Raw genomic sequence first — 72,089 nt, forward strand, 5'->3', positions numbered from 1 at the left:
AATGGCAGTGTGTAGGAACAGGAGTCTGGAACTGAAGAAAACAAAAATCAGAAATCCATACTAAAAAAAAAAAAAAGAAAAGAAAAAGAAAATCACATAAAGGAGAACTGCGGCTGAACGAAGAGAAAGTAAGTAACAAGAAATAAAACCCAAGAAAATAAAATATTCATATGTGAATAAATCTAAGAATAAAACACAGAAGATCGAACATGTCGTGACGTTGGAGAAAATCACTGCAATGTCATCAGGAACATTTACAGGATGTTAATTGAGACATGAGTGAATACGGGCATAACCAGATGGTGGATCTGTTGGAAGAGCGTGTCATTACAGTTGTGAAGTAACAAATGTCGACATAAATGTCAAGCAATAAACCAAGTCATAGAGAACTCAGGAAGACGACCAGGTAAAAATCTGACCATTTTATTCAGAAATAGAAAGATGTCGATTACAAATAGATCATTGATGTCACTGTTGAGATAAAACCTGGATTTTCATCCAGGCTTTTTTCTGAGCAGCATAATGTAAACATATGAGATGATCCAAGTAGTAACAGAACACAGTGTGGGATCTAAACTGCTGCTGGAAGGAGGCAGAGACCAGTATGTCTGACATACATGACATCTGCCAAAATGAAGATAAGTTTGGCAAGAATGATAAAGAAATAAAAATTAGAAAACGTGACGAAGGGAAGTATGGATCTGTACTAGTGAACACAACGACATATATGATATTCTTATGAAATAAGTGTGGATGGATACTCTTTTCTCTAGACTTTTACATGGCATTTGACGAAATAAGTTACAGAATTTCTCGGAAAGGATAAGACAAAGTATTAGATATAAACTAGGAATCTAGATCATGAAATCTGCCACATTTGTATGAGAATGATATTCTTATAAAATAAATGTGGATGGATACTCTTTCTCTAGACTTTTTACGTGGCATCCACTACCCGGGTGATGGTCACAATGGAACAAGGTCTATTGAGGGAGAAGTGAACCATGTGTATGACAAGGAGGAGCCCCAGGCCTGATGATCATCATAACACAGACAAAAAAGTAGAAAGTAGAGTAGATCAGATGCTTTGCAGACGACGTCCAAGTTATCATGTGCAAAGAACGCGGTCACAATGTGTGTTTTGAAAATGGAATATTATTATCTGGTCATATATATAATGTATATAGAGTGGAAAATTATTCAGTGGATCAGATAAGATGCAGAAAGTTTTAGATGTGATGTATGAATAGGAAGACAATAGAATGACGGAATTCAACCATAAGCAAAAACAAAAAAAAAAAGTCAAAATTCAACATTTTGATAAAGTTTTGCGAAATTTTTACAAAGCAAAACTATCTGAGAGCCCGTCATGCTACATCATGAGACTACCTTTTTCATTAGATCTGGAGTACACAAGGAGTGAGGTTTGATACCCTCGCAGTACACAAGGAGTGAGGTTTGATACCCTCACAGGAAGACAAGAGAAAACAGCTTAGAGTAGTATCAGATGGACACGCGAGAGACAATGATGTAATGTGTGTAAGGCATCAGAAAGTAACAGTATTTGTAAACATGGAGGCTATACTATGAATAGTACACTAGCTCTACCTCAGGCAAAATTTCTCTCTCTCTCTCTCTCTCTCTCTCTCTCTCTCTCTCTCTCTCTCTCTCTCTCTCTCTCTCTCTCTCTCTCTCTCTCTCTCTCATCCTAAACTACCTCTCAGACAGATCTCACCTCTTCGATTAGCGTGGAGAGCTGGTCAAGAGGCTGTGGCGAGATGTCACCAAAGATGACGTGTTCACGGACGTTGCTGGTGTCTTCTTCCCGTATCAGAGGTACATCGCTGGCCTTAAGGAAGTAGACGGCCTTGGTTCGTAGCCCAGAAGGGACGTCTGACGTCGCCACCAGCTGGTTGGATAGGTTCAGACTCACCACAACCTAAAGGAACCCCATTGGCTAGAATCCTCCCGAGAGAACGACTGACGACTTTAACAGTCAGTCTCCACATTGGCTTAACACTCACAGACAGAGAAATAAATTTGTTGGTCTGAAGTCATGCCAGAATTTATAAATCGCTTGATTGTGGAAAGCCTTTCGTTGTAAGCTAAACTTGTACTATTTATATACAAAAATTCCACGTCGTTATGAACCTTTGATAGATGAAACTCAAACATTTATTTGCACCAAAGAATTATTCACAGTAGGAACTGTTTCAACTAACTGAATGGCTATCACAAACATAAATACAGCCATACGGAAGACCCATGAAATGTTATCTCTATAAAGATATTGATCTATTACAGTTTTCAGATATCATCATTATTTTCAGAGTTTGCAGATACTATCATTATGTCATCAGGGAATAAACAAAAGTCAACATAAAACAGTTTCCATATAAAAGAAAATCTGTGTAACGGTATCTGTGATCATGTCACAATGGAGAGAGTTTGTCATACTTACCTGTTTCAAAATATTGTGATAAACTGTATTGCTTTCAAGTTTTCGTTGTATCATCTACTTTAACATATAGGTAGCGCTAGGGGCAGTTCTTTCCCTTCAGTCAATTATGAAGGAACTGCTCTAAAAGCCAGTCATGCTGCAGGTTCACTTAACTTGGCCCAGACATCTCCGAGATATCAATAAAAGATTTCTGAACAGGCAATTATTGTACATGACCATCAGCGCGTGAATCCAACAAGACGCCATTGGTAACGTTTGTTTACCAGTGGCGTCTTGGCTACGTGTCTTTCTTGTACATCAACTGACTGTTCTACGTCTTCTTTCTCATTCTTGTATCTCACCTGACGATGTGATCATTACTCGAAAGTGCACTTGGGAACTTATCGTGTTTCATTTTCCTTGTGGTTATCACCATACACAAAATGTAGGACTTATCGAAACACAAACCAAACTTTCCAACAAGACCCATAGTGAGTTCAGTGGGCTCCATCATATATAGAGTATCAGAATGGTTAATTCTTTATTAAGCCCACTAGTGGATAAGATATTACATTCTAATATCATGAACAATGTAGATCTAGTCGAAAAGTTTAATTACATTCATGTTGATTTTAATTTAGAATTGGTAAGTTTAGATGTGTCATCCTTGTTCACAAGAGTTCAATTGATATCTTAGAATATGTGGTTGATGTTTTGGATAATATTGATTTATCTGTATCAAATTCGTTTTTATTGAACTGATAAAACTGTGTATAAAAAAAAAAACTCAGTTTAATGGAGAATATCATACTCCAAAATTTGGTATGGCAATAGGTAACCGTATTTCACCTGTATCAAGTAATCTTTACATGGAATGCTTTGAAACAAAATTATTAAGGGATATCTTACCCTCTCATGCAATTTGCTTTAGGTATGTAGATGATGTTCTTTGTGTTTGGCCAAACAAACGAAAATTTACAAACACTTCTCCCTTTTCTTAACATTTCAATACCTTCCATCAACTTTACTGTGGAAGTGGAAATTAATTTTATGATACCATTTTTAGATTCCATGATCCTTAGGGATAAAAACATGTTTAAGTTTAGCATATACAGAAAACCTAGCAATGTTTGTTCATATGTTTATTATTACTCAGCTCAGTATGACAGAGTTAAATCATTATCATTCTAGTCAATGTTTTTTAGAGCATCCTTATTAGCAGTCTAGAATTTATTGTTGAGTTTGAGAAGATATATTCTACTGGATCCTAGTTAAAGTATCCTAGATCTTTCATTGATAAATCCCTTAAGTTAGCAAAAAAATAGTTTCATAGAGTTAAACCCAAATCTCCCCTAGATATCAACCAACTTCTAGATCTACTTTTCATTGATAATTTGACATTACTTCCCACGTTGCTTAAATCCTTTATTGTCAATGTAGCCTTCAGCAACAGAAATACTATAAAGAATATCTTAATGAAAAAACTAATCAGAAAATTCTGAGATATGTTTGCTCAAAACCTTGTAATAACTGTAACATGTTTTATGTTGGGCAGACTAGTAAGGATCTTTATTTTAGACTTAAGCAACATAGATATAGTATAAATACAGGACAAATGTTCCCATTTGTTCTCTTGTCTTACGCACTTTATTTACCTCATTCCAAAACATCTGTTGATTCTCCCTAAAATCTGTTTATATTCTCTCACCCCAGCCCTCATTTACCCTCTTTATACCTCTTGCACCTTTTTCTTGACCTCCTACCGCTTTCTTTTATACATCTCCCAGTCATTTGCACTATTTCCCTGCAAATATCGTCCAAACACCTCTTTCTTCTCTTTCACTAACAATCTTACTTCATCCCATCACTCACTACCCTTTCTAATGTGCTCAACTCCCACCTTTCTCATATCACAAGAATCTTTTGCGCAAGCAATCATTGCTTCTCTAAATACATCCCTATAGATCATGTAATCTGAAAATGGTAACATACTATTATATATATTTTCTACGGTAAATTTTATGGAAGCTACTAAATTGTTAAGTAAAGGGAGAAATGTTTGCAAATTTTCCTTTGTTGGCCAAACGCAAAGAACATCTACATACCTAGACCATACTGCATTAGAAGGTAAGATATCCCTTAGCAAATTTGTTTCAAAGAATTCCATAAAAAAGATTACTTAATACAAGTGAAAGAGGGTTACCCATTGCCATGCCAAATTTTTTGAGCATAATATTCTCCCTTGAATTGAAAGACAGTCTCTTATACACAATTCTATCAATTCAATAAAAACAGACTTTGAAGCAGGTAAATGAACATCATCAAAACATCAAATAAGTATTCTAAGTGGTCATCAACTGGAACTTTTGTGAACAGAGATGAAATACCAAAGCTAACTAGTTTGAAATCAAAGTTAACACTTATATCATTAAGATGGTTAACTAAATCAACATTGTTCATGATATTAGAATTTGATATTTTACCCACTAAAGGGCTTAATAATGAAACTAAGCACTTTGACATTTCATATGTGATGGTGCCTACTGAACTCACAATAGATCTTTGCTGGAAAATTTAGCTTATGTGTTGAGAAAAGTCCATGCCTATATGGCAATGCATAAGACCACGAGGAAAATGAACGCGATAAGTTCCCAAAAGCACTTTCGTGTAATGACCAAATCGTCAGGGGAGACACATGAATGAGATAGAAGACGTAGAAGAGTCAGTTGATATGCGAGGAAGAGACGTGGCTAAGACGCCACAGTTAAACAAGCGTTACCGAATGGTGTTGTTCGGCTTGGTGGTGTACGAGTCATATATAACTATCATGCGGACAAGAAAGGGAACTGTTTAAAAGGTTTTCTTCCAACAAAGCTATCCAATTTGTATAGACCTTCACTAACATTAATGTTACAATTCTTTGTGTATTCAGCTATAGAAGATTCAGTTATATCTTTCGTGGTAAAAGAGTTACAGTTAATAAGTGAATTAGCGTTATTTCAGTCAATACTATGGTCATAATCTTTAACATGATAAAAAAAAAAATATTTGATTCTTGTTCTGTTCTTATACTCCATTCATATTGCTTAAGTCTAACATGAAGATCGTTAACAGTCTGCCCAAAATAAAGCATTTTAGTTTTTACAAGGTATTCTGTAAACAAAGCCTGCAGAATTTTCTGGTGAGTAAAAATTTTTCATAAGATATTCTTTATAGTATTATCACTGATGAAGGTTACATTTACATTGAAGGGTTTAAGCAACATGGGAAGTAAAATTATCACTATCTCTTTCTTGTATCTCCTCTGACGATTCGATCATTACACAGAAGTGCACTTGGGAACTTATCGTGTTTCACTTTACCAGTGGACTATTAAGAATATATGTATATCATACAAGCCTCCAACAGCCAGGATCGAACCCGGGACCCCTGTGCCACAGGCGGGAATACCACCGCTAGGTTATGGGCCTGGCTAATAGGAAATAACTATTCGAATACTATGTACTCGAATACCCTTCGTCTCACGTTGGTGAGCAACGGGGTCTACACCGGTTATTTTCCCAACAGGCGCACAATAGCCAGCAGATAGCATTTTACCGACCCTAACTGTTCAACGCGGAGGTATATGAATACGAATAAAGTGCATATGAACGCGCACCTTCATAGAACATACAAATAACCGGTGTAGACCCCACTGCTCACCAACGTGAGACGAAGGGTATCAAGTACATAGTATTCGAATAGTTATTTCGAATTAGCCAGGCCCATAGCCTAGCGGTAGCATTCCCGCCTGTGGCACAGGGATCCTGGGTTTGATCCTGGCTGTTGGAGGTTTGTATGTTCTACGAAGGTGCATGTTCATTTTGCACTTTATATATATATGTGTGTGTGTGTGCAATATTTCGTAAATTATTAGATAAATGGAGATTATGATGTAGAATCGTGTCTTCATAACCTAAGCTGCGCAAGAATGTTTATACATGACTTTTCTACACTAGAAGCCGTTGTATAATTTTTTTCATATTCAAAACCTTTCTGCAAATGTCTCTGAAAAATATGTACTGTAAATCATATCGCTATAGTTATTCATTTATTGTACATTGATACGGTGGTGATTGCATTAGCATGTGTATCCATCATAGCTTAAAAACTGCCAATATATGTGTGAAGACCTGTGAGAGATGAGGTAAAGCACCTGACCACGGGACAAAATGGTTTTTTGATAGTTTTTTTGTGAAAATTCCCCGGTATTACTTCATTCAAGCAGCTAAATAACAAATTAGATAATCCCGTGAGTCATAAAACATTGATCTATCAAAAGCAAACTATGTTATTTGCTACAAGATCTACCTACGTGCAGGAATGTCCTTTAGCTACAAGATCTACGTACGTCCAGGAATATCCTTTTCTTCCTGTCATCAATAACATACCATCTCGGCTTCTGAATCGAGGAAGTCCAATACTGTCGAGCGAGTGTCCTCGTTCTGCATGGCCTTGGTCCAGCGGTCAGCTTTGAGCCGAAGGGTCTTGTTGGTATACTCTCCCAGGACGTCCCAGTTCTCCCTCTCACTCTCCACTCCTGCCATCTTCCTGGTTGATCAACTATACAACCCGTCAGTCTCAAATATGGATACGACAACTGGGGCGAGTGATGCTACCCTTCCCCTTGGAAATGAAAAAAAGGAAAAAATATATATGCTGTAACACAACACTAGTTGAATTCACGCTACGCGTCATATCTCAGGTGACAGACGTATCTGGGCCATCTCCGGTGACACAGGTATTTGATGAGAGACGCAGAGGAGCCACAGCAATGCTGTAGAGAACCCGGGAAGGACACAGAAGCGCCGCAGTGGTCGGTTAAGTCGGTTAGCCTGGCTCGTTGTTGGCGTCCCGTTGCTATGGTAACCATAATGATTCCTGGGAGTCCAGCACACCCGCTACTGTAATTCATTATCTAATTCTTGTATAAGTTCAGCAGAACCAACTTTGAATCCTAAAGCTGATCATTGGTTCTATGAGGCAATCTTGTAAATAAATGAAGATATGTAGCATGTAATTCGTCGACCAATTAATCTGAATTTGATCTGTAATGGAGGAGCAATATAGAGATTTATACTTTTAAGTTAATTCATTACAATGAAGAGTTCTACCCGTTCTGTCTTGTTTATGTATATTCAAGTCTTTGGACGTGTAGTCATGCTTAGTGACGACCTTTTCGTCTCGCAGTTTTCATGTCTTTTTCATATTCGTAGACTTATGAATTCCTTTATGGTGATTTCTCTATAATTTCTGCAGTGAGAAACAAACTAGATTATGCTTAAGTAAGCGATGTTCGTGATCTCGTCTCTCCTTCCCATGGAATCTCATTTCGTTTCATCTTCCCGATTCCACATTTTGGCTTATATTCTAGTTACCTGCATGTGCACCATGAAGTATAAGTGATGATCTATGGTTTGTTACCACTATGACACACTGAGACCAGGAAAAATGTAACAGACAGCTTGGGCTACTTTTTTACATATTCTTTGAGAAGTTTGTTGATTAATTTTATGCTATGTCCTCCTCTTGATCTGTTTACATCTCTCGAAGATGTGTTCACTATCTGCCTATCGGCCTGTTTTAAAAACTTAAAGGTTGTGATCTGATCACCACTCACTCTTCTCTCTTCCAATGTGAGCAAATTTAGAGCCTCTAACCTTTCCAAGGAACTAAACTCTTTTGATTCTAGTACAATAATTGTAACCCTCCTCTTCACCTTCTCTACTTAATAAACAATGTGCCTCTTTAAGTGCGATGTCCAAACCTTGAGAAGCGTATTCAAGTTTTGGCCGTATGTAGGATTTTTTTTTTTTTTTTTTAGCCTGCTACATGTTTTCTCATCCATATACTTGAAAACTATCTCAAAATTTGCCAGCGGACAGTTTGTCTGCTTAGCTGTTCTGGCTAACAGGCTAGGGACGACGTCGACTCTCAAGTCCTACTCACACAGAATCCTGAAGCTTATCTCTGCTAGACAGTAACAACAGTGAGGTTGTCTTTCACTTTTTCCCTTCCTGAATATCTTCCATCGGCTCAGGTTGAATCTTGTATCAGGCCAACTTTGGAATCTGTTTTGGGCCTACTTGTAGCATAGGACGTAATGTGATGCAATTCCCTTCACTTTTCTCCTTCCTCATAACCCAATCATCATTTGCAAAGATGTTCAGGTAAGAGTCCATAACTTTAGAAAGAATACAAGGAAGAGGGTTTCTAGCCCCCCCCCCCCCCAACGCTCCTGTCCCCTTTAGTGACGTTCTACGACACTTGAGGAATGCGTAAGGAAGCATTCTTTCTGCCCTATCCCCACGCAAGAAACCGCAGAAGCTGGTGACTGAGTTTGGTAAAGTGTGTGAAAGAAGAAAGTTGAGAGGAAATGTGAATAAGAGCAAGGATACTACGTTCAGTAGGGTTGAGGGACAAGTCAAGTGGGAGGTAAGTCTGAATGGAGAAAAACTGGAGGAAGTGAAACGTTTTAGATATCTGGGAGTGGATTTGGCAGCGGATAGAACTATGGAAGCAGAAGTGAGTCACTGGGTGGGGGAGCGGGCGAAAGTTCTGGGAGCGTCCAAAAATGTGTGGAAGGCGAGAACATTATCTCAGAAAGCAAAAATGGGTATGTTTGAAGGAATAGTATTATATCGCTGCGAGGCGTGGGCTATATATAGAGTGGTGCGGAGGGTGGATTTATTGGAAATGAAATGTTTGAGGACAATATGTGGTATGAGGTGGTTTGATCGAGTAAGTAATGAGAGGGTTAGAGAGATGTGTGGAAATAAAAAGAGTGTGGTTGAGAGAGCAGAAGAGGGTATTTTGAAATGGATTGGTCACATGGAGAGAATGAGTGAGGAAAGATTGACAAAGAGGATATATGTATCAGAGGTGGAGGGAACGAGAAGTGGGATACCAAATTGGAGGTGGAAAGATGGAGTGAAAAAGATTTTGGGCGACCGGGCCCTGAGCATGCAGGAGGGTGAAAGGCGTGCAAGGAATAGAGTGAATTGGAATAATGTGGTATACCGAGGTCGACATGCTGTCAATGAACCAGGGCATGTGAAGCGTCTAGGGTAAACCATGGAAAGTTTTGTGGGGCCTGGATATGGAAAGGAAGCTGTGGTTTCGGTGTATTATATATGACAGGTAGACACTGAGTGTGAACGAATGTGGACTTTGTTATCTTTTCCTGTCGCTACCTTGCATGCATGCGTGGGGAGGGGGTAGTTATTTTATGTGCGGCGGGGTGGCGATGGGAATGAGTGAAGGCAGCAAGTATGAATTATGTACATATGTATGTATGTATATATATGTGTGTATCTATAAATATGTATACGTTGACATGCATACGTATGCAAATGTGCACGTGTGGACGTGTATGTTTATACATGTGTATATGGGTGGGTTAGGCCATATATATCTTGGTTACATCCACACACATTTAGACACCTCAAACTGAGCCTTCGAGGAGGATGAGCACTCTCCGCGTGACTCCTTCTTCTGTTTCCCCTTTCAGAGAGTTAAAATACAAGGAGGGGAGGGTTTCTAGCCCCCCGCTCCCGTCCCCTTTAGTCGCCTTCTACGACACGTGAGGAATGCGTGGGAAGTATTCTTTCTCCCCTATCCCCAGGGATAAAGATGAGAAAAAAGGAGAGATAGGTAGTATGTTTCAGGAAAGGAACCTGGATGTTTTGGCTCTGAGTGAAACGAAGCTCAAGGGTAAAGGGGAAGAGTAGTTTGGGAATGTCTTGGGAGTGAAGTCAGGGGTTAGTTAGGGGACAAGAGCAAGGGAAGGAGTAGCACTGCTCCTGAAACAGGAGTGGTGGGAGTATGTGATACAGTGTAAGAAAGTAAACTCTAGATTGATATGGGTAAAACTGAAAGTTGATGAAGAGAGATGGGTGATTATTGGTGCATAGGCACCTGGGTATGAGAAGAAAGATCATGAGAAGCAAGTGTTTTGGGAGCAGCTGAATGAGTGTGTTAGTGGTTTTGATGCACGAGACCGGGTCATAGTGATGGGTGATTTGAATGCAAAGGTGAGTAACGTGGCAGTTGAGGGAATAATTGGTATACATGGGGTGTTCAGTGTTCTAAATGGAAATGGTAAAGAGCTTGTAGATTTATGTGCTGAAAAAGGACTAGTGATTGGGAATACCTGGTTTAAAAAGAGAGATATACCTAAGTATACGTATGTAAGTAGGAGAGATGGCCAGAGAATATTATTGGATTACGTGTTAATTGACAGGCATGCAAAATAGAGACTTTTGGATGTTAATGTGCTGAGAGGTGCAACTGGAGGGATGTCTGATCATTATCTTGTGTAGGCGAAGGTAAAGATTTGTAGAGGTTTTCAGATAAGAAGAGAGAATGTTGGGGTGAAGAGAGTGGTGAGAGTAAGTGAGCTTGGGAAGTAGACTTGTGTGAGGAAGTACCAGGAGAGACTGAGTACAGAATGCAAAAGGGTGAGAACAAAGAAGGTAAGGGGAATAGGGGAGGAATGGGATGTATTTAGGGAAGCAGTGATGGCTTGCCCAAAAGATTCTTGTGGCATGAGAAGTGTGGGAGGTGGGCAGATTAGAAAGGGTAGTGAGTGGTGGGATGAAGAAGTAAGATTATTAGTGAAAGAGAAGAGAGAGGCATTTGCACGATTTTTGCAAGGAAATAATGCAAATGAGTGGGAGATGTATAAAAGAAAGAGGCAGGAGGTTAAGAGAAAGGTACAAGAGGTGAAAAAGAGGGCAAATGAGAGTTGGGGTGAGAGAGTGTCATTAAATTTTAGGGAGAATAAAAAAATGTTTTGGAAGGAGGTAAATAAAGTGTGTAAGACAAGGGAACAAATGGGAACTTTTAACTTTAAACAAAGGAGATTTGGTAAACAGAGAAGAGGTCATAAAAGCTTTGCGGAAGATGAAAGCCGGCAAGGCAGTAGGTTTGGATGGTATTGTAGTGGAACTTAGTATGACAGGGGTGACTGTATTGTTGACTGGTTGGTAAGGTTATTTAATGTATGTATGACTCATGGTGGGGTGCCTGAGGATTGGTGGAATGCTTGCATAGTGCCATTGTACAATGGCAAAGGGGATAAAAGTGAGTGCTCAAATTACAGAGGTATAAGTTTGTTGAGTATTCCTGGGAAATTATATGGGAGGGTATTGATTGAGAGAGTGAAGGCATATGCAGAGCATCAGATTGGGGAAGAGCAGTGTGGTTTCAGAAGTGGCAGAGGATGTGTGGATCAGGTGTTTGCTTTGAAGAATGTATCTGAGAAATACTTAGAATAGCAAATGGATTTGTATGTAGCATTTATGGATCTGGAGAAGGCATATGATAGAGTTGATAGAGATGCTCTGTGGAAGGTATTAAGAATATATGGTGTGGGAGGCAAGTTGTTAGAAGTAGTGAAAAGTTTTTATCGAGGATGTAAGGCATGTGTACATGTAGGAAGGGAGGAAAGTGATTGGTTCTCAGTGAATGTAGGTTTGCGGCAGGGGTGTGTGATGTTTTCATGGTTGTTTAATTTGTTTATAGATGGGGTTGTTAGGGAGGTGAATGCAAGAGTTTTGGAAAGAGGGGTAAGTATGCAGCCTGTTGTGGATGAGAGAGCTTGGAAAGTGTGTCAGTTGTTGTTCGCTGATGATACAGCGTTGGTGGCTGATTCGTGTGAGAAACTGCAGAAGCTGGTGACTGAGTTTGGTAAAGTGTGTGAAAGAAGAAAGCTGAGAGTAGCAGGCAGCATTTACATCAAAGGATTTAAGCAACATGGGAAGTAAAGTAAAATTATTATTAAAAGGGGGAAGTGCTGTACGTGGGGTGAACCAAGGCATGTGATGCAGTCAGGAGAAGCCATAGAAGGTTTGTGGGCCTTGGGTATGGTTACAGAGCTCCAGTTTTGGTGCATTGTACGTGATAGCTAGATAGTATTAGAGAGGAAGGGAGGCCATATCCGCATTTGTATTTGGTAATATATTGCTACACTGGAAACTGTGAATAAGTGCAGAAAAGAATTCATATTGAGTTTAACTTGAAAGATGCTTGACAAAATAATAATAAAAGAAAAAATCATAAGAGGAACAATTGTCTGACACAGGCTACCAATGTACAGACGACATGAAATAAGAAAAATAAGACTTCTGCATGTCACACCTATTTGATTTTTGTGACCAAGTAAACATTGTCATAGAAAAGTGGAATAAGAGAGTGGATAATACATTCTTGCCAAAGGTCTTTAATACTATCCCTCAGAGATTGCTGAAACTATAGATTCAAAATGAAATCTGAGAAGAGTTCCTTGAATGATGTGACAACTACTTAACTGGGAGGGGAGAGAGAGCAGAGATCAACAAAGCCTTCTGAAGCTAGACAAGGATTTACAATATGATCCCTTAGGATTCAGTCGTGGGACCATTGCTATTCCTGATTTATGTACATAATTTGCCAAATGATGAAGATGCTTTGCCAAATGAGAAGATGCTTATCTGTTTCCTAATACTAAAATCATGGGGAAGTGTAAAGAGACAGGAATTGTGAAATAATCAAGAGACCTAAGAAAGATGCACCAGTGGTCACACAAATAGCTAATGAAAGTTAACTGTGAAAAATGTAAACCATGAATATGGAAATGGAAAAGGGTTACAGACCAGGCTATGAGCACAATATCAGAGGACATGAAATGCAAGAGTTGTGTTGTAATAAAGATCTTGGAGTTAATATCACAACAAACTTATAACTAAAACAGCATATAAGAAGGATTATGATGAAAGCTAACTATATTTTGGTCACTATCACACACTTGCTGCAAGCTGGATATGCCACAACAGTCTAGCCCTATTCCTTGAAGATCCAAATAAAATTGCTGGAAAGAGTCCATTGGAATGCAAAAGAAATGGTACCAGAATTACAAAAGAATCCAAAGGAATTCAAACAACAAACAGACCATTAGGTTCCTTCAAGACTGTTTGTGATAGTGAAAGATATCAAATACTCACAAAATGATGTGGTAACAGCTGGAAGCATCCAGATTCTTCACAGAAAAACCAGCAAACTTTTAGTGAGACTAAGGGGGTACAAATAATGTGAGTTGTGGACATGAAGTGAAATATTTATCAATTCTATTCTTACACATACTTTCAATCACTCTTACTGGTAAATATTTCCATATGGTAACAGTCCTAATGAAAAAGTACTTCGCTTTATTCAAGCTAAAACAATTGCCTGAGTTTGTATCCATTACTACAAGTGAAATCAAAAGAAACCAAGTCTTAATTACCTTGTTAGATCAAGATTATTAAAGCCTTTGATAATTTTGCAGGCTTGTATTAGATTATCTTAACCCTCTCTTTCTTCGCTAATTAGATTCACCATTTAGTCAGCTCTTATGGGATTTGTTTCCCAGTCCACGAAGCATTTTGGTAGCTTTATGCTGTATGCTTTCAATTCTGATCTTGCCTTTTTTCAAATGAGATGAAAAAATTAAACACAGAATTCAAGATGGGGATGCTCTGATAAATTGTAATGAGTAAGGATGGTTTCCCTATTCTTAAATTCAAAAGCTCAATCTATGAATCCAAGAATCATGTTCACTCTTTTTACTGCTTCTATGCACTATATATTTTGTTTTAGGTCACCATAGATTATAACCTATTGCAGTTCAACAGAATTCATAGTGTAGCTTTGCTGTATATTTTCATCACTGATTTGTAAAATTTTGCACTTATCGACATTTACATCACTTTGATACTTATATGCCCAGTCCATAAGTTTGAACCAGTAGACATTCAGTTTCAGTTGTAGATTTATTTCCCAGCTTAGTATCATCTTTGCATTTTGACATTTTTCAATGTAGCCCATTATCAACATCAATTTGTTACATCTGACCGTTCTGAGGCTCGAACATTAATAACGACTATTTAAAGCCAGTCATCCAATTTCCTATCTACCAAAGTACATCCCCCATCCACACCATGCAACTCAATATTTGCTAGTAACCTTTAAAAAGCAACGTTATCAAATGTTTCTTAAAAATCTAGACATATGACATCAACTGCTTTACTTTCATCATACAGATTCATTACATCATAAATTAAATCAAGAAGATTTGTAAGGCATGAGCTATTTTGCCATGCAGAAAATTATTCATTAAGTGGTGGCCTGATTCATAGTTTACAATTCTGTCTCAAGTGATGGTTTCCATAATTTTTTCCAACTACATTCAAGCTAACTGGATGGTAAATTCCAGGCAGTGACTTGTTACCGTATTTGAAAAATGGTGTTAATTTGGCAAACTTCCATTTATCAGTAACTTCTGTAGCAAGTAACACAATGAAAAGAGCAGTCAGGGGATTATGATTTTTTGTCTCATTGACTGTCCTCAGTTAAAACTTATCAGGGCCTACCATTTCATCTAATAACATTCCACTTATTGCTAAAAATGTCTTCAACTTTTGTCAATTTGTTGTAACACATTGTCTCCTCTCATCAAAGAAACTGGATTTGGGACATGAGTTGTGTCTTTGATCATACACGCAGATGCAAAAAAGTCATTTAAGATTTTTGCCACTGTATTGAGCAAAGTAACCAATTACCATAAATAATGTACTAACTGAATGAGTAATGACTCTCTTGCTTCCAACACAACTGTAAAATTCCCAGCAGATGCAAAAGAATTCTAGACAGATGCAAAAATGTCATTTAAGATTTTTGCCATTGTATTGAACCAAGTAACCAGTTACCATAAATAATGTACTAACTGAAAAAGTAATGACTCTTACTTCTAACACAACTATAAAATTCCCTTGGATTTATTTTGCTATCTCCAGCAATATATGAACCATACTAACACTTACTTTGTCGTAAAAGTCTTATAAATTCTCTATACAGATTGACTTAACTTACCCTATCATGTTGGCTTGGAGTCTTTTGAGTTTCTTATGAGGTATTATCTCAAACAACAGGCACTTTTTCATTTCACCATTCCACTGCCTTGGCTTTGTTTTAAAAACAGATCATATCCAACACAACAGTACATATGTTCATTCTACTGCTTTGAAAATTTTCTGAAGATTTTCCAGTTTACATGAATGTAAATTTCACTGACTATATAATCCCAGATTTGCTTTTCAAGAGCAATATGAAGATCATTAAAAATCTGGGTATTTTTTTGTAACTGTCATACTGACAGACATTATGTTCTGAGTTGAAAGTGACCTCCAAAAGTAATTCATTAGTGATTACCTGTACCATAGTTTTCTCTAACTTCATTATTATCAAGATCCTCATCTGTAGTCAGAATCAAATCTAGTATATTCTTGTTGCAAGCATGGCACCATCAATTAAATTTAGGTAGAGTCTGCACCCAGAGTTAAGAGAAGGGATTCCCCTAATCAGAATCTAAATAAAGTGTTAAACTCTCCCACTATGACAGAATCTCGTTCATTACCAATTTCTGCTCACTGCAGTGAGGCTGTAGAGTGTGGCCTGGTACAAGAGGAGCAAGACCTGATACGGTAGGATGATGCTTGTTATAGCTGAGAGATGTCACCTAAGCTGTTAAATGTGTTTATGGATGGGGTGGTGAGAGAGGTAAATGGAAGAGTTTTGGAGAGAAGGACAAGTAGATAGTCTGTAGGGGAGAGTATAAAGTCTGTAGGGGATGAAAAGGTCTGAAAAGTGAGTCATTTGTTTGCTGATGACACAACAAGGTGTGCCGGGCCTATAAACTAGTCATACTGTTTCCTTATGAAACTTATCTGTAATTTCTACAAAAATCAAGCTCACATTCTAAACATCATCATCATTTTTCATAAGATTAAAATCAGCTTTAGCAAAGAGCAAGATGCCACAGCCTATTCTTTTCCCCTTTCTCTACTAAACAGTGTATCCTGGAATTGCATATTCAGTGAGGAAATCTCCAGTGTTGATATTTAACCAAGATTCAGAAGTAGCAGTCTCATCATAATTCCCTTCTAATGCTGCTGTCTAATTATGAATGGAATGAGATATGAAGAAAGGAGAGAAACCCCAAATCTGCTGACACCAATATAAAGATAAAAACAGGGAGGATGATTATAACATAAATTTCTATAATGCGAGGATAACAAACAATAGAAAATAGTAAGCGAAATTTCATTCGGAATGAAGAACAAGAGGTGCAAAACTATAAGTTAGCCAAAGGCATATCTCTAGTAATAATTGAATGGTGGGCTCATGGGAAAAAGCTGTCAGGAAGTATATGCGACTACCATGGGAAAATTTTACAGACTACATATGAAACCAAGGTTACAAGGTGTAAAGCTCCCTCATTGTAAGCACATATGTAGTATAACAAAAAGGTTTGTGCTTGCTTTAATAACAACCAACCTGATGCTTGCAGTGGATGTTTTTCCTAGGATGGTGGCATCCCTGGTAATGGGCAACATCATTCCTTGCTGCTATTCACACCTTACTCTTCAGTGTAACCAGTCTCTCATTGTACTAAGGCAATTCTCCTGACTAAGTTTAAGGTGGCAGAGACATAGGACTGAGCTCAAGTCTCTTACAATGAATTGCAGCAGTGATGACACTAAGCCCACCATAACCAAATCCAAGCCTGGGCAATCCAAATCCAAGTTTGGTTCATTAAACTTGAATCTAAAGCTCAGTCCATACACCCTAAGTCCAATATCTTGTCATAGCACTATTAAACAAATAAAGACTTTAAAAGCATCAAAAGTGATCATTGTTCAATTGTGTAACATGTCACCAGATCATTCTATGCACTAAATACCTATAGCAGCTTAACTATTGAAATAGTCCTTAGTGCAACAGTGAAACTCAAATAATCACTTTAAAATAATACCATTGTCATGTCTCATTCTATCCTTTGAAAAAGTCTGTAAGTACAAGTAAGGGAAATGAGGCTATAAGAAGTGATTCAACCTACAGTAGCTGCATACAGATTTATTTTTATTTCAAATCAATGGCTGCTGCATAAGATATTCACCATTTATTTGCACATAGAAAGATCACATAAGAACTAATAATACTTTAAACTGTACATATGGCATTAATGTACTGAAAAGCATTTGGGGGATTATGTACAGAACTTGTAATACTTTATATATATAAAGTATTACAAGTTCTTATGATACAATGAATATCTTTTCAGAATGTTATCTTGAAAATCAAACTCTAGCTTCAACTCTGAGTGAATATCTTTGTAAAATGTAATCTTGAAAACCCAACTCCAACTCTGAGTAACACAAATCCAGTTCCAAGTCAGATAATTTGGCCATAAGTACACCCTCATGTTCAAGTCTCGACTCAAGTACCATAAAACTAGTGCTTCACACAAACCATTTACTGATATAAAACCTTAAATGGAACTCATCAAATTTATAAATCTGTGAATAATACATACATACATGTAATAATGATTCTTTATTATTTACAATCAAAACAATATTCAGTCAACTGAATTATGTCTTCTTATTCCTTAAAAATAATACATAAGCCTTTGAAAATCTGTACACACCTATAACATCAAGGCTTTTCATAATTCACGCGAATCCCATAATTCACTCTTCTTCCTCAGGTGGATCAACGTTATATACATTAACAAATATGATTCAGTTCCATGAAACAATGTCCTGAAATCATATATTACACAAGTTAAATCATACAGATAACTGTTACAGATTTCAAGCTATTTCTCATATATTTTAATTGTTACTACTACGACCAGTATACATGGTATACACATGTAACTTAAAATAATTGGAGGTAAGTTAAAGACTATCAGTAAAAGACAGTCAGGTTGCATCAGGTGATGTGGTTGTAATACGAAGTCCATGCATGTCCTTAATTTCAGCTTTCAAGGTCTGTAGAACACAAAAGACATTTGCAAATTAGTCATTCCTGATCAATAAGCATAAAAACTTTCAATCAAACAATTTAAAATCTTAACTACTATTCTAAATAAGTAATGGCAGGTAACAAGGACTAAAACTGGCTGATTTCTTCTCTGCCTGCATTGCTGTACAAATGCTGTTATATCGGTCCACTTAACTTTTGAAAGCAAGATAATACTGATACTGATAGGGGTTAGATAATTGTTAAAAGGGTAAACAAGTATTTTTAAATGTATTGCAAAACAAATCAAAATAAAAAATCCAAACTCACAAGATCGGGCAAATGTTGACAGATGAAGCATGATAAAACATTAACCTTTTCAGTTCTCTTAACAGTCATTGGTGGTAGGCCTACCATCATGTATGTGTGTGTGTGTGTGTGTGAGTGTGTGTGTGTCTAATAATAATAATAGCAATAATAATTTTTTTTTTTTTTTTTTTTTTATACTTTGTCGCTGTCTCCCGCGTTTGCGAGGTAGCGCAAGGAAACAGACGAAAGAAATGGCCCAACCCCCCCCATACACATGTACATACACACGTCCACACACGCAAATATACATACCTACACAGCTTTCCATGGTTTACCCCAGACGCTTCACATGCCTTGATTCACTCCACTGACAGCACGTCAACCCCTGTATACCACATCGCTCCAATTCACTCTATTCCTTGCCCTCCTTTCACCCTCCTGCATGTTCAGGCCCCGATCACACAAAATCTTTTTCACTCCATCTTTCCACCTCCAATTTGGTCTCCCTCTTCTCCTCGTTCCCTCCACCTCCGACACATATATCCTCTTGGTCAATCTTTCCTCACTCATTCTCTCCATGTGCCCAAACCATTTCAAAACACCCTCTTCTGCTCTCTCAACCACGCTCTTTTTATTTCCACACATCTCTCTTACCCTTACGTTACTTACTCGATCAAACCACCTCACACCACACATTGTCCTCAAACATCTCATTTCCAGCACATCCATCCTCCTGCGCACAACTCTATCCATAGCCCACGCCTCGCAACCATACAACATTGTTGGAACCACTATTCCTTCAAACATACCCATTTTTGCTTTCCGAGATAATGTTCTCGACTTCCACACATTTTTCAAGGCTCCCAAAATTTTCGCCCCCCTCCCCCACCCTATGATCCACTTCCGCTTCCATGGTTCCATCCGCTGACAGATCCACTCCCAGATATCTAAAACACTTTACTTCCTCCAGTTTTTCTCCATTCAAACTCACCTCCCAATTGACTTGACCCTCAACCCTACTGTACCTAATAACCTTGCTCTTATTCACATTTACTCTTAACTTTCTTCTTCCACACACTTTACCAAACTCAGTCACTAGCTTCTGCAGTTTCTCACATGAATCAGCCACCAGCGCTGTATCATCAGCGAACAACAACTGACTCACTTCCCAAGCTCTCTCATCCCCAACAGACTTCATACTTGCCCCTCTTTCCAGGACTCTTGCATTTACCTCCCTAACAACCCCATCCATAAACAAATTAAACAACCATGGAGACATCACACACCCCTGCCGCAAACCTACATTCACTGAGAACCAATCACTTTCCTCTCTTCCTACACGTACACATGCCTTACATCCTCGATAAAAACTTTTCACTGCTTCTAACAACTTGCCTCCCACACCATATATTCTTAATACCTTCCACAGAGCATCTCTATCAACTCTATCATATGCCTTCTCCAGATCCATAAATGCTACATACAAATCCATTTGCTTTTCTAAGTATTTCTCACATACATTCTTCAAAGCAAACACCTGATCCACACATCCTCTACCACTTCTGAAACCGCACTGCTCTTCCCCAATCTGATGCTCTGTACATGCCTTCACCCTCTCAATCAATACCCTCCCATATAATTTACCAGGAATACTCAACAAACTTATACCTCTGTAATTTGAGCACTCACTCTTATCCCCTTTGCCTTTGTACAATGGCACTATGCACGCATTCCGCCAATCCTCAGGCACCTCACCATGAGTCATACATACATTAAATAACCTTACCAACCAGTCAACAATACAGTACAGTACTGATGGAAGTGGAGTACATGCATCATCTCCATTGCATGCTACACATAACCCTCATCCACAGCTCAACATTTGGACCAGCCAAGTCTTGGTGCAAGTGCTGATGGAGATGTGGGTGAATCAGTGCCTTCTCCCGCCAACACGGTTACCTGGACGTTCCCCTCCTTCTTCCCCCTCTTCCCCACATAGTAGTCAGACTGAACAGGAGTTAACGAGAGGAGGGCTACCGAGAGCAGAGACATCGATAAGACGTCTGAAGGCAAGACCGATTTCGACGATGAAGGCCTGCACTGTGGCTGAGAGATTGACTTGAGGAGGCAGAAGTGATATTGTGACAGTGATTGTGTCAGCGTCGCGTCGCCTCGCCGCAGTGTATCGAGACAGACTTCCCCAGAACTTTTAAAGGGGAAGTAAATGTTTATAGTTGTGTTACTGGAGTGATAGTTTTCATGCATGGTGTTTTTGACAAGAAAATAGTGAAGTTGGAGAAAAATGTAGCTTAGACATTGAAGCTTATTGATACAGTGGTGAAATTGATGAGAACTGCTATTGACGTTTGTGTGAATAAATTGTACATTTCCTTTTCCATAGCCAGAGGTTGAACCATTATGTGGCATTCATTTTTTTCATTCATTTCAAGCTAAAAGTTTGTTTTCTAAATTGTTTCTTACATTTTTCATATGTATATATATGTATGTGTGTGTGTGTGTGTGTATGTGCGTATGTGTGTGTATGTGTGTGTGTGTGTATATGTATATATATATGTATATTATCCCTGGGGATAGGGGTGAAAGAATACTTCCCACGTATTCCTCGCGTGTCGTAGAAAGCGACTAGAGGGGACGGGAGTGGGGGGCCGGAAATCCTCCCCTCTTTGTATTAACTTTCTAAAATGGGACACAGCAATAATAATAATAATAATAATAATAATAATAATAATAATAATAATAATAATAACAATAATAATAATAATAGGGGATAGGGGAGAAAGAATACTTCCCATGTATTCCCTGCGTGTCGTAGAAGGCGACTAAAAGGGAAGGGAGCGGGGGGCTGCAAATCCTCCCCTCTCGTTTTTTTTTTTTTTTTTTAATTTTCCAAAAGAAGGAACAGAGAAGAGGTCCAGGTGAGGATATTCCCTCAAAGGCCCAGTCCTCTGTTCTTAACGCTACCTCGCTATCGCGGGAAATAGCGAATAGTATGAAAAAAAAAAAAAAAAATAATAATAATAATAATAATAATAATAATAATAATATTTATTTATTTATTTTGCTTTGTCGCTGTCTCCCGCATTTGCGAGGTAGCGCAAGGAAACAGACGAAAGAAATGGCCCAACCCACCCCCATACACATGTATATACATACACTACCACACACGCAAATATACATACCCATACATCTCAATGTACACATATATATACACACAGAGACACATACATATATACACATGCACACAATTCACACTGTCTGGCTTTATTCATTCCCATCGCAACCTCGCCACACATGGAATAACATCCCCCTCTCCCCTCATGTGAGCGAGGTAGCGCTAGGAAAAGACAAAAAAAACGCCACATTCGTTCACACTCAATCTCTAGTTGTCAAGTAATAATGCACCGAAACCACAGCTCCCTTTGCACATCCAGGCCCCACAAAACTTTCCATGGTTTACCCCAGACACTTCACATGCCCTGGTTCAATCCATTGACAGCACGTCGACCCTGGTATACCACATCATTCCAATTCACTCTATTCCTTGCCCGCCTTTCACCCTCCTGCATGTTCAGGCCCCGATCACACAAAATCTTTTTCACTCCATCTTTCCACCTCCAATTTGGTCTCCCACTTCTCCTCGTTCCCTCCACCTCTGACACATATATCCTCTTGGTCAATCTTTCCTCACTCATTCTCTCCATGTGCCTAAACCATTTCAAAACACCCTCTTCTGCTCTCTCAACCACACTCTTTTTATTACCACACATCTCTCTTACACTGTTATTACATACTCGATCAAACCACCTCACACGACATATTGTCCTCAAACATCTCATTTCCAGCACATCCACCCTCCTCCGCACAACTCTATCTATAGCCCAAGCCTTGCAACCATATAACACTGTTGGAACCACTATTCCTTCAAACATACCCATTTTTGCTTTCCGAGATAATGTTCTCGACTTCCACACATTCTTCAATGCTCCCAGAACTTTCGCCCCCTCCCCATCCCTATGATTCATTTCCGCTTCCATGGTTCCATCCACTGCCAAATCCACTCCCAGATATCTAAAACACTTCACTCTCTCCAGTTTTCTCCAATCAAACTTACCTCCCAATTGACTTGACCCTCAACCCTACTGTACCTAATAATCTTGCTCTTATTCGCATTTATTCTCAGCTTTCTTCTTTCACACACTTTACCAAACTCAGTCACCAGCTTCTGCAGTTTCTCACACGAATCACCCATCAGCGCTGTCTCCCGCATTAACGAGGTAGTGCAAGGAAACAGACGAAAGAATGGCCCAGCCCAACCACATACACATGTATATACATACACGTCCACATATGCACAATACCTATACCTCTCAACATATACATATATATACAATCACGGACATATACATATATACACATGTACACAATTCGTACTGTCTGCCCTTATTCCTGTCGCCACCCTGCCACACATGAAATAACAATCCCCTCCCCCCGCATGTGAGCGAGGTAGTGCTAGGAAAAGACAACAAAGGCCATGTTCATCCACACTTAGTCTCTAGCTGTCATGTAAAATGCACTGAAACCATGGCTCCCTCTCCACATCCAGGCCCCACAAAACTTTCCATGGTTTACCCCAGACACTTCACATGCCCTGGTTCAATGTGTATATATGTGTATGTATATGTCTCGTTTTATTTTTTTTAATTTTTCCAAAAGAAGGAACGGAGAAGGGGGCCAGGTGAGGATATTCCCTCAAAGCCCAGTCCTCTGTTCTTAACGCTACCTTGCTAACGTGGGAAGTGGCGAATAGTTTGAATATTTTTTATTTTTATTTTATTTGGCTTTGTCGCTGTCTCCCGCGTTTGCGAGGTAGCGCAAGGAAACAGACGAAAGAAATGGCCCAACCCACCCCCATACACATGTATATACATACACGTCCACACGCGCAAATATACATACCTATACATCTCAATGTACACATATATATACACACACAGACACATACATATATACCCATGCACACAATTCACACTGTCTGCCTTTATTCATTCCCATCGCCACCTCACCACACATGGAATACCATCCCCCTCCCCCCTCATGTGTGCGAGGTAGCGCTAGGAAAAGAAAACAAAGGCCCCATTCGTTCACACTTAGTCTCTAGCTGTCATGCAATAATGCCTGAAACCACAGCTCCCTTTCCACATCCAGGCCCCACACAACTTTCCATGGTTTACCCCATCACTTCACATGCCCTGATTCAATCCACTGACAGCACCTCAACCTCGGTATACCACATCGATCCAATTCACTCTATTCCTTGCCCGCCTTTCACCCTCCTGCATGTTCAGGCCCCGATCACTCAAAATCTTTTTCACTCCATCTTTCCACCTCCAATTTGGTCTCCCACTTCTCCTCGTTCCCTCCACCTCCGACACATATATTCTCTTGGTCAATCTTTCCTCACTCATTCTCTCCATGTGCCCAAACCATTTCAAAACACCCTCTTCTGCTCTCTCAACCACGCTCTTTTTATTTCCACACATCTCTCTTACCCTTACGTTACTTACTCGATCAAACCACCTCACACCACACATTGTCCTCAAACATCTCATTTCCAGCACATCCATCCTCCTGCGCACAACTCTATCCATAGCCCACGCCTCGCAACCATACAACATTGTTGGAACCACTATTCCTTCAAACATACCCATTTTTGCTTTCCGAGATAATGTTCTCGACTTCCACACATTTTTCAAGGCTCCCAAAATTTTCGCCCCCTCCCCCACCCTATGATCCACTTCCGCTTCCATGGTTCCATCCGCTGACAGATCCACTCCCAGATATCTAAAACACTTTACTTCCTCCAGTTTTTCTCCATTCAAACTCACCTCCCAATTGACTTGACCCTCAACCCTACTGTACCTAATAACCTTGCTCTTATTCACATTTACTCTTAACTTTCTTCTTCCACACACTTTACCAAACTCAGTCACTAGCTTCTGCAGTTTCTCACATGAATCAGCCACCAGCGCTGTATCATCAGCGAACAACAACTGACTCACTTCCCAAGCTCTCTCATCCCCAACAGACTTCATACTTGCCCCTCTTTCCAGGACTCTTGCATTTACCTCCCTAACAACCCCATCCATAAACAAATTAAACAACCATGGAGACATCACACACCCCTGCCGCAAACCTACATTCACTGAGAACCAATCACTTTCCTCTCTTCCTACACGTACACATGCCTTACATCCTCGATAAAAACTTTTCACTGCTTCTAACAACTTGCCTCCCACACCATATATTCTTAATACCTTCCACAGAGCATCTCTATCAACTCTATCATATGCCTTCTCCAGATCCATAAATGCTACATACAAATCCATTTGCTTTTCTAAGTATTTCTCACATACATTCTTCAAAGCAAACACCTGATCCACACATCCTCTACCACTTCTGAAACCGCACTGCTCTTCCCCAATCTGATGCTCTGTACATGCCTTCACCCTCTCAATCAATACCCTCCCATATAATTTACCAGGAATACTCAACAAACTTATACCTCTGTAATTTGAGCACTCACTCTTATCCCCTTTGCCTTTGTACAATGGCACTATGCACGCATTCCGCCAATCCTCAGGCACCTCACCATGAGTCATACATACATTAAATAACCTTACCAACCAGTCAACAATACAGTACAGTACTGATGGAAGTGGAGTACATGCATCATCTCCATTGCATGCTACACATAACCCTCATCCACAGCTCAACATTTGGACCAGCCAAGTCTTGGTGCAAGTGCTGATGGAGATGTGGGTGAATCAGTGCCTTCTCCCGCCAACACGGTTACCTGGACGTTCCCCTCCTTCTTCCCCCTCTTCCCCACATAGTAGTCAGACTGAACAGGAGTTAACGAGAGGAGGGCTACCGAGAGCAGAGACATCGATAAGACGTCTGAAGGCAAGACCGATTTCGACGATGAAGGCCTGCACTGTGGCTGAGAGATTGACTTGAGGAGGCAGAAGTGATATTGTGACAGTGATTGTGTCAGCGTCGCGTCGCCTCGCCGCAGTGTATCGAGACAGACTTCCCCAGAACTTTTAAAGGGGAAGTAAATGTTTATAGTTGTGTTACTGGAGTGATAGTTTTCATGCATGGTGTTTTTGACAAGAAAATAGTGAAGTTGGAGAAAAATGTAGCTTAGACATTGAAGCTTATTGATACAGTGGTGAAATTGATGAGAACTGCTATTGACGTTTGTGTGAATAAATTGTACATTTCCTTTTCCATAGCCAGAGGTTGAACCATTATGTGGCATTCATTTTTTTCATTCATTTCAAGCTAAAAGTTTGTTTTCTAAATTGTTTCTTACATTTTTCATATGTATATATATGTATGTGTGTGTGTGTGTGTGTATGTGCGTATGTGTGTGTATGTGTGTGTGTGTGTATATGTATATATATATGTATATTATCCCTGGGGATAGGGGTGAAAGAATACTTCCCACGTATTCCTCGCGTGTCGTAGAAAGCGACTAGAGGGGACGGGAGCGGGGGGCCGGAAATCCTCCCCTCTTTGTATTAACTTTCTAAAATGGGAAACAGCAATAATAATAATAATAATAATAATAATAATAATAATAATAATAATAATAACAATAATAATAATAATAGGGGATAGGGGAGAAAGAATACTTCCCATGTATTCCCTGCGTGTCGTAGAAGGCGACTAAAAGGGAAGGGAGCGGGGGGCTGCAAATCCTCCCCTCTCGTTTTTTTTTTTTTTTTTTAATTTTCCAAAAGAAGGAACAGAGAAGAGGTCCAGGTGAGGATATTCCCTCAAAGGCCCAGTCCTCTGTTCTTAACGCTACCTCGCTATCGCGGGATATAGCGAATAGTATGAAAAAAAAAAAAAAAAATAATAATAATAATAATAATAATAATAATAATAATATTTATTTATTTATTTTGCTTTGTCGCTGTCTCCCGCATTTGCGAGGTAGCGCAAGGAAACAGACGAAAGAAATGGCCCAACCCACCCCCATACACATGTATATACATACACTACCACACACGCAAATATACATACCCATACATCTCAATGTACACATATATATACACACAGAGACACATACATATATACACATGCACACAATTCACACTGTCTGGCTTTATTCATTCCCATCGCAACCTCGCCACACATGGAATAACATCCCCCTCTCCCCTCATGTGAGCGAGGTAGCGCTAGGAAAAGACAAAAAAACGCCACATTCGTTCACACTCAATCTCTAGTTGTCAAGTAATAATGCACCGAAACCACAGCTCCCTTTGCACATCCAGGCCCCACAAAACTTTCCATGGTTTACCCCAGACACTTCACATGCCCTGGTTCAATCCATTGACAGCACGTCGACCCTGGTATACCACATCATTCCAATTCACTCTATTCCTTGCCCGCCTTTCACCCTCCTGCATGTTCAGGCCCCGATCACACAAAATCTTTTTCACTCCATCTTTCCACCTCCAATTTGGTCTCCCACTTCTCCTCGTTCCCTCCACCTCTGACACATATATCCTCTTGGTCAATCTTTCCTCACTCATTCTCTCCATGTGCCTAAACCATTTCAAAACACCCTCTTCTGCTCTCTCAACCACACTCTTTTTATTACCACACATCTCTCTTACACTGTTATTACATACTCGATCAAACCACCTCACACGACATATTGTCCTCAAACATCTCATTTCCAGCACATCCACCCTCCTCCGCACAACTCTATCTATAGCCCAAGCCTTGCAACCATATAACACTGTTGGAACCACTATTCCTTCAAACATACCCATTTTTGCTTTCCGAGATAATGTTCTCGACTTCCACACATTCTTCAATGCTCCCAGAACTTTCGCCCCCTCCCCATCCCTATGATTCATTTCCGCTTCCATGGTTCCATCCACTGCCAAATCCACTCCCAGATATCTAAAACACTTCACTCTCTCCAGTTTTCTCCAATCAAACTTACCTCCCAATTGACTTGACCCTCAACCCTACTGTACCTAATAATCTTGCTCTTATTCGCATTTATTCTCAGCTTTCTTCTTTCACACACTTTACCAAACTCAGTCACCAGCTTCTGCAGTTTCTCACACGAATCACCCATCAGCGCTGTCTCCCGCATTAACGAGGTAGTGCAAGGAAACAGACGAAAGAATGGCCCAGCCCAACCACATACACATGTATATACATACACGTCCACATATGCACAATACCTATACCTCTCAACATATACATATATATACAATCACGGACATATACATATATACACATGTACACAATTCGTACTGTCTGCCCTTATTCCTGTCGCCACCCTGCCACACATGAAATAACAATCCCCTCCCCCCGCATGTGAGCGAGGTAGTGCTAGGAAAAGACAACAAAGGCCATGTTCATCCACACTTAGTCTCTAGCTGTCATGTAAAATGCACTGAAACCATGGCTCCCTCTCCACATCCAGGCCCCACAAAACTTTCCATGGTTTACCCCAGACACTTCACATGCCCTGGTTCAATGTGTATATATGTGTATGTATATGTCTCGTTTTATTTTTTTTAATTTTTCCAAAAGAAGGAACGGAGAAGGGGGCCAGGTGAGGATATTCCCTCAAAGCCCAGTCCTCTGTTCTTAACGCTACCTTGCTAACGTGGGAAGTGGCGAATAGTTTGAATATTTTTTTATTTTTATTTTATTTGGCTTTGTCGCTGTCTCCCGCGTTTGCGAGGTAGCGCAAGGAAACAGACGAAAGAAATGGCCCAACCCACCCCCATACACATGTATATACATACACGTCCACACGCGCAAATATACATACCTATACATCTCAATGTACACATATATATACACACACAGACACATACATATATACCCATGCACACAATTCACACTGTCTGCCTTTATTCATTCCCATCGCCACCTCACCACACATGGAATACCATCCCCCTCCCCCCTCATGTGTGCGAGGTAGCGCTAGGAAAAGAAAACAAAGGCCCCATTCGTTCACACTTAGTCTCTAGCTGTCATGCAATAATGCCTGAAACCACAGCTCCCTTTCCACATCCAGGCCCCACACAACTTTCCATGGTTTACCCCATCACTTCACATGCCCTGATTCAATCCACTGACAGCACCTCAACCTCGGTATACCACATTGATCCAATTCACTCTATTCCTTGCCCGCCTTTCACCCTCCTGCATGTTCAGGCCCCGATCACTCAAAATCTTTTTCACTCCATCTTTCCACCTCCAATTTGGTCTCCCACTTCTCCTCGTTCCCTCCACCTCCGACACATATATTCTCTTGGTCAATCTTTCCTCACTCATTCTCTCCATGTGCCCAAACCATTTCAAAACACCCTCTTCTGCTCTCTCAACCATGCTCTTTTTATTTCCACACATCTCTCTTACCCTTACATTACTTACTCAATCAAACCACCTCACACCACACACTGTCCTCAAACATTTCATTTCCGATACATCCACCCTCTTCAGGCAGCCTCATCTAAAGCTCTTGCCTTGCAACCATATCATACTGATGGAACTACATGTTAAGTGTAGTCCTATGCATATCACAGCCATATGAATAGTGTTAGCTCATTTCTATGCTTCTTTCACTTCATCATGGGAAGCAAAATTTAAGGACATTAGTTTCTGAGCTATATCATGGTAGCAAATTGCAAGATCACCAGGATTTCAGGGATCAAAAACAACATTATTCATATATCACTGTACTAGCAGTACAAAAAATTAAACCAACTTATAATTCCATAAGACTGTTAAAAAGAATAACTCTGTCCCTTTTTATGCAAGTTTCGAGAACTGCTTTACAATCCCTAAAATCTTTTCCCATCCAATATATTTTATTCTATTTGAATTCATATAATACAAGCTTCCATCTAATCAATGCTAAAACCTTTAAGGACCCACCTCAGTAATTAATTTATGCTGTTTGACTCTGGAGAGTCCTTTAAAATCAGGTGCTTCTACCCATATCTCATACATGGATCCACAACCACCTGCAAATGGTAAGTAAAATAACAGGTATTATCTGAAAAGCTACATTACCATGAGATAAATGCTGACAAACCCTCAATGTTCTACCCAGTACAGGAATATTTAAATTCACAAGACAAATTTGAGGAAATGAAAAATACAGAAAATTCTGCATCTCTCAAGAGCATGGTGCTGTAATAAGGTTCTCATAATCAAACTCAGTCTCACCACTAGAGCATGATAACTTGATCAGAAAGAAGAATCATGACCACTAAATGACTCTACACACCACCAAATTGACTATCTCACTTTTTCACTTAATTCTGTCCCTTTAAGGCCAAATTATATCCTTAACTGATCACTGTGCAACCTCTATCAACCATTAATTCTTAGTTCATTGCATACCACAATGTACATATAGTCACGCTGTTTTAATGATTTCATCTACATACTTTGTATGGTACATAACCAGATATTTCATCCTTATTTTTACACCAATATTTTGATGCAGACTCTTCTTCATTTATGAAAACAAAAATAATTTTGTCTACTCCCGAAATAAACTTTACATAAACACCAATATCTTGTATTCACTACATCACCAGCTGTGTGAATATGAGAAGAAATAAAGACAAGAGAGACATTGAGATATGCCAGCCAAACTTGTCTGACAGGTGACAACAAAGTTGGCATCACTTCTCACATTCTTTCCTTTAGTGTCTGGATTTTGTCAGCCTTCAACTGCTAAAGAGAAAATTACATTTCATTCTACTCTTGACATAATCTTAAGAAAAGAAAAAAAGACATGAGAAAGACTGATATAAGACAACCAAATTTGTCTACAGTGTCAAAAAACAAGGCAATATAACTTCTCAACTTATTTACACTATACACTGTAGCATTTGGATCTTATTTCAGTCTCATCTTGACCTTAATGATTTGGAAGAAAATTATCTTCTGTTCTACTGTTGAAATGATGTTACACATATACAACAATTCTATTCATCAGTCCTCCAAAAGTGTGTGTCTGTGCATGTAGGGAGGAATAAACAGACAAAAGAGAGTAATCAGACACAGACATATGAAAGTTAGCAATGGAACAGGTAGGGAAGATGTGTCCAATGGCTGCCATGACAACACACTTTATTAAAATTTATTAAAAAAGGGGGTGACTGTATTGTTGACTGGTTGGTAAGGTTATTTAATGTATGTATGACTCATGGTGAGGTGCCTGAGGATTGGCGGAATGCGTGCATAGTGCCATTGTACAAAGGCAAAGGGGATAAGAGTGAGTGCTCAAATTACAGAGGTATAAGTTTGTTGAGTATTCCTGGTAAATTATATGGGAGAGTATTGATTGAGAGGGTGAAGGCATGTACAGAGCATCAGATTGGGGAAGAGCAGTGTGGTTTCAGAAGTGGTAGAGGATGTGTGGATCAGGTGTTTGCTTTGAAGAATGTATGTGAGAAATACTTAGAAAAGCAAATGGATTTGTATGTAGCATTTATGGATCTGGAGAAGGCATATGATAGAGTTGATAGAGATGCTCTGTGGAAGGTATTAAGAATATATGGTGTGGGAGGCAAGTTGTTAGAAGCAGTGAAAAGTTTTTATCGAGGATGCAAGGCATGTGTACGTGTAGGAAGAGAGGAAAGTGATTGGTTCTCAGTGAATGTAGGTTTGCGGCAGGGGTGTGTGATGTCTCCATGGTTGTTTAATTTGTTTATGGATGGGGTTGTTAGGGAGGTAAATGCAAGAGTCTTGGAAAGAGGGGCAAGTATGAAGTCTGTTGGGGATGAGAGAGCTTGGGAAGTGAGTCAGTTGTTGTTTGCTGATGATACAGCGCTGGTGGCGGATTCATGTGAGAAACTGCAGAAGCTGGTGACGGAGTTTGGTAAAGTGTGTGGAAGAAGAAAGTTAAGAGTAAATGTGAATAAGAGCAAGGTTATTAGGTACAGTAGGGTTGAGGGTCAAGTCAATTGGGAGGTGAGTTTGAATGGAGAAAAACTGGAGGAAGTGAAGTGTTTTAGATATCTGGGAGTGGATCTGTCAGCGGATGGAACCATGGAAGCGGAAGTGGATCATAGGGTGGGGGAGGGGGCGAAAATTTTGGGAGCCTTGAAAAATGTGTGGAAGTCGAGAACATTATCCCGGAAAGCAAAAATGGGTATGTTTGAAGGAATAGTGGTTCCAACAATGTTGTATGGTTGCGAGGCGTGGGATATGGATAGAGTTGTGCGCAGGAGGATGGATGTGCTGGAAATGAGATGTTTGAGGACAATGTGTGGTGTGAGGTGGTTTGATCGAGTAAGTAACGTAAGGGTAAGAGAGATGTGTGGAAATAAAAAGAGCGTGGTTGAGAGAGCAGAAGAGGGTGTTTTGAAATGGTTTGGGCACATGGAGAGAATGAGTGAGGAAAGATTGACCAAGAGGATATATGTGTCGGAGGTGGAGGGAACGAGGAGAAGAGGGAGACCAAATTGGAGGTGGAAAGATGGAGTGAAAAGGATTTTGTGTGATCGGGGCCTGAACATGCAGGAGGGTGAAAGGAGGGCAAGGAATAGAGTGAATTGGAGCGATGTGGTATACAGGGGTTGACGTGCTGTCAGTGGATTGAATCAAGGCATGTGAAGCGTCCGGGGTAAACCATGGAAAGCTGTGTAGGTATGTATATTTGCGTGTGTGGACGTGTGTATGTACATGTGTATGGGGGGGGTTGGGCCATTTCTTTTTGTCTGTTTCCTTGCGCTACCTCGCAAACGCGGGAGACAGCGACAAAGTATAAAAAAAAAAAAAAAAAAAAAAAATAATAATATTTTGTTGTGGTTTAAAAAGATATACACAAGTATACGTATGCAAGTAAAAGAGATGGTCAAAGGGCATTATTTCATTATGTGATAAGTGATAGAAATGTAAAAGAGAGACTTTTGGATGTTAATGCACTGAGAGGGGCAGCTGGTGAGATGTCTGATCAGTATCTTGTGGAGGCAAAGGCGAAGATTTGAAGAGGTTTTCAAAAAAGAAGAGAGAATATTGGGGAGAAGAGAGTGGTGAGAGTGAGCTAGCTTGGAAAGGAGACTTGTGCGAAGAAGAACCAAGAGACCTTGAGTGTAGAATGGCAAAAGGTGAGAGCAAATGATGTGAGGAGAGTACGTAAGGAATGGGATGTATTTAAAGCAGTGATAGCATGTGCAAGAAATGCATGAGAAAGTTGGGAGGTGTGCAGATTAGAATGGGTAGTGAGTGGTGGGACAAAGAAGTAAAATTGTTGGTGAAAGGGAAAAGAAAGGTGTTTGGACGATACTTGCAATGGAGGATTGCAAATGACCAGGAGATGTATAAGAGAAAGCGGCAGGAGGTCAAGAGGACAAGAATTGAAAAAGAGGGAAAGTGAGAGCTGGGGTGAGAGAGTATCATTTAACTTTACAGAGAATAAATAGATGTTCTGGAAGGATGTGAAAATGTGCAAAAGACAAGAGAACAAATTGGAACATCAGTGAAGGGGGCAAAAGGGGATGTGGTCACAGGTAGTGATGGAGTGAGGAGATGAAGTGAGTATTTTATAGGATTGTTAAATTTGTTTGATGATACAGTGGCAGATGTAGGGTCTTTTGGTTGGGGTGCCATGCAAAGTGAGAGAGTTACAGAAAGTGGTTTCGTGAAAAGAGATGAGGTGGTGAAAGCCACGTGTAAGATGAAATCTGGCAAAGCGGCAGGAGTGGATGGTATTGCAGATGACTTTATGAAGAAAGGAAGTGACTGTGTCACTGACTGGTTGGTAAGGATATTCACTGTATGTATGGACCATGTGAAGTGCCTGAGGATTGGCAGAAGGCATTTACAGTGGAAAATCGCTAAACTCAAACTTAGTGATGATATTTGATACAAGTAGTTGAACATTAACAATCATACAGGAAAGGGTGAAATTCTAATGGCAAATGGGGTTTACTTTTCTTCAAGCTCTAATATCTTAAGAAACACAGATTTCAAAATAAACTTGCAGTTCCTTTACAAGTTGCCTTTCATAGGGATAATCAGCTGGTTTCATGACTGTCATTTATTCAAAAGGAATACCTGAGTGGTTCAGTGTTAAAGTGCAAATGAGCACACCACTACAATGAGAGAGAAACCCAGGCGGTTAACAATATTCTTTAATCTACTAAGCCCTAATGATGAGCTTGTAATTGACAGTATGGGGAGCTCATTAAGGGTATGAGGCACAACAGAAGTTGTTGGACAAATGCAACAGTGATAAAATAACGACAGGAGTGCCATGTTGGTAAGGTTGTTAAGATGATAATGGTCACCACATAAACAGGCATATATTAGCTCATCATTATGAACGATCAAGGTGCAATGGCTTACAATTACAAGGAATTTGTAGACTGCAAACAAGTTTCTCATTAGTTAAAGTCATCCTGTCATAAAAAGATTTTCCAAATGTAGAGAAAAACATGAACAAACATGGCAAGAGAGAGAGAGAGAGAGAGAGAGAGAGAGAGAGAGAGAGAGAGAGAGAGAGAGAGAGAGAGAGAGAGAGAGAGAGAGAGAGAGAGAGATGGGGGCAATTGGAGGAGGAATTTGATGTCAATGTGCCACAGTATTTCAAAACTGTAGATAACACCAAATTATGTATAATATTTAATACTTGTCACAATTCATTATTTGTTTTGCCCTCATAATTATCACTTACACCCTTCGTTTAGTACTATGTTAAAGACACAATGTAATCGTAATCAGGAATCATAACCACTGGAATCAGTTCAATGTTTTTTGAGGAACCATAATTGTAATCAATTCCATTATCTCCTAAACCAAAGTAATGGTAATTGATTCCACTGCAAAAGTAATCATAACCATGATTACATTATGATTTGCCAGCTGTGAAGCTCAAGTTTATGCCCTCCACAGAAAATAGTAAATTTGGGGTAAATAACTTAAATATAAAAATTATATAAAAAATACCCAAGAAAAGTCTATAATCCAAGTGTTATGCTGTTAGCACAGGGCAGGAGAGCTCTTGTCCTCTCACCAATGCCCGACTTTACTCCCAAAACTTTCCCAAGCCACTCTTCCTCTTTACCCTTGAGCTTCATTTCACTTAGAGCTAGAACATCCAGGTTCCTTTCCACAAACAAACTACCTATCTCTCTTTTCTTCTCATCTTGGTTACATCCACACACATTCAGACACCCTAATCTGAGCCTTCAAGGAGGATGAGTACTCCCCACTTGACTCCTTCTTCTGTTTCCCTTTTTAAAATCTAAATATAAGGTGGAGGAGGTTCCAGCCCCCCCCCCCACTTCTTGGGAAGTATTTTTTTCTTCTCTATCCCCAAGGATATACATGTATCTATATATAAACGCCCATATACATACATATACATATCAATATATACATACATATGCACACATACACAGACATATACATATATACACATGTACATATTCATACTTGCTTGCCTTCATCCATTCCTGTTGCTACCCCATCCGAAAGGAAACAGCATCGTGTTACAGTTATCTCCCTTATCTACCAATAAATGTTTTTGCTATCCATTATATCTTATTCAGTTTTCTTTGAGGAATGATATCTTTAGTTTTCGAAGTTAAATCATCCAGTGTACATTATATTGTTTTGAGTGTCTTATTACTATATGTTAATACAGCAGATTTTGTTTATTAGAGTGTAAACATATTAAGAGTAAACATTTTCAATATCATTACAAATTATGGAAGGACAAAACATATGTAAGGGACAAGAGAAAGTAATATGAAGAAACTGTATAAAATCTGGAAGAAAGCCAAGGTCAAGTCCCTCTCACAGAATAGCCATAGAGAATGGATGTGATACAAAGCTCTTGGTAAATGTATAATGTAATCTGTACACATTTCAGTCATTTCAAATAGTTATGTTATATAAGTGAGGCGAGTATATTTGCCAAAGAGATGTAAAGTAAAGTAAAATAGAGAGAGATCAATGTATCAAGTATAAATTGTATAATTTATGTTACGAGAGAGCCATTTTTATTTTTTGCTATTAGAAATATACTCAGTGCTGGTGACTGATTTGGGTGAGAAACTGCACAAGTTGGTGACTGAGTTTGGTAAAGTGTGTGAAAGAAGAAAGTTGAGAGTAAATGTGAATAAGAGCAAGTTATTAGGTTCAATAGGGCTGAAGGACAGGTTAATTGGAAGGAAAGTTTGAATGGAGAAAAAAATGGAGGAAGAAGTGTTTTAAATATCTGGAAAAGGACTTAGCAGCGGATGGAACCATGGAAGCAGAAGTGAGTCACAGGGTTGGAGAGAAAGCCAAGGTTCTGGGAGTGTTGAAGAATGTGTGGAAGGTGAGAACGTTATTTTAGAGCAAAAATGGGTAAGCTTGAAGGAGCAGTGGTTCCAACAATGTTACATGGTTACGAAGCATGGGCTATGGATAAAGTTGTGCAAAGGAGAGTGGATTTGTTGGAAATGAAATGTTTGAGGACAATATGTGACGTGAGGTGGTTTGATCAAGTAAGTAATGAAAGGATAAGAGAGATGTGTGGTAATAAAAAGAAGGTGGTTGAGAGAGCAGAAGAGGGTATGATGAACTGGTTTGGACACATGGAGAGAATGAGTGAGGAAAGATTGACAAAGAGGATATACGTGTCAGAGGATGAGGGAGCAAGGAGAAGCAGACCAAATTGGAGGTGGAAGGATGGAATGAAATAAAATTTGAGCGATCGGGGCCTGCCTGAACATACTGGAGGGTGAAAGCGTGCGAGGAATAGAGTGAATTGGAACAATGTAGTATACCGGGGTCGATCTGCTCTCAGTGGATTGAACCAGGGCATGTGAGGCATCTGGGGTAAACCACTGAAAGGTCTGTGGGGCCTAGATGTAGAAAGGGAGCTTTGGTTCCGGTGCATTACCCTTGACAGCCTTAGACTGAGTGTGAACAAATGTAACCTTTTTTAATCTGTTCCCGGCACTGCCTCGCTGGAGGGGGGGGAGGGTGGAGACTGGAATGAATGAAGGCAGCAAGTATGGATATGTACATGTGTGTACATGTGAAGGGGGCTAATGGGGAGGTGATAACAAGTAGTGGTGATATGAGAAGGAGATGGAGTGAGTATTTTGAAGGTTTGTTAAATGTGTTTGATGACAGAATGGCAGATATATGGTGTTTTGGTCGAGGTGGTGTGCAAAGTGAGAGGGTTAGGGAAAATGATTTGGTAAACAGAGAAGAGGTAGTAAAAGCTTTGCGGAAGATGAAAGCCGGCAAGGCAGCAGGTTTGGATGGTATTGCGGTGGAATCTATAAAAAAAAGGGGGTGACTGTATTGTTGACTGGTTGGTAAGGTTATTTAATGTATGTATGATTCATGGTGAGGTGCCTGAGGATTGGCAGAATGCTTGCATAGTGCCATTGTACAAAGGCAAAGGGGATAAGAGTGAGTGCTCAAATTACAGAGGTATAAGTTTGTTAAGGATTCCCAGTAAATTATATGGGAGGGTATTGATTGAGAGGGTGAAGGCATGTACAGATCATCAGATTGGGGAAGAGCAGTGTGGTTTCAGAAATGGTAGAGGATGTGTGGATCAGGTGTTTGCTTTGAAGAATGTATCTGAGAAATACTTAGAAAAGCAAATGGATTTGTATGTAGCATTTATGGATCTGGAGTAGGCATATGATAAAGTTGATAGAGATGCTCTGTGGAAGGTATTAAGAATATATGGTGTGGGGAGGCAAGTTGTTAGAAGCAGTGAAAAGTTTTTATCGAGGATGTAAGGCATGTATACGTGTAGGAAGAGAGGAAAGTGATTGGTTCTCAGTGAATGTTGGATTGCGGCAGGGGTGTGTGATGTCTCCACGGTTGTTTAACTCGTTATGGATGGGGTTGTTAGGGAGGTGAATGCAAGAGTTTTGGAAAGAGGGGCAAATATGCAGTCTGTTGTGGATGAGAGAGCTTGGGAAGTGAGTCAGCTGTTGTTCGCTGATGATACAGCACTGGTGGGTGATTTGGGTGAGAAACTGCAGAAGCTGATGACTGAGTTTGGTAAAGAGTGTGAAAGAAGAAACCTGAGAGACGAGGTAAGTGTGAATGGAGAAAAACTGGAGGAAGTGAAGTGTTTTAGATATCTGGGAGTGGATTTGGCAGCAGATGTAACCATTGAAGCAGAAGTGAATCATATGGTGGGGAGGGGGCGAAAGTTCTGGGAGCGTTGAAGAATGTATGGAAATCGAGAATGTTATCTTGGAAAGCAAAAATAGGTATGTTTGAAGGAATAGTGGTTCCAACAATGATATATGGTTGTGAGGCATGGGCTATAGATAGAGTTGTGCAGAGGAGGGTGGATGTGCTGGAAATGAGATGTTTGGGGACAATATTTGGTGAGAGGTAGTTTGATCGAGTAAGTAATGAAAGGGTAAGAAAGATGTGTGGTAATAAAAAGAGTGTGGTTGAGAGAGCAGAAGAGAGTGTTTTGAAATGGTTTGGTCTCATGGAGAGAATGAGTGAGGAAAGATTGACCAAGAGGATATATGTGTCAGAGGTGGAGGAAACGAGAAGTGGGAAACCAAATTGGAGGTGGAAAGATGGGGTGAAAAAGATTTTGAGTGATTGGGGCCTGAACATGCAGGAGGGTGATAGGCATTCAAGGAATAGAGTGAATTGGAACAAGGTGGTATACTGGGGTTGACGTGCTGTCAATGGATTGAGCCAGGGCATGTGAAGCGTCTGGGATAGACCATGGAATGTTCTGTGGGGCCTGGATGTGGAAAGAGAGCTGTGGTTTCGGTGCATTATACATGACAGCTAGAGACTGAGTGTGAACGAATGTGGCCTTTGTTGTCTTTTCCTAGCACTACCTTGCGCACATGCGGGGGGAGGGGGTTTTCATTTCATGTGTGGCGGGGTGGCGATGGGAATGAATAAGGGCAGACAGTATGAATTATGTACACGTGTATATATATATATATATGTCTGTGTATGTATATGTGTGTGTGGACGTGTATGTATATACATGTGTATGTGGGTGGGTTGGGCCATTCTTTCATCTGTTTCCTTGTGCTACCTCGCTAACACAGGAGACAGTGACAAAGTATAATAAATAAATATAAATGATACTTGTCAACATATACATACACATATGCAGAGACATACATATTTACACATGTACATATTCATAACTGCTCCAATTCATCCATTCCTGTCACTAACCCGCCCCACAGGAAACAGCATCGCCATCCCACTCCTCAGCATGGCAGCCCCAGGAAAACAGACAAAAAGGCCACACCCGCCCACACTCAGTCTCTAAGAGCTGTCATGCGTAATGCACTGAAACCACAGCTCCCTATCCACAGACCTTTCCATGGTTTACCCCAGATGCTTTGCATGCCTTGGTTCAGTCCAATGGTAGCACGTCGACCCCAGTATGACATATTGTTCCAATTCGCTCTAATCCATGCACCCTAGTCACCCTCCTGCATGTTCAGGCCCCGATCACTCAAAATCTTTTTCACTCCATCCTTCAACTTCCATTCTCGTCTCTCTGTTCTTGTTCCCTCCACTTCTGACACATATATCCACATTTGTCAACCATTCCTCATTCATTCTCTCAATATGTCCCAACCATTTCAATACACCCCTTCTGCTCTCTCAATGACACTCTTTTTAATACAACACATCTCCCTTACCCTTTCAATACTTACTCGATCAATTCAATTCAAACCACATATTGTCCTCAAGCATTTCATTTCCAGCACCTCAACCCTCCTCCTTACATCCCTAACAACAGCCCATGCCTCTCAACTATGTAATATTGTTGGAACTACTATTTCTTCAAACATTCCCAGTTTTCCTCTCCAAGATGACATTCTCTCTTTCCATACATTCTTCATCACTCCCTGAACCTTCGGCCCCTCCCTCACGCTATGACTCATTTCAGCTTCCATGGTTCCATTTGCTACCAAGTCCACTCCCAGATATCTAAAACACTTCACTTCCTCCAGTTTTTCTCCATTCAAACTTACATCCCAATTGATTTGTCCCTCAACCCTGCTGAACCTAGCTTTTATTCAAATATACTCTTAACTTTCTTGTTTCATACACTTTTCCAAATTCATTCACCAAATTCTGAAGTTTCTCACTCAAATCTGCTACCAGTGTTGTAACATCAGCAAACAAAAACTGACTCACTTTCCAGGCCGTTTCATCCTTAACAGACTGCATACTTGCCCCTCTCTCCAAAACTCTTGCATTTACCTCCCTTACCACCCCATCCATAAACAAATCAAACAATATGGTTACATTCACACATCCATGCCATAGACAGACCTTCACTGGAAACCAATCACTCGCCTCTCTCCCTACTTGTACACATGTCTTACACCCTTGATAAAAACTTATCACTGTTTTAAGCAGCTTACCTCCTACAACTATATTCTTAAGCCTTATCCTGACCTAGAGCCAGGTACCCACTTTGAAGAGCATACAAAATTTAATTACCTATGCATCATCCAGTGAATTTTCACAAACAGCTTCATTCATGTTTAACATTTTATTCTGTTTCTATTTCAACACCCTTAATGAATATGTTAGCTCACCTGAGATATCCTGGACTTCCACAGCAGTTGCATGGGGAAAACGTTGTTGAAGCAAATTTATCAATTTTGTCTCCCCAGAACTCACAGAAGAATCACTCAAATATTGCACAATCTGCCAAAAAAACAAATATCTATGATACAAATAATGTGAATGCAATCTTCACATAGTGATAATGAAGAAAAAATAAATACATTCAGAAAAATGGTATTGACGAGTTCCTCTTAGCACAATGTCCTTTGATTTAAGCTTATGATATTCATAAATACACATGACGCAAATGAATAAAGGAAAATAAACAAAGGAATATAACAGGAAGAATCAGACAGATATAGTGAAAGTCATTAGAGAACTCTGTAAGCAATGATGGTAAAAATATGAACCAGTTTCACTCGACAAATCAAATTACTGTGAATACTAAAAGAGTCAAAATCGCTTACAACAATGTGAAAGTCCATGTTTCACTTTAATACCCCAGGCATGGATTAAGGATGTGTGTGAGTAAACCAAGAGGCTGTATACACCTTTTCATCTCAGGACACTGGAAAAGGAGTTAATGGCAGTATGCAGAAGTTCCTTGTCTCTCATGGCATTGCCCACCACAGTTTAAAGAATACATGCTTACAATAATGTACACTATTTTGCCAACCATGGCATCTAGTTTTGAGTATCCATGGCTTTCCAAAGTAACACCAAAATTCTATCCATGCATTGGCCAAGTGTCATGTGTCCATAGGCTTCTTGTGGCCCAGCCCAACATCTCTTATCCTTTCATTACTTACTCGATCAAACCACCTCACACCACATATTGTCCTCAAACATCTCATTTCCAACACATCCACCCTCCTCCGCATAACCCTATCTATAGCTCACACCTCGCAACCATATAACATTGTTGGAACCACTATCCCTTCGAACATACCCATTTTTGCTTTCCAAGATAACGTTCTCATCTTCCACACATTTTTTAACGCTCCCAGAAGTTTTGCCCCCTTCCCCACCCTATGAATCACTTCCGCTTCCATGGTTCCATCCGCAGCCAAATCCACACCCAGATATCTAAAACACTTCACCTCATCCAGTTTTTCTCCATTCAAACTTACCTCCCAGTTGACTTGTCCCCCAATCCTACTGTAACTAATAACGTTGCTCTTATTCACATTTACTCTCAGGTTTCTTCTTTCACACACTTTACCAAACTCAAGTCACCAGCTTCTGCATTTTCTCACCCGAATCAACCATGAGAAACTGCAGAAGCTGGTGACTGAGTTTGGTAAAGAGTGTCAAAGTATCATCATGTTATCTAAATAACCACATCATAAAGATGTGACAAGCCTCTGAACTATGAAAAAAAAAAAAAAAAAAAAGGAGAAACATACTCAAAAATATGAGATGAGTGGGGGGGGGGGGGGGGGGGGTCATCGTCTGTGACAACAAAGATGGGTATTTCTGTCAGTATGCTAGTCCCAACAGGGCTGTTTGAGAATAAGACATGGACCTTTAATAAAAATAAAAGAAAAGAAAAGAGTGGATGTTTTGGAAATCAAATGTCTGAGGACAATGTGTGTTGTAAGGAGGGTAGATCTAGCAAGAAGTAAGAAAGTAAGAGAAGGGCATGCCAGTATGAGGAATGTAAATCAGAGAGCTGAAGAAGATGAGCTGAAATGGTTCTGACATACAGAGAGAATGTAGAGAAAAATGATGAGGGTATACACGTCAGAAGAGGAGGGAACAAGGAGGTGGGTGGGGGGGGGGGACTGAGGACAAGAAGGGAGAATGAGGTGAAAGTTGTTTTTAGTTATCTGGGCCTGAGCATGAAGGAGGGTGCAAGACATGCATGGGATAGAGCAAACTAGAGTGATGAGGTACACAGGGAGGTGAAAAGCCATCAAAAGACTGACCCAAGGAATATGAAGCAGTAAGGAGATATCACAGAAAGGCCTGTGGTGGATAGGGGGCTCTGGTTTCAGTAAATCATACATAGCAGTCACATAGTAGATGCAAGCGAGGCTGTTCTTTGTTCCTGGCACTACCTCATTACCACAAGAAAATGCAAAAATAAAGACATGCCAAAATATACAGTAATATACCAGAATAATTCAGTATGCCAGATGAAGTCTAAACTGTGTTTGATTATTCCAAGCCTATATATGTTTTCTCATTTCATGAGAAATACAGTTTTCCATTTCATCATTCCAGTCAATAAGCTATATTTTGGTGTTTATGGGGACTAATATGGTGAGAGCACTAAAACAGGACTAGCAGGTTAGTCCTGCCATCTTCTTACAAGCATCATAATCCTACTCAAACCTCACCTTCTTCACATAATTTCTCTTACTATCTCCTGTCCAAATTTTTAAATATATCACATAATCACAACAGAGTTCATCAAACCTCTTGTTCCCAGCATCATGGGGTGCTAAGAATCTCTGTGTTCCCACCTGGCTCTACTGCCAATGAAAGGGAGAGCTCAGACAGTAATAGTATCAACCCCTCCCATGACCTTTCCCTCCTTGATAGATCTGCCTCTTTTTCTATTCCTTATACAAACATTCGTGGTCACTCTAGCAGTCTATCTTCTTCTGGTGAATATCATTTGTTTAATATGTCTCCAAATATCTTATTTTTCCTTGGCTTCAACTGTCAGATGATGTTCTCACTAGCCACTTTTCATATCCAACTATAATCTCTACTCATTCCAGTCTAAAGATGGCGATTGTGCTTATTCCAAAACCAACACACCTTTTATATGCCTCATGGACCTTGAGTCCCAAGATTTTCATACTATCTGGTTTAAGATCTGTCTCCCAACTACCACATATCTCCTTTGTTTCACATACTGCTCTCCAAATTCTACAAATATTATATCTTTCTTCAACTGTCTAAACTCCTGCCATGATACTGTGGCATCCTCTCACCCATAAACCAAGATCCTCTAATTGGAGGGATTCAATATTCACCATAAGGAATGGTTGAATTCCTGCCATTTAGAAGAATGAAACCCTCATGTTTTCCATTCTTAGTGATCTGGAGCAAATTATCTCCCTAATAGGTTCAACAGACCATACTCTCATAAATGTATGCATCTTAATGGCATGTACACCTCCAGTAGCCCCTCCTAAACATCCTCCAAGACAACCTCTACTTCTTATCCAGGTTCAACCATTTTCTTCTAAGAGCAGTCAGGCAAAAGATCAGGCATGTTGGACTCATAAAAACATCCTCTAACTCCTATTCAGCATTCATCATTGCCCATAATCATTGCAAGCACATTATCTGTGAGACAAAGCATTCCTTTATTCGAAGGAAGTGCCATAACCTCTCTCATCATCCACTGATACGTCTCTCTGGTCTTTGGCAAAATGCATCTCTAACTTCTGTTGTTCTAACTTTCATTCACTTTTCTGTTCTGATGGTAGTGTAGCTATCTCCCCCATAGACATTACGGAAATGGCTAAGTCTACCTTTCAGAAACTGGGATTCCTACTTAGATGTCAAAATTTTTCTTCCAAAAGATTTATTCTTGTAGGGAGTACTGCTCTCACATCTGGAGTGGTTCTAGCTTTGCATCCTGACTTGAGAGATTTGGGTCGAGAGTGTACCTTAACGTGCCATATCATGCTCTACAGGTATTTCTGTAATCACAATGAACTATGTAAAACACCTAAAACATAAGCATTCCTTTCCAAAATCAAGGTTCAATGCAATGCTAAATAACTTTTCCCACATAATATCGGCCATAAAATACAAAATTCCAAATTATGCTTGTCAATGGTAAATGTATTCTCTGACCACCATTGCAAAACAAAATCACATATTGTTCAAAGCTAAAAGCCATGCAGACATAAACTGCAACCTTATCAAATAGGACAAAATCCAGTGTTTCAATGACCAGCTAAAATGTTGCTAATTTACCAAAATCCTGGAGGAATCACCAGGAGGCTCTCAACCATAGCCAACAATACATATATTGAGCCTGGTTAACCATTCCAGCTATATGTATAGACAAAGTGAGATTTCCTGCCATAATTCCTATGTTAAGTTCTGCAATGAGGGAGTATGGGTGCTGAATGCCTTCACAGGACATATGCACATTTACTCTCAAGGCAAATGATTACATAATTTGTGATGCTGCCACCACAGCCAAAATTTCCCTTTTCCTGCAAATTCATAAGTGATTTCTGTGTAAGTTTTACTCACTATTTGTATAAATAGAGTGAATTGGAGCGATGTGGTATACCGGGGTTGACGTGCTGTCAGTGGATTGAATCAAGGCATGTGAAGCGTCTGGGGTAAACCATGGAAAGCTGTGTAGGTATGTATATTTGCGTGTGTGGACGTATGTATATACATGTGTATGGGGGGGGGGCCATTTCTTTCGTCTGTTTCCTTGCGCTACCTCGCAAACGCGGGAGACAGCGACAAAGTATAATATAAAAAAAAAAAAATTGTGTAAATAATTTTCTTTACATCTGAAGAAAAACAAAATAATATCTATTTCATCAAAATGTTGCAAAAAACGTTATAAAAGATGTGTTGGCAAAACTGTCAACTTATTTATAATACTAATGCCAAGCATCTTTTGTCTACCAATTGTATGAATGCAACTTAGGCAATGAGGTTTCACTGAACTACTTCAGGTCATGAAAAACCCTGCTTAAATAGCATAAAATGATTTCTTAAAGTTACCTCAAATTACAGAGGTATAAGTTTGTTGAGTATTCCTGGTAAATTATATGGGAGGGTATTGATTGAGAGGGTGAAGGCATGTACAGAGCATCAGATTGGGGAAGAGCAGTGCGGTTTCAGAAGTGGTAGAGGATGTGTGGATCAGGTGTTTGCTTTGAAGAATGTATGTGAGAAATACTTAGAAAAGCAAATGGATTTGTATGTAGCATTTATGGATCTGGAGAAGGCATATGATAGAGTTGATAGAGATGCTCTGTGGAAGGTATTAAGAATATATGGTGTGGGAGGCAAGTTGTTAGAAGCAGTGAAAAGTTTTTATCGAGGATGTAAGGCATGTGTACGTGTAGGAAGAGAGGAAAGTGATTGGTTCTCAGTGAATGTAGGTTTGCGGCAGGGGTGTGTGATGTCTCCATGGTTGTTTAATTTGTTTATGGATGGGGTTGTTAGGGAGGTAAATGCAAGAGTCCTGGAAAGAGGGGCAAGTATGAAGTCTGTTGGGGATGAGAGAGCTTGGGAAGTGAGTCAGTTGTTGTTCGCTGATGATACAGCGCTGGTGGCTGATTCATGTGAGAAACTGCAGAAGCTGGTGACTGAGTTTGGTAAAGTGTGTGGAAGAAGAAAGTTAAGAGTAAATGTGAATAAGAGCAAGGTTATTAGGTACAGTAGGGTTGAGGGTCAAGTCAATTGGGAGGTGAGTTTGAATGGAGAAAAACTGGAGGAAGTGAAGTCTTTTAGATATCTGGGAGTGGATCTGTCAGCGGATGGAACCATGGAAGCGGAAGTGGATCATAGGGTGGGGGAGGGGGCGAAAATTTTGGGAGCCTTGAAAAATGTGTGGAAGTCGAGAACATTATCTCGGAAAGCAAAAATGGGTATGTTTGAAGGAATAGTGGTTCCAACAATGTTGTATGGTTGCGAGGCGTGGGCTATGGATAGAGTTGTGCGCAGGAGGATGGATGTGCTGGAAATGAGATGTCTGAGGACAATGTGTGGTGTGAGGTGGTTTGATCGAGTAAGTAACGTAAGGGTAAGAGAGATGTGTGGAAATAAAAAGAGCGTGGTTGAGAGAGCAGAAGAGGGTGTTTTGAAATGGTTTGGGCACATGGAGAGAATGAGTGAGGAAAGATTGACCAAGAGGATATATGTGTCGGAGGTGGAGGGAACGAGGAGAAGAGGGAGACCAAATTGGAGGTGGAAAGATGGAGTGAAAAAGATTTTGTGTGATCGGGGCCTGAACATGCAGGAGGGTGAAAGGAGGGCAAGGAATAGAGTGAATTGGAGCGATGTGGTATACAGGGGTTGACGTGCTGTCAGTGGATTGAATCAAGGCATGTGAAGCGTCTGGGGTAAACCATGGAAAGCTGTGTAGGTATGTATATTTGCGTGTGTGGACGTGTGTATGTGCATGTGTATGGGGGGGGGGTTGGGCCATTTCTTTCGTCTGTTTCCTTGCGCTACCTTGCAAACGCGGGAGACAGCGACAAAGTATAAAAAAAAAAAAAAAAAAAAAAAAACTTTTTAAGAGTAACTAATCAATATTCCATACCAATTTAGGGGTAACAGTGATATACCAATCAAGAATCAGTTAAACGGTATCTCTAAAAGAACTTATGGATTTCAAACAATACATATCAGTGAACTCTTTATATCTATTTATTTTGCTTTGTCGCTGTCTCCCACCTTTGCGAGGTAGCACAAGGAAACAGATGAAAGAAATGGTCCAACCCACCCCCATACACGATGTATATACATACACGTCCACACACGCAAATATACATACCTATACATCTCAATGTACACATATATATACACACACAGACACATACATATATATCCATGCACACAATTCACACTGTCTGCCTTTATTCATTCCCATCGCCACCTCGCCACACATGGAATACCATCCCCCTTACCCCTCATGTGTGCGAGGTAGCACTAGGAAAAGACAACAAAGGCCCCATTCGTTCACACTCAGTCTCTAGCTGTCATGCAATAATGCCCGAAACCACAGCTCCCTTTCCACATCCAGGCCCCACACAACTTTCCATGGTTTACCCCAGACGATCACATGCCCTGATTCAATCCACTGACAGCACATCAACCCCGGTATACCACATCGATCCAATTCACTCTATTCCTTGCCCTTCTTTCACCCTCCTGCATGTTCAGGCCCCGATCACACAAAATCTTTTTCACTCCATCTTTCCACCTCCAATTTGGTCTCCCACTTCTCCTCGTTTCCTCCACCTCCGACACATATATTCTCTTGGTCAATCTTTCCTCACTCATTCTCTACATGTGCCCAAACCATTTCAAAACACCCTCTTCTGCTTTCTCAACCACACTCTTTTTATTTCCACACATCTCTCTTACCCTTACATTATTTACTCGATCAAACCACCTCACACCACACATTGTCCTCAAACATCTCATTTCCAGCACATCCACCCTCCTGCGCACAACTCTATCCATAGCCCACGCCTCGCAACCATACAACATTGTTGGAACCACTATTCCTTCAAACATACCCATTTTTGCTTTCCGAGATAATGTTCTCGACTTCCACACATTCTTCAAGGCTCCAAGGATTTTCGCCCCCTCCCCCACCCTATGATTCACTTCCGCTTCCATGGTTCCATCTGCTGCCAGATCCACTCCCAGATATCTAAAACACTTTACTTCCTCCAGTTTTTCTCCATTCAAACTTACCTCCCAATTGACTTGACCCTCAACCCTACTGTACCTAATAACCTTGCTCTTATTCACATTTACTCTTAACTTTCTTATTTCACACACTTTACCAAACTCAGTCACCAGCTTCTGCAGTTTCTCACATGAATCAGCCACCAGCGCTGTATCATCAGCGAACAACAACTGACTCACTTCCCAAGCTCTCTCATCCACAACAGACTTCATACTAGCCCCTCTTTCCAAAACTCTTGCATTCACCTCCCTAACAACCCCATCCATAAACAAATTAAACAACCATGGAGACATCACACACCCCTGCTGCAAACCTACATTCACTGAGAACAAATCACTTTCCTCTCTTCCTACACGTACACATGCCTTACATCCTCGATAAAAACTTTTCACTGCTTCTAACAACTTGCCAGTGAACTCTTTATACTTAGTAGAAATAATCTAGCCTGAGTAACATAATTTGAAGCATAACTATGCCATAATAGATAATGATAAAGGGAGAGTTATGATGATCTCAGAAAAGTGGGGAAAAGGTAAAGGATACAGTTCTAGAAATCAAGAGAACCTGAAAAAAACCTCACCTAACTTCCTCGAGCAAAATAAACTTACATTTTCAATGTTAATTTTGAAAAATGTGAGTGTTATTTGCAATCAGCAACAAGGAAGTTAGTTTGTGAAATGTGTGCAGTGTTCAAAGAGAGTAGCATAATGAATATTTAAGTATATCTTGTATGAGGTCAGGTGATGTTTTTCATAGTTCCCATTGATTTATACTAGTGATTCATTTAGTTCAACCTAACATCTTACTTGATCATCAAACGTCTTTTCATATGGGAAAAAATCATGTAAAAAAATCATGCTGCCCTGGTCTGAATCACTTTTACCATGTATAAAGAGTTCACTACTAAAGTGTGACACAACCCTGAAACATGCCAAAATCAGCAAAAGTTGGCCAAAAGTTATTTAATAACAAGGTGTATGCCATTCAAATTACCTAAGTTATATTCAGATGAGCTGGAAGAACACTAACTGATATAAAAAAGAAGAGATTAGTAACCAAAGAAAATATAATCATTTTGCCTTAATGCTCTCATGTTATTGGTCTTTCAGACACCAACAAACATATTCAAATAGTGAAATAATAAAGTGAAAAAATCTCTCTAATGAAACAGAACATCATAAAAGATCACTAAAACAACCAAGAAACAAGATAGAGGCCATTAACTTGGAAGAAATAGAAAACTTCTGGTGGTAGTGTATTAGTAAGATATCTGGAAGTACTAAAAACAGCACAGTGATGACATGCCTCCCCAGGTGGTGGTATATCTTCTTATTTATGTAATATTTTGTCGCAACTCATTCCATGTCTCCACTGCTTCTGAAGATGCCCTGTTCTTCCATTACAGTATTTGTTATGATATTAAATGTATACATTAATCATTAATGATTCTGGCTCATACTTATGACTGTCATAATCATAATCATAATCATAACTGAGTAATGATATAATGATATATCATAATACTTCAACATATACATAGAGCCACTAACAAGGGAATTGATGACAGACACCCCAGTGATCTAGACACAGCTTTATTGATGAACTATATGTATTTTTCCAATGCAAGAACAAATATTTATGACAAAATCAATAATAAGCAGTCTAATAAACTGGAACTTCATCAAAGGAATGGGAAAGAACCAATTTGACAGGACTAAGGAACTCACCAACCCAACTGATGCAAGAAGGTTAGAACAGTATTACAGGTGGTTTGGTAAACCCAAAATGATAAAAGAAATATATGAAAAAAATCAAAAGTACATAATTTTCATCAGTATATTTAAAGAAGGCTTGGGTGTCTAAATGTAATCAAGATGAGAGGAAAGGAGAGATAGGTAATGTGTCTAAGGAAAGGAACCTGAATGTCTACATGTGAGTGAAAAAAAAGTTCAGGCATAAGGGGAAAAATGATCTGAGAATGTCTTAGGAGTAAGGGTGTGAGCTAAGGAAGGAGTAGCAATTCTGCAGGAGGCATTGTGGGTATATGTGCAAAAGTATAGGGAAGTGAGCCCCAAACAGATGCACGTAAAAATGAAAGGTGATTAAAGATGGGCACTCATTAGTTCATAAGGACCTAGACACATGACGAATGATGAAGGGAAAAGAACATTTTGGATGAAGAATAAGTCGGAAATACAAGAGAACAAATGGAACATCAGTGAAGGGGTGGGCAAATAGGTAAGTGGTAACAAACAGTGGTGAGGTGAAGATGAGGAGTGAGTAAGGGGTAGTTGTAACTTCCCCACTTGCTCCCTTCACAGATGTTCCCATTTGTTCTCTTGCTTTTTGAAGGTGTTTGATTATATAGTGGTAGATGAAAGGCGTATGGGCCAGGATGAGAGAGTCATGGCAAGCACTATGGCGAAAAGAGATGTGGAGAAAGCCTTGCTCCAGCTGAAACATAGCAAGGCAGCTTTTGCAGTTGAATTTCTTAAGAAAGGGGATGATCGTGTTGTAGATTTGTAAATTTGGATTTTTACAAAATGTATGTATCATGGTTACCTGAAAATTAGCAGAATGCATGTATAATGCCACTGTATAGAAGCAAGGAGAACAAAGGTGCATGTTTGAATCACAGAAGTATAAGTGTGTTGAGTTTACCTTATTAAGTTGTAAAGAGTAGTGACTAAGGGAGGTGGTATACATTAAGCATCAGATTTGGGAGTAATAGTGTGATTTCAGATAGCACTAAACATCAGACCGGGGAGTAACAGCGTCGTTTCAGGAGTGGTAGAGGATGTGTGGATCAGGTGTTTACTTTGAAAAATGTAGGAGAGAAATACTTCAGATAAACAGATAGATTTCATTTTAGCATTTATGGATCTGGAGAAAGCATGCTTCATGAAAGAGCTTATGAATATATGGCAAGTGAGAGAAAGGTGTGTGTGCACGTAGATAGAGAGAAGGATGAGTGGTTCCAGGAAAAGGTGGGTTTGCAGCAGGGATGTGTAATGTCACCATGGCTGTTAACTTGTTTATGCATGGAGTGGTGAGGGAATCAAATGCAAAAGTGTTGTTAAGAGGGCATACATGCAGTCAGCTGGGGGTTGGGGGAGTCTGGGAGATGAGTCAGTTGCTATTTGCTGATGACACAGCACTGGTAGAAGATTTGAGAGAGAAAGTACGGAAGTTGGGTCTGAGTAATTAAGAGAAAAAAGTCAAGCAAATGTGAGTGAAAGCAATATTGTTACGTTTAACAGTATAAAAACAACTTAGTTGCAGTGTGAGTTTGAATGGAGAAATCTTGGAGGTAGTGAAGTATTTTAAATCGTTGAGAGTTGACATGGCAGTGGAGGTGAGTCATAGGATGAATAAAGGGGCAACATGGAATGTGTGGGAAGAGAGATTACTACCTGGACAAGCAAAAATGGGATGTTTGAAGGTATAGTCTTCCAGACAGTCGTGTTGTATGGATAGAAGATATGGGCTATAAAAGAGAATGTACAGAAGAGAGTGAACGTTTTGGAAATGAACCGTCTACGGACAACATGAGGTGTGAGGAGGGTTTCTCAAGTAAGTAATGAGAGGGTATGATGAAATGGTTTGGACATATTTATAAAATGAGCATGAAGTTGACTGATGATATGTATCAGAAGTTGAAAGTACAAGAAGGAAGAGACTGAATTGGTAATGGAAGGAAGGAGTGAATATGAATTTGAGGGCTCTGGGAATGAACACACAGGAGTGTGAAAAGCACACAAGGGATCAAGTAAACAGGAGTGACATGGTACACAAAAGAAACGGTTCTGTCAATGGATTGAACCAGGGCATATGAAGCAACAGGGTTAAACCATTAAAAAGTCTGTGGGTCCTGGTTGTTGATGGGAGAATCAAATTCTAGTGCATTACACATGATAGCTGGAGAATGGATGTAAGCAACTGATACCTTTTCTTTGTAATATGTCAGTTCATGATGCTACCTAGCTAATGTAGGAAACTTCACACACTTATGAAAGAAAGAAAAGAAAGTTATGGGAGTAACTATTAAGGTGGTAAACATAAAGCATATTAAAATATCTTTTTTTGTAATGATATATCCAACTTAGCATCTAAGGAGGGAAGTTGTAACATGTATTTGCTTAACAAAATGATTAATGGCAGAAATGTAACACTGAAACTGATGGACTAAATTTCCCATTTGAATGACTGACCTAAATTGTGCTAAGTGGCCTGGAATCAAGTACATTACAGGGAAGGTGACCCTACCCACACACACAGCCAGTTAGTTGACTGTTTCATCTTTTTTCACTGTTACTTCCTGATTCAGCTCTTCTCTTGATGCAGTATGTGTCAAACATTCAAAAAACTAAATATGTATGAAATTAAGAAAAAATAACATACAAGAGTTTAACTGATTTAAAATCGTACAGTTGACTTTATTTTTCAGAAAAAGTAGACTGACACATCTAAAACCTAGAAGCAGTCCTGTGGAAGGTTTATGATGCTACAGTGTCAAGAAAAATTGAAATTATAAATTTATGATTCACAATAAAAACTATACTGAAGTATACCTACCAAAAAAGAATACAAAATATACTTGAAATACATTTGATAATCAGTTTGCATATGATTATTACTTCTAACCCAAGGTACAAGACAGAAAGGATACTGCAAAGATTCAATGCATAAGTATTCATAATATCAGATTCAAAATAAAACATAGATAAAGGAAGCTATCAACCATTGTGCCATCATCACTCAACGAGTGCAAGTGTGTATGTGTGTGTAATTACCTATTTGTACTGTACAGGAAGGAAAGGAGGGAGTCCACAATTATCAGACTCCATATCTTGTGTGTGTGTGATTACTAATTGTGTTTTATGGGGACAGAGTTCTACATTAAGTTGCCTTATCTTCTTATTGTGTATGTGTACCACATCTTTTATGTACATATGAGTATATGCAATACACACACACACACACACACACACACACACACACACACACACACACACACACACGCACACACACACACACATCCTAGTTTATGCCAGGTACCCATTCTATTGACCAGCATCCAGAGGAGGATGAACAGCTAGCTGGACTATGGACCAGCTGCAGCAATCAGTGTAATGATAATCATTTCAGTTTATATGAAAATCATATTTTCATTTCATGATATTGCATTATTTGATGCTTTTGTAGCAGGTAATTATATCACATTTCTTTAAAAGGACTTTTCATGATGCACAGGATTAAGGAGCAATTCTGTAATGTTGTATTTGATGGACTGGGATGCCTTGAAGGTGAACTGCACCTAGAGGTCGATTCAAAATTTAAACCAGTGGCTCATACACCCAATAAAGTGCCAGTTGCTCTGAGAGTTAGATTAAAATATGAATTAGAGGACATGGAAAAGAAAGGTGTAATCACCACAGAATCTAATCCCACAGATTGGGTTCACAGTATGGTTATTATGGATAAGGGAAGTAAATTAAAAATATGCCTAGCTCAAAGAGCTTTAAAAAAAGCCTTGAAGAGGCAACATTATCCACTCCCTAAAAATTGAGGAAATTCAACCAGTTTAGCATATGCTAAGGTGTTTTCTGTGTTAGATGCCATCAAGGGGTTTTAGCAAATCAAACCAGTTGAAGAGTCTTCTAAACTGCTTGTTTATAATTAGAGGAAGAGTCATCCAAACTGTTTGCATGCAACTCTTGTTTTGGTAGAAACAGGTACTTATGTCTCCCCTTTGGGTTAAGTCTAGCTCCAGAAATCATTTGATGATCTTCATGGAGTGGAAATTAGTTTATGAGTTTTGAAGCACAACATGATGAGAGACTAGAGAAAGTCCTTAAGAGATGCCAGGAAAGAAATCTAAAGCTGAACTGAGCCAAACTTAAGCTTAAAACTGAGCAGGTAGAATATATTGGCTATGTATTAACAGCAAAAGGGTTGAGACAGACCTTAATAAGGTAGAAACTATGAATAATTTTCCAACTCCTATGGTGAAGCAAAAGTTACTGATATTCCTAGAAATAATCAACTACTTGGGAAAGTCTGTTCCCAATGTGTCTGAGAAGGTAATTGGATAAGGACACTGAATTTCAATGGGATGAACCACAGGAGAAATATTTTCTGAAACTTAGGCAAATGGTCTGTGAAGACTGAGGCATTATGAAGTATCTAAGCCAGTAACCTTGATTGTGGGCCATGTATTAACAGCAGAAGGGTTGAGACCAGATCTTAAGAAGGTAGAAACTGAATAATTTTCCAACTCCTAAGGATAAGCAAGAGTTACTTAGATTCCTAGGAATGATAAACTACTTGGGAAAGTCTGTTCCCAATATGTCTGAAATAAATGAACCTCTGACGTTATTGGATAATTTATATGGGATGAACTACAAGAGAAATGTTTTCTGAAACTTAAGCAAATGGTCCATGAAGCACAAATTCTGAGGTATTATGATGTATCTAAGCCTGTAACCTTGAGTGTTGATGCCTCAGAGTATGCTATAAGGGCTTGTATTCTTCAGGAAGATCACCCTATTGCCTAAGCTAGCAAAATCCCTCACTAAAACTCAGAGAAATTATGCTTATATTGAAAAGGAGTTGCTGGCCATTGTTTCTGGAACTGAAAAATTTCATTTTTATTTATATGGAAGAAGTAATGTAGTTGTAGAAACTGATCATAAACCCTTAGATAGCATTTTCAAGAAGTGCTCTAGGTTACAGAGAATGCTTATTAGACTCCAGAAATACTCCTTAGAGGTACATTATAAAAGAGGGAAGGACAAGCATATAGCTGATGCTCTGAGTAGAGTCAGCTGGGCTGAAGAAGTGCAAAATGATGATCTAGAGGCTCAAGTAAATCTAGTAACTTATGAATGGCTAAATGCTGCAGGTATAAGCTTGAAGGTTCTTAAAATTATGATTAAGGAAGACAGAGTACTGCAGACTCTTAAAGAATTCACATTAGAGGGATGGCCTGATTGTAAGAGAGACACTCCAGTAGAAATCTATGCCTTATGGAATAACAGAGATAACTTATGTAGATAGAATGCTGCATAAAATGAAAAGAATTGTAGTGCCTAAGGAACTAAGAAGTAAGGTCCTCAAACACATTCACAAATCTCAAGGTACAGAAAAGTCTTAAAGGATGACAAGAGATCTTGGGTACTGGCCTGAAATGGGGTCTGAACTTAAGGACCATCAGATCAGTGCTTGTGACACCTGTAATGCTTATAGTAGCCATCAAGCAAGGGAGCCATTGATGCCTCATGAAGTCCTTAAACTCCCTTGGCAAAAATTTGGAGTTCATTTATATGAGATGAAAGGGAAGAGGTACCTGTTGCTTGATGATTATTACAGCAAATATTTCGTTTGAAATGTTAGAAAATACTCATTCTAGTACTATTGTGAAATACTGTAAGTATCATTTTGCTAGGCATGGAATACCTCAGACTATTCGCAGTGACAATGGCCCACAGTTCACAGCTGTAGAATTTACAGAATTCTGCAGGTCATGTGGAAAAGACCACACAGCTTCATCCCCTTATCATCCAAAAAATGGTCTAGCAGAAAAAAGCATAAGACAATAAAGAGGCTGATGGAGGCAGCAAAAGAGGGCAAGGATCCTTATCTAAGTGTGCTGGGTTATAGAAATCCTCCTGTTGTGGGGACAGCAAGTCCCAGTCACTTACTGTTTGGCAGGAGAACACAATCCACACTCCCCACTTCAGAAGACTTGTTACGACCAGACACACATGACCCACTGACTATCAGACACCTACTTCAAGACTCACAAGATAGGCAGAAACTTTATTATGATAGATGCTCTAAGATATTACTTGAACTGGAAGAGGGAAATGTGGTTAGAATCAATGACGGCACTAGTAAAAGTTAAAAAAGGGTTTAGTGGTTTCTTCTAGATCATATTTGGTTATGAATAGTGATGGTCAGATTTAAATAAGAAATAGGCAGCAACTGCATTAGACAGCAGAACGCCCAAATTCTCTAAAACATGCCAAAGGTTATGATGACAAACTAAGTGATATATGTCATGAAGAAGGTCCTGTGACACGGGATCAACAGTAGACAAGCTGAACTGGAAGAAGGGCAGTGGACACAAATGGGTAAGGTACACCAAAGAGGAGTAAGCATGATTTCAGAGAGGTTAGAACATCTAGAGGTAGATGAGTATAACCCCTAAGAGGTTATATCTTCTTTTTTTTTTTTTTTTTTTTTTTTTTTTTTTTTTTTGCTGTCTCCCGCGTTTGCGAGGTAGCGCAAGGAAACAGACGAAAGAAATGGCCCAACCCACCCCCATACACATGTATATACATATGTCCACACACGCAAATATACATACCTACGCAGCTTTCCATGCTTTACCCCAGACGCTTCACATGCCCTGATTCAATCCACTGACAGCACGTCAACCCCGGTATACCACATCGATCTACTTCACTCTATTCCTTGCCCGCCTTTCACCTTCCTGCATGTTCAGGCCCCGATCACACAAAATCTTTTTCACTCCATCTTTCCACCTCCAATTTGGTCTCCCACTTCTCCTCGTTCCCTCCACGTCCGACACATATATCCACTTGGTCAATCTTTCTATGTAAAATGTAAAAGCAATCTCTGTAATTTGCCTATCTATGAGTAATGTTGTGCTGTTTATTCAGTGCTATTTCATCTTACTTTCATTTTTTTTGTTTTTGTTTTGGGGAAAGCTGTAATGATAATTATTTCAGATTATATGGAAATTATATTTCCATTACATGATACTGTATTTGTACTATTTGTTGATTTTGTAGCAGGCAATTACATCATATTTTTTTTAAAAGGACTTTGCACGGAATTAAGGTGCAATTCTGTACTGTTGGAACAAGAATAGTTTGGTCCCACTTTTGGAAATGCTATTTCTCTCAATTCCTCTGCCTTCTTCAACTGAAGCCAACTTGACACGGCATATATTACAAACAGGATTCAAAATTATGCAGGTTTGATTGGGTGCATGCATGACAGTTTGTAACACTAACCAGTACATAAAGTAACCACGTAATAACATGACCTAACAACCACTGTATAATCAGTTAAGCATATATATCAATAAGAATGAGCAGAGATCATCAAATTACATAAACATCTTTACAGGCAATGGAGATACTGTACACAAAGTGGACTTTATGTTTACCATAATACTATATAAAGAAAGTGACATCACCATCTAGTAAGACGTGTTAACACTATGTTGCTTCAAGCACTTACCACTTTCTTACCAATTTGTTACCACCAAAGGGTTTTTTTTTTCCTCCCTGATTATGATTAGGCTTATATCACTTTTTTTTTTGGTTGTTCTATTATCATTTTATGCTGCTCTTTTATTACAAAAGAAGGATCTGTTCTATATCATTTCATTATTCAAGATGTGAACTAATGTCTGAGAGACCAATCTAAAAATAGTAAAGCAAAAAAAACATCTATTATCACAATATTCTATCAAATCAAGTGTATTTTGGCTAATTTTTGCATATTTCAAGGTTTTGTCCAATTATATACCGGAACTTTGCCGAAACAACTTATGAAAAGCATATCAATGGACTCTTTATATCTAAGTAAGAGTTTTTTCCGTAAAACATGATACAAGGGCTATGATTATCATGTACAATGTGAGGCAAAAGTAAGTGAATCACTAGTATAAATCAATATGTGAAAACTTAACCAAACCTCACGTGAAGGGGCAGAGACTTACCTTAATCTACAACAGCCTCGAAATACACAAACGGTTGTCATCATCTTTCACTTGTCAAATTGCTTGCAGCAGTTGCAGAAATACACATTTGGTAAACATTCAACACAGCAAAGTAACTCCCCAGCAACTGAATGCAAAATACATGAAATTGTAACTATTTTCCAATACCATCCATATCATAGTAAGTCTAGGTAACTCCGGGTAAGGTAAAGAAGGTTTCCTTAAGTTTTGTTGATTTCTGGAAGCGTATCCCTTAATTACATGTCATTTTCCCTGATCTTCATACCCCCTCCCTTGTAACTATTACCGTTGTATATAATGTAATGGTTTAAATCATGATCACCTAGTCTAGATAACCTGCTAAGTAAAGGGAATTCCTTGATACGTATTCCTCAGAGGTCCATAAGTTCATTCTAAGTCCTTAACAATGACCATAGAAACATTACTACCAGTTGTATTGCGTTACAAAATACAGTGTATCAGTTACATAACAATTTTCAGCATATCTAGGTTAGGTTACCATTTAACACTTGTAAAGCAACTATTTTCCTTTTCAGTGAATAAATATGTACGTGCATGACGACCAACTTTTTTTGTTATTGTTTTTTTCAATTAACCTTAACAAAATGGTAGAACATACACAACATATCTCTATAGAACTTAGCATAACAACCTTACCTGTATCCTCATATAAGGAGAACAAATGTGTTTCATGCGCTTAAGACTGAACATTGTTCAACGGCTCACTAAGAATAACTTCCTATACCTAACTACTTCACCTCAATACTAAACTAGTTCACTTTATGGTAAAGTACATGAATAACACCCTGTTACCATTACACTAAAAAAAAATTTGCTTTATAGAGTATATGTTTGAGTGGTAACGACTCTTAATTTACATAATGTGATATTCAGGTGAAATTAGTTCACTTTAAATAATGATCAATACCTTACCTCATGATGAAATAACGACCATTGTTCACCAGTTACACAAGGTTCTCAATTACCAAAACAAACATTATTTTTTTTTCTAGGATGCAAAATATGATGTGTGATTTCATCCATTTTATCATATTACATTATTTCTAGAGAAAAATACATGAGCCACGTTGATGGAATGATTTGTGGATCTACAAGAAAACATTTAAGTTTTTCACTTATATCACACATGACAGTTTTCGTTTTCAGATATTAAAGAGTTTCGGTTTATCATTGATTCACATACAAAAAAAAAAAGTAGTGCGGGGTATTAGGTAAAGTGAAAGGCAAAAATGTCTGGTATGTAATTACCTATTAATTGTATAAATTATCTATTTATTATACACAGCAAGGATAGAGTTCTGTACTTTTGAACTCTGGAGACATATTATATTATCTAACCTTAGACAGACAGGGTGAGGGAGTGACATGAAATGCATAACGTGGTTGGCCGATTTTTCGGCCAAATTCCGGTAACTTGGCCTTGAGAATATTTGCTTGGTCGAAAAATACATGAACTACAGCCAAACTATTCAGCCGAAATTGGGCCAAAGTTTGAAAAATATCAATACATTCAATACTATGTAAATTTCAAAAACATGATAGCATGATTTTTTCACTCGCCATCATGAGTCATCATAATGTTATAATTGCTTCTTAATTTCTCGCTCGCCATCATTAGTTAGAACAATGGTATGATTTCTTCTTAATTTCTCACTTGTCATCATTACTGTTAGGATAAATCAAGTAGAAAAAAAAAATTACTTCAGCAATAAGCCTCCCTCTACCTCACCTTCCAAATTCTAATGAAGATCTTTTTTAACAACAGTTTAGAAAACTACTATACAATTACCATGGACTGAGGAGTCTGTTTTTTGAACAATAGTTTAGAAAACTACTATACAATTACCATGGACTGAGGAGTCTGTTTTTGACAGCCAAGCTCCTTCTTTCTGGTCAAGAATATTGCAATATAAGAGCTCAGCGGGAAAGCAAAACTTCAGAGAACTAGCTGATTTGGCTAGCCTAACAACCCCCTATTAGCAAACACGGTAGTTTAGAGAATACTCTCCACTGTAATTAACGTGGAAACTAAACACCGAAATAGGGTCAGTACTGACATGATGTTGGGAGCAATTAACCGAGTACGATCGTTACCGTCTTTATGGTAAATATGTATGATACAAAAGATAAGGAACTGAAACAAATGTCTTAGCCTTCTCTCCGCTGTCATAGCAATGGTTAGCCTTTAATGTACTAGGTTACATAGTACTTTTATAATTGCAAGTTGACTCAATGTTTTAATACCTACATATTTTTGCATAAAAAAGCATTTGGAAGAATGTCCCTGAAATTTGGATGGAATTGTAAATTTCTTTAGATGATTTGGCCGTGAGATTGCGTTTTAATTGGCCGTGAGATTGCGTATGATCTGGCCGTGAGATTGCCTATGATTTGGCCGTGAGATTGCGTATGAATTGGCCGTGAGATTGCGTATGAATTGGCCGTGAGATTGCGTATGATTTGGCCGTGAAGTTTTCAAATGTCTTTCAGCCCTGATGTGTAACATTAGCTCACAGGATGAGCATCATGGCGTGCACAATACATTTGCCGGGCTTACGTTCACAATATCTTAATTACCGTGGAGGAAAGAGCATCGCTGAAAATGTTATATAACATGAGCGTTTTAAAATGGAAATAAAACTATTTGATAGGCGAATTATTCGGAAAGTTCTCATAGTTTAATCATAATATGCATAACATGTAGTTCATTCTTCTTCCTAAACAGGTGTCAAATACAGGTATGAAATATCCCTGTCTAAACATTATCTTCATGATGCCAAATCACCTCTTCCGTATTTGTCTGTTTATGGAGATGACACACACTAGTTCCCTATTACTTCCGGTAGTTAGGTTAACCGCGTACAATTTCCAATTGATAATCTGTGTAGCGGCAAAAGCTGATGAATTTTGTTTGTAGCAAGACATTGCTGGATTTTTGATGAACTAATGTGACAGAGGCAAATAAGAATCGACTTTTGATACACATCTGGTTAAGCTCACCCTTGAGACTTGAGCAATTAAAGTCGTATGAATATGACTTCTCATTTCTACTCTTCTCAGTGTCTATAGATGTGTCCAACGTTATTTATCAAACCATCATAACATTTTTATGGCAGTGAGGGTAGCAAGAAACATGTTCTGATAAATTTTCAATTTGAACTCCTTGACGCAGAGCAACTTATCCCTGTCATCACACTTACCATTCTGTAGCATGTATTTATTGACCTTCCTGTGCATAGGCCTCTCGCCATGTTATATCCTTCTTAGTACTAACATTCCTCAGTCAGCCTAGCATTACCTGGGTCATTGTGTTTCGTTACAACAGGGTTATCATCAACAACTGTCATTTACCATATGTCCACCATTGTCTTGCCTGCATGTTCAAAATTCTTCAGGATCTAGTCATTGCTCTGATTATATAAAGTTGGGTTCCATAATAGTCTTGCAGGAGAATACCAACCATATATTAGCTCAGAGGTGCAAGTCCTCCATGATTGGAAGCACCTCTCCGAGGTGCATTAGTTGCAATGACAAATGCGTCCAAGTTCATATGAGCAAATAGCCAATTACACATATGATGGCTTTCTGGTAATTACCCATTTATATTGTACAGGGAGGGAGTTTTACCCTCGTGGGCCCCATTTTTAAACACCCTATTGTCTTATAACCTCTCAAAATATTGTTTACTATGTGCAGTGGTCATACCCCCTGCCAGTGTGTTCCATTCATCCACCATTCTTATGCTATGATAGCATTTTTTTTCATCCTTATTGAGAAGTTTCTTACATGATTTCATGTCATATCCTCTGGATGCTCTATCCCCACATCTCTCAAAATAATGTTCACTGTCCATTTCCTCGCTGTTTAAAAAACGCTAAAGGTTGTGCTCAGATTACCCCACAGTCTTCTCTCTTCCAATGTGAAAAAATTAAAGCTTCCAACATTTCCATGTAGCTCGGTTCTCTCAATTCTGGTACTGTATTTGCTGCCCTCATCTGAGTTATTTGTTCTTCGTTAGGTGCGGTGACCAAACCTGAGAAGCATGTTTTAGTTTTGGCCTTATGTAGGATATGAATAGCTTGTCAAGCATCTATTTGTCTATATACTTGAAAGCTATACCTGATGTCTGCCAGCAAACAGTGTCTCTCCTTAGCTATGCTCTTGATATGAGACTTTGGCGACAAGTTAGGAACAATTTCCTAACACAGTATCTTGAAGCTTCGTCTCATCCTCTTTACTTTACATTTCATAAATAACGTTTCCATCCAATTTTGGAGCCTGTTTAGAGCCCCTTGTAAGCTGATGCAATCTTCCTCACCTTAAATTTCCTTCATGACCATTGCATCATCTGCAAACATATTCAGGTCGGATTCGGTACCTTTAAGCAAGTCGTTAATACAGATAAATAGGAATAACGACCCCAGAGCTGAACCTTGTGGCATGATAAGCTCCCTCCAAGACCTGCCTCATATGACAAGCTCCCTCCAAGACTGTCCTCATATGACAAGCCCCCTCCAAGACTGTCCTCATATGACAAGCTGTCTCTAAGACTGTCCTCATATGATAAGCTTTCTCCAAGACCTGCCTCATATGACAAGCTCCCTCCAAGACTGTCCTCACATGACAAGCTCCCTCCAAGACTGTCCTCATATGATAAGCTCCCTCCAAGACTGTCCTCATATGACAAGCTCCCTCCAAGACTGTCCTCATATGACAAGCCCCCTCCAAGACTGTCCTCATATGACAAGCTGTCTCTAAGACTGTCCTCATATGATAAGCTTTCTCCAAGACTGTCCTCATATGACAAGCTCCCTCCAAGACTGTCCTCATATGACAAGCTCCCTCCAAGACTGTCCTCATATGACAAGCTCCCTCCAAGACTCCTCATATGACAAGCTCCCTCCAAGACTGTCCTCATATGGTAAGCTTCCTCCAAGACTGTCCTCATATGACAAGCTCCCTCCAAGACTGTCCTCATATGGTAAGCTTCCTCCAAGACTGTCCTCATATGGTAAGCTTCCTCCAAGACTCCTCATATGACAAGCTCCCTCCAAGACTGTCCTCATATGATACGTCCACGCCAAAATCATCCTCATATGATAAGCTCCCAAAGAAGACCGTCCTCATAAGATGAGGCTCCCGCCCCAACCCGTCCTCATAAGATGAGGACCCCGCCCCAACCCGTCCTCATAAGATGAGGCCCCTGCCCCAACCCGTCCTCATATGAGTAACTCCTCAGATGATAAGCTGCCTTCCCTTCAGTACCGTTCTCATATGAGAAGTTCCCTCACCTTACGACCGTCTCATACAATATATGCTCCCACGGCCCATCCTCAAAAGATAAGCTTTCCGAGACCGTCCTTATGTGATATGCTCGTTTCCAGACCGTCTTCATACGTTAAGCTGTCCTCCTCCACAAGACCGTTCTTGTATGATGAACTCCTCTCCCTTAAAATCGTCCTCATATAGGAAGCTCCCACATTCCGCCCTCATATCATCACGTATCACTGTCATGTTTGGTGCTGTTTGATCAGTAAATGAGGCGATGTATAAGAAACGGATTCACATGAGATGGCTGGGTCATTATGACCTACTTCATTCATATCATGCTGTATCACGGTGTCAAGTTAAGTTCTAAGTCATTTAAGAAACATGGAAATGTTTTAGGATCAGATTCATACATATACTGTTTCCCCCTGATCACATCCCTCATGCCCTGATGTGTCATTGTGTTAAGTTAACTTGATATGCCATTGTGTTAAATTAGGTGCTGATGGATCAAAAGCTATGTAGATTTGTAAGGAACAAATGCATATTAGTTAGGGGACTTATCCTCCATAATTATCTAAAAGCTATGTAAATATGTAAGGAACAAATGCATATTAGTTAGGGGACTTATCCTCCACAATTATCTATAATCCACCCCAACTCATTTCCTTCATAATGTCCTACTGTAACACTGTCAAGTTTTGTGCTGATTGATCATGAGTGTGGAAACGTACACAGAAACCCCTATAGAGAGGTGTGGTAACAAAGAGAATGTGGCTGAGAGAGATGAAGAGGGTGTGCTGAAATGGTTGGGACACATGGAGAAAATTAATGAGAAGAGGCTGACACAGAGGATGTGTGTCAGAAGTGGAGGAACAAGGAGACAGGGACACCATATGGGAGATGGAAGGATGGTGTGAAAAGTAATTTGAGTGACTCGGGCCTGAATATGCAGCAGGGTGAAATCTTAAACGTTATAGGGAAAATTGGAGCTATGTAGGATACAGGGAGCGACGTGTTGGCATTGGAATGAACCTGCCATATGAAGCCGGGGGAAACCATGAAAAGGAGTGCGGCGTTTGGTGCATTACAAATGACAGCTAGAGAATGGATGTGAGCGAATGTGGTCTTCCATCGTCAACAAACTTCAGCAAGAACCAACATACTTCAGAGAGACTGAGAGGATGCTTCGGAGAGGAGTTACTAGTGTGAGAAAACACAAAATCATAGAGGAACAGCGGTGAAGGGAGAAAATAGGCACGTGGTAGCAGGCAGAGACAAGGTGAAGAGAAGATGGCATGAATACTTTGAAGGTTTACTTAATGCATTTGACGGCAGAGTGGAAGATGCTGGGTGTTTTTGTTGGGGAGGTTTGTGAAGTTAGAGAGCTGTGGTAAGGCTGTGGTGGAAAGAGAAGAGGTCGTGAAAGCATTAAGATCTAATATGACAAAGCGGTTGGAGTGGGTGTTTTGGCAATTGACTTTCTTTAGACAGGATCTGATTGTATTGTTTATTGGATAATTAGGATTTTCAGTGTTTGAATGGATAGGTTTAGGTAAGCTTATTTAGAACGGAGATAGTGTATATATGTTCCTGAGATCGTATGATGGGACGCCGAGTGATCTCAGTTGGCAGAGAAAGTACAGACGATATGAGGAAGGTCTGATGATATTGCTGACATGACTCTTCCAGTTTAAACCGTCGTCTATTCTAATACCAAAAACTTTGAAGTCTATGACTACCCCAGATGTCGCTGGGGCCTAGTTTGATGTCAGGTTGAAGTATGTGTGTGTGTGTGTGTGTGCGTGTACGCTCATGTGTTTGTGTGTTACCGGACGCCGCCTGCTCGAGGTTACATCACGAGGAGTGAATTCTTGTCAAAGAACTCATTCTAAAGGACTCCGCGCTTTCCTGCTACTGGAAAGAGCGCGGCGTTGGAATGTAGGAGCCTCGGAACAGACGTCCAGGGTAACTCCATGAATCGTTCTTAGAGAAAGATGTGGTGTAATCTAATGTATAATTCAAAGTGTCTTTTTGTTTGTTGGTGTCTCTGTCTCCTACTTTTGTACAGCCAAATTGTGGCATTTGCAGACTCCAAATTTTGGGTGTGGATGTTTCAGGCACTGGAGAAAGCCTTGGGTGACAGCACTTTGGCCCTGAAAGCCATTATAATAACTCAAAAGACCAAGAAATGCTACCTCAGCCATGTAGATTACATTTAGCTCTTTGCACGTACTCTCAAAACAGGCGAATAGGCGACCTGGCGGCCTCATATCAACAGTGAAGTCGGTTCATTGGATCACAAAAGTATCGGTGCACAATGTGCATGAAACATTTAGAACCAAAGTGCGAAAGTCACTGAAATATTATTGTCCTGTAACCCACATGTTGGTCGGCCTAATGTCGGGAGGTGCCATATAACACCTACTACTGATACTAACATGTTAATATAAACACAGATTGTTCGTACTCAGTGAGACATCGGTCATTTATCATGGCAGACAGATACATGGTGGGGTAACGTGGTTCACATGGGTGGAGACGTATGCAGGCTTATCTTTCTGCGCCGATTTATGTGATCAACGGAGAGTGTCATGTGCTGCTTATTATTACCGTCACACACTACGTCATCATCGACTACCATCATGTGACGCTACACGAAACACCTCACGTGTCAGGTTCATACACATCCCCTATGAAATGCAATGTGCGATAACTATGCATGGTTGATACAATGGTCACTGACTGGCCATCATTACAGTATGATCAGTTAGGCAAAATCATTAACTCTATTTCTCTACGGTAATAGAATACTATATTTACAATATCCTGTGTCATAGGTTCAGGGAAACAAAAGGAAAACATGCTTCACATCTTTATTAATATATCAAAAACTAGTGTAGCCTCAACCTGTGCTAAGACAGCATTCAGCTGTCTACCATCAGATATAGATGATGCTACCGACTCATTTGTGAAGTGTTGACCAGGAGGACCTTGGTCGGAGCTGATCCCAGACCTCTAAAGCACTGGCGATGACAGCAGCAGCAGCAGTAGGGGTTAGGGATCGTTGCAGGTGTGGCATATGTGGCAACATGACGGACTCTATACTAGGGTTGAGGTCTGGAGATCTGGGTGGATGTGGCACCAGTGTGATGTGAGGATGCTGGCCAAACCTCTCCCTAACAGCTCGGTATGTGTTGGATTGGCCTGTTCTCGTGAAGGAGGTAGAAAAGCTCAGTAGAACCTCCTCCAGGATCTCAACATATCCTACTCCGGTCAACCGTCCCCGAGTCAACATCAGCCAACACGCCGACAGCACTGGCGTTCCTCCAGCAGTGACTCGCCCACTCCTTCTAGCGGCCACCACATGCAGCGCCTCGTATCTAGAACATAAAGCCCATCGTAGAGTAGCCACAGATCTATATAGTCGTGCCCTGGCAAACTACCGGTCAAAATTGCGTCCACTAGGTTGCCATTGCACGATAATTAAAACTTCAGACTCTTGCTCAGCGACTTTATAACCATGGAAGCGGAAGTGAATCACAGGGTGGAGGAGGGGGCGAAAGTTCTGGGAGCGTTGAAAAATGTGTGGAAGTCGAGAACGTTATCTTGGAAAGCAAAAATGGGTATGTTTGAAGGAATAGTGGTTCCAACAATGTTATATGGTTGCGAGGCGTGGGCTATAGATAGAGTTGTGCGGAGGAGGGTGGATGTGCTGGATATGAGATGCTTGAGGAGAACATGTGGTGTGAGGTGGTTTGATCAAGCAAGTAGTGAAAGGGTAAGAGAGATGTGTGGTAATAAAAGAGTGTGGCTGAGAGAGCAGAAGAGGGTGTTTTGAAATGATTTGGTCACATGGAGAGAATGAGTAAGGAAAGATTGACAAAGAGGATATGTGTGTCAGAGGTGGAGGGAACGAGAAGTGGGAGACCAAATTAGAGGTGGAAAGATTGAGTGAAAAAGATTTTTAATGATCGGGTCCTGAACATAGAGGAGGGTGAGGGGCGTGCAAGGAATAGAGTGAATTGGAACGATGTGGTATACCGGGGTCGACGTGCTGTCAATGAATTGAACCAGGACATGTGAAGAGTCTGGGGTAAACCATGGAAAGTTCTGTGGGGACTGGATGCGGAAAGGGAGCTGTGGTTTCGATGCATTATACATGACAGCTAGAGACTGAGTGTGAACGAATGTAGCCTTTGTTTGCTTTTCATAGCGCTACCTCGCGCACATGCGGGGGGAGGGGGTTGTCATTTCAAGTGTGGCGGGGTGGCGACGGGAATTAATAAGGGCCGACAGTATGAAGTATGTACATGTGTATATATGTATATGTCTGTGTGTGCATATATATGTATACGTTGAGATGTATAGATATGTACATGTGCGTGTGCGGACATGTATGTATATACAAGTGTATGCAGATGGGTTGTGCCATTCTTTCGTCTGTTTCCTTGCGCTACCTTGCTAACGCGGGAGACAGCGACAAAGTATAATAATGACAATATAAAATGATATGATATGATATAATATATATATATATATATATATATATATATATATATATATATATATATATATATATATATATATATATATATATATCTTTTGTCTGTTTCCTTGCGCTACCTCGCTAACGCGGGAGACAGCGACAAAGTAAAGTAAATAAAAATATATACATACATTCATTTATTATACTTTGTCGCTGTCTCCAGCGTTAGCAGGGTAGTGCAAGGAAACAGACGAAAGAATGGCCCAACCCACCCACATACACATCCACACACGCACATATACAAACCTATACATTTCAACGTATACATATGTATACATACACAGACATATACATATATACACATGTACATAATCCATACTTGCTGCCTTTATTCATTCCCGTCGCCACCCCGCCACACATGAAATGACAACCTCCTCCCCCAGCATGTGCACGAGGTAGCGCTAGGAAAATAAAACAAAGGCCACATTCGTTCACACTCATTTTCTAGCAGTCATGTATAATGCACCGAAACCACAGCTCCCTTTTCACATCCAGTCTCCAGTAAACTTTCCATGGTTTACCCGGGACGCTTCACATGCCATGGTTCAGTCCAGTGACAGCAGGTCGACCCCGGTATAGCACATCGTTCCAATTTACTCTATTACTTGCACGCCTTTCACCCTCCTGCATGTTCAGGCCCCGATCACTCAAATTTTTTTTCACTCCATGCTTCCACCTCCAATTTGGGTTCGTCTTCTTCTCGCTCCCTCCACCTTTGACACACATATATATTAGGAAGATGTAGGAATGTATTGTAGATAAATACCAATAGAACAAAGGGAAATATGAATATGAATCGGTAATCCTCTTGTTAGCGGAGTTACCCCTTACCATGGAAACAGCAGCATTGCTTACCTCTTCTTTATTTGTGTTCAGCCACCATGTACTAGCCATGACCTCTATACCAAGAGCCGTTGTTGATAAAGTAAGACCCAACACAATTATGAAGAATGCAGCCTGAAAGCACAATTTTATACGTTATTTGAATTGGCAAATGGCAACAATCATCTACATTTTATAAAGGAATGAATCCAAGCTTAATTTACATTGCCGATAAGCATTATGATTCTTCTACATCAGCTTAATTTACATTGTCGATAAGCATTATGATTCTTCTATATCTGGACAATTTTTAAGATATCTTAGTTCGTTTCTATAAGAATGCTTCAATCACTTCATCTTCAGTTAGTTACGTACAAATGATAAGAAAAGTACCTTTACGACATATGGAATTGATATGCTTGCCTAATATGTGATCATTAAATCCAGATTAGAGATTTTTATTGTGTTTCTGAAACAGTTTTTGCTCTCGAAACTGTGACTCTATATATATATGCAAAATCGTTTAATCACACAGTAGTAATCAATGTACGTAAGCATGTCGCTACATAAGAATAAGCATATACTTACATATTCGTCTGTATTCCACCTCACCAATATCCCACCTCTATTTTTGCTTTGTCTATAAAACATTTTCATACATCACTTAGGGAAGACACTGCAGGTCACTTATAAACAAACTTTTCACAACATATCATACATTTATCCAGTTTTGCCCCACTTGCTCCCACCTTTTTTCATATTTACCTCTTGAAGCATCCCCCCCCCCTCTCTCTCTTTCTCTCTCTCTCTCTCGTCCATTACTTCGACTGCTGCCAGAGATGTCAAGTATTATATACTAATATCTTCTGTAAAAGCTTGGCAAACAGTTTCGATGATTTCATGAAATAAAGAGCTTTCTTTGCAACTTAGATATGAATTATGGAGGTTCTTTTCATTTTCTATTGACAAGATGAAATTCAGTCTAAGTAATGTGGTCCTTTTGAGACTGAATTGATGACACATGGCTCTGATACTGTATTTTTCAAAGAGCAGAATTGCTTGCAGGATATCGGAGAGTCTTAAGTACTGTCTCTGGTCATGCAGTATTTGAGAACCATGAGTGTTTAGGATATCTAGGCTTAGAGGAGGGAACCTCCCTCCTCTGAGCCTAGAAATCCTAAATCCAACATACCTTCGGACTTGAAGTGTTGGACCCTAACGAGACTTTCGAATTCACTCGTCATGATTCCAGTTGAGCATGAGTACATTATCATACTTATAATGGAATTCTTATCAGAACCTACAACTCTGGTACTAAATAGGCCTCTCAGTATATCCCTCATATCTACTTAAGCACAAATAGTTAGATATCTTCTACACCGCAGGTGAACTATTGCTGGAGAATTTAGGTACCAGTCCATGTAATAGTGGCTACTACTTATGGGTTTGGCAAGTGAGTGGCAACAAGAGAGTTTCTCAGATCACCATGAGGGTGTTATCAACAAACCCACTCTTCCAACATGGAGATGCCTTATCTTTTCCCTTCGCCTTATGTAATAACCCTCTTTATCACTACACTCTCATACTACTTGCCAGGTACACTTATCTTTTCCCTCCGCCTTATGTAATAACCCTCTTAATCACTACACTTCCATCCAACTTACCAGGTACACTTAAAGAGTTTCAACACTCACTTTCGTTCCCCTTGACTTATACAACGACATTCCTCAGGCACCTCACCATGATCGATAGATACATCAAAAATCCTAGTTAACCAATCCACAACACAGTCATCCTCTTTCTTAAAAAGTTCAACTGCAATTCCATCCACTCCAGCCGCCTTGTCCCATTATCACCTCTCCTCTTTTCACCAAACCACTCTCCATGACTTACTTTGCATACTATCACACTCCAAACACTCAACATCTTCCTCCTATCATCAAACATATTAAACAGGCCTCCAAAACAATTGCTCCGTCTCAACCTCGCTTCATCACTGATTATCACGACTTCCCCGTTTGCCCCATTCGTAGATGTTCTTTTGTTTTCGTACACTCTTAACCTAATTCCAAAACGCAATTTTTCCGGAAATTTATCTACTCGTTCACACCAACTTTCATTTGCCTTCTTTTTCAACCCCTCCACCTTCCTCTTAACCTCTTGCAGCTTTCTTTTATACATCTCCCAATCATTTGCACACATTCTCTCTAAGCACCGCTCATATACCTCTCTTTCCTCGTACGCTAGCAATTTTCATGTTCATCCCATCACTCACCACCCTTTCTAACCTGCCCACCTCTCACCTTCTCATGCTAAATGCATCATTCCTGGTTTTTCTTTAGACAAGTATCTTTTCCTAGCTCTTTTTCGAGAACCTCTGCAAAGCTTGACTCTAACCTCCATCCCACACATCCCAGGATCTTTCTTCTCATGCCAATGTGCATAAGCTCCAATAATTACCCATCTCTTTCCATCTACTTTCAGTTTTACCCATATCAATCTAGAGTCTACTTTTTTACGCTCTATCACATACTCCCACAACTCCTGTTTCATGAGTAGTGCTACTCCTTCCTTTTCTCTTGCCTTCTCACCAACCCCTGACTTTGCTCCCAAAACATTCCCAACCACTCTTCCCCTTTACCCTTGAGCTTCGTTTCTTTCAGAGCCAAGGTTAATTTCCTCAAATATACTACCTATCTCTTTTTTTTCTCTCATCTTGGTTACATCCACACACATTTAGATACCCCAATCTGAGCCTTCGAGGAGGATGAGCACTCCCCGCGTGACTTCTTCAGTTTCCCCTTTTAGAAAGTTAAATTACAAGGAGTGGAGGGTTTCTAGTCCCCCACTCACGTCCCCTTTAGTTGCCTTCTACGACACTCGAGGAATGCGTGGGAAGTATTCTGCAGAAGCTGGTGACTGAGTTTGGTAAAGTGTGTGAAAGAGGAAAGTCTTTCTTTTGCACGTCTATCACTTAGTGCGTATTCCAATTATATCCGCTGACAATCTTTCTCACTCACATACGCATGCTGGTACATCTCCCATTTTCTTTTCTAAACCATGAATTCCCAATCGCCAGTCTTTTTCCAAGACTTGGTGCGTGACCTCGAGTTGACCTGTCCTACCCTGTTCCCTGCTTCTACCTCGGAAGTGACCTCACACTGCCCTAGTCTGCCTATTTCCCTGATTGTTTCCTCCCCAACTTGAGCTTTGTGACGTATCCCATCATATTCAATCACTGCTTTATTACCTGACTAGGACCCTGTAAAGTGGCCTTTTCTACCTGGCATTAGCCATTAGCTGTCCTACTCTGCCATGATCCCTACCTTCCTCGTTCCAATTCTGCACATCATTTGTGGCTTCTAGTTGGTCTATCCTGACATAATCACTGTTTTCTTGAATCCGTCTGTAGGTTTCTCGCATATTTTGGATACCTAACTTGTCTATTCCTATCAAGAACTGAACCTCATGATTTTGCCGAACACTCTGCTCTGGAGAGCTTTCCCGGTTTCATTCAAACGGAGGTTATCACAGGAAAAAAGACTTTTATCAACAGTGAAAACAACCCTATTGATCGATACAAGAAAGCTTTCCTCCTCCCTACAGAATGCCTCAGCATTATCGTTTATCCTCATCATTTAACTGAGGGTAAAGATTTTTACGTCTTATCAAGGCAGTAAACCTGAAGTGATGAACTTCGTACAGGCCTCATTAAATGTTTAGACGATATCTTTATGTCTGGCTACAAATTTTCTGTGATCTGCTAATGTCTGCGCTGTTAGTTCCTACCTGGGTAGCGAACGTCGTGTCTACGGAGTGTATGCGACAATGTCATTAAATTTCCTTGGAATAGCTTCTTTTTTTTTCGCTCTGAGAAAACACATCTTTTCTCTGCTGTTACCCTTAGCACACAGAACTCTTGGTGTTAATCTCTAACTATGGATTCCCAAACCAGAGGGGTACTGTGATTCTCCTGTAATTCATCCTCCAATATACT

General features: G+C 39.7%; 2 protein-coding genes across 2 annotated transcripts in view; both read right to left on the reverse strand.

Annotated features, from left to right (window-relative positions):
- Positions 1–17,873: 17,873 nt before the first annotated feature.
- On the reverse strand, positions 17,874–58,247 carry LOC139758429 (bolA-like protein 3). The gene is made up of 4 exons (XM_071679828.1): positions 58,090–58,247; positions 40,264–40,375; positions 29,612–29,700; positions 17,874–18,330 (listed from the first exon to the last, which is right to left on the reverse strand). Exons 1-4 carry the CDS (start codon positions 58,141–58,143, stop codon positions 18,262–18,264), a joined length of 324 nt encoding a protein of 107 aa, XP_071535929.1. The 5' UTR covers positions 58,144–58,247; the 3' UTR covers positions 17,874–18,261.
- Positions 58,248–65,586: 7,339 nt separating this feature from the next.
- Positions 65,587–72,089, reverse strand: part of LOC139758524 (glutamate receptor ionotropic, delta-2-like) — a 20,478-nt gene continuing 13,975 nt past the window's right edge. The window contains exons 5-6 of the mRNA XM_071680044.1: positions 68,126–68,227; positions 65,587–66,104 (exon numbers count right to left, since the gene is read on the reverse strand). Coding sequence (XP_071536145.1) covers positions 66,075–66,104; positions 68,126–68,227 — 132 coding nt within the window. The 3' untranslated portion in view covers positions 65,587–66,074. The remainder of the gene's footprint in view (positions 66,105–68,125; positions 68,228–72,089) is intronic.

The sequence above is a fragment of the Panulirus ornatus genome, chromosome 30 (assembly GCF_036320965.1).
Source record: "Panulirus ornatus isolate Po-2019 chromosome 30, ASM3632096v1, whole genome shotgun sequence".
NCBI lineage: Eukaryota > Metazoa > Arthropoda > Malacostraca > Decapoda > Palinuridae > Panulirus > Panulirus ornatus.

Coding starts and splice junctions, on each gene's coding strand:
- LOC139758429 (XM_071679828.1), bottom strand. CDS start 58,143: ATGTTCAGTCTTAAGCGCATGAAACACATTTGTTCTCCTTATATGAGG. Junction 40,376..58,089: donor CTCCTTATATGAGGATACAG/GTAAGGTTGTTA, acceptor TTTTTTTGGCAG/ATTGTGCAATATTTGAGTGA. Junction 18,331..29,611: donor AGCATAAATTAATTACTGAG/GTGGGTCCTTAA, acceptor TGTGTTCTACAG/ACCTTGAAAGCTGAAATTAA.